We start from the raw sequence: 72089 nt of genomic DNA on the forward strand, positions 1-72089 counted from the left end.
CAGAAGAAACCAATTTAAGTTTCAGCATTTTTAGACCGTTGTGAAAAGAAAAAACCCTAATCCATCCAAATGGATCTTGTAAGCTTTTTTCCAGTATTATGTACTTGAAGGACGTTAAGCTATTTAATGGAAAAGGGAATCCTGCTGAAGGCAGATTGTATATTCCAGTCAACACTTGTGTGTTATCGAGGCCCGGTTTCCTCAAATAAACTTATCTCCCAATCATTTTTGTTGTGTTTCTCCCAGTTATTTCCTTAGCACAATAGGTACGTCAAAGAACAAAAAGACATCTCCTTAGTACCTACCAGAGGGTGACTTAGAAGCTGAAAAGACTATAAAGGCCTAAAAGAATTGACGATAGAGATGAATAGTATGAAAGATCTAAGGTGGTTAGAGATTTAAATGGCAAGACATACAGGGAATTTAAGAGAAAGATGACCATGAATTTTCAATCATTCAGGCTTTTAGAATGGTATAGGATTCTATGGTTTAGTCCCTCATATGTTTGCTAACATATTTGAAAAATGTTTGAAATATATTATTTTATTATGTAATTTGAATAAAACACAACTCAGTTTTTTGCCTTATCGAAAATACCCAACTATTTTTATTAGGGGTGTCAACGGATCCACTTCAGATCCGATCCACCTATGTCTCAGTCACGATCCATTCAAATCCCTTATCGTTCGGATTAAATTTGGAGTGTTCTTCGGATCCTACTTCCCATGTATCAGTCACTTACATCTATCACATAATCTTCAGGATATAGTGCACAATACAAGAAGTAGAGTTTGATGTTATCTTCCTCTAAGCAGTCATAACTGAGTTTCAAAGATCGAAAAACTTTAGGCTCCATACCTTCAATTTCTAGGACTGCCAATTCCTTCAATGCCCTTAATGCATCCAGCCACACCTCTTTCCTTTCCTTTCCTCGCATAGCTCTCCCCACAGTGATAATTGCTAGAGGTAAACCATCACACTCTTTCACAACCTCCACCGCTAAGGCTTGGATGTCCGGCCAAAGTACTACCTCCCCTGCTTTCTCATGGAACAAATTCCAAGCTTTGTCGCTCCCAAGTGTTTTAACTTTAAACTGCATATCAGCGTCCATGGCATTAGACACTTGAAGGAAACGAGTACTCAGCACGATTTTGCATTTATTTTCTTTATTTGGCTTTGGAATTCCGACATCGTCCAAGATAATTTCCTCCCAAAGATCGTCCAACATCAGCACATACGTCGAGCTCCTCAATCCCAATTTGCTTCCAATGGCTAGTTGGGTCCTTTCTATATTCAGATCCTTGGACACAGTTATCCAAATCACCACATCAAAGTCTTGGGTTCCAACGAGTCGATTGTTGATGGTTTTCATGAGAGTTGTTTTCCCAACCCCCCCCCCCCCCCCCCCATGCCATGCACACAAACCATTGCGTAATTATCGTCATGTAAGCAACGCCATAAGGTTTCTTCATATGACTCCTGACCATGTGTTGAGCCCTCCCCTATATTAAATTCGAGGGGGATGTGCCTTCAGCGATCGAGGCTAATCCGGACCCCCAAGTTTCGGGAAGTTTGCCGGTGACACCGGTTGAGTGCCTCCCGTCTTCTTCGAAGCTTCGGGGGCGGGTTTCCGGTGACCCCTTGGGACCCACTATCCTGAATTCAAATTTTAATTTTGAGCTCTATCAATCAAAATCAAAAGGCGACTATGTGCAGGGTGCACTCTCTAAGACTTCTCTGCTCTCGCTTTCCCGAGTGCCAGCTGGCTGCACTTTGGGATCTGTAATCAAGAATTTTGGTCAAATTCGCTCGTTACCTACTGGGTCTGGTGCTAAGAGGAATGACCTTTCTGCCCCTAAACGAAATCCTGGTCTGGTGGATCTCCCCCCAAACAAAGGATTTCAGTCGGTAAAATTTCAAAAGCTAGGAAAATTTTGGAATCTTTTAAACCTAGGGCTTCTGGCATTGGCCCCTTTGGATCAAAACTCAAAGCTCGAAAGATTAAGGGCACGTTCGGCAAGGCTTCTCATTCTCGCCGAATTAAACGGGCGAGAAACGGAGTGATGAGAAACTTTAGAAACGGCTATTTATCACTTCGTAGAATCCTATTTTTTAGTTGAAAAAGTAGGCGAAATTTTAGAAATAGACCTAAACGGGTCACGCAGCCGAACAAGATTTTAGAAAATTTTTTGGCTTTCCTCATTTACACCCCTAAAAAAGGGGAAAATCCCGGAAAGGAATAGTTGTCGAACACGCCCTAACTCTCAAGGAAAAACTTTTAAAAGGAAGCTGGAGAATTCCGCAGAACCTATTCCAGTTGGGACGAAGGAGAAACAACTTGGCTGGACTTCAGACTGTCATAACCTTAGAAGCACAAAGTGGGTGCGGGGGCGGGGAAGCGTGGGGGTCTAGAAGAGTCTAAGGTTGGGAACGAAGCAGATGGGAGTTGTACAGATGAAGCCGTGCATTCTGATAAATTCTTAAACTACCATCTCATATGCTCAACAAAAAGGACTTGGTCTTTTACTGTATGAATGCATGTTTATTTCCATATGTGATAAAATATCTAAATTTATTTCTCCAGATAGGTACATCCAACTTGAGAAATGGGAATCACTGGTAAATTCTCATTATTGCATGTGTTCTTTCATAAACAGATGATTAGGGCTCACATTGCTCTTCTAACAAATTGAATCAAATAAGAGACAATTGAAAACAAATTGAATCAAATGCTTCATTTTGTTCTTAATTTTTCAAGCATTGGACATTTCTTTTAAGTGAAAACATGTGAATCAGAGTCACGACAGCACAGATCAAGATACAGAGTCAACCTCCATGGCGGTATTTGTATAATTTTTTAAGCTTGACAATGGGAAAATCTTGTCAGGAAGAAATCTTGTGCCTCATTTGGGCAATAATTTCTCATTTAGGACATGTATCTGTTATTGATTCATGTCGATCATTTGTTATGACTGTGTAGCAAACTTATAGGGTCTGTCTAGTTGCACAATATATGGGTTTGCTAGGCATTTTGGTTGGTTTTGGAGTGCCCCTAGTATATAAATATACTAGTGGAGGGTGTTTTATTGCATGTTTTGATCCAAACTACTAGGAGACTACTTGCCTTATCGGAGGTGGTCAGCTACAACTCAAATAAAAGAAAACAAAAAAAATTAAGGCAGAGTCTGAGTCTGATCACTCCTGGGTGGGCCAATTTGTCTGCCTCTATGTTAGCGGATCCCTAAACATGTCAAAACCTTAGTTTTTTTTTTAATGGTTCAACACCTTACTTGGTCCTCTTATCTGTTTCAGAATCTCCTCAATGGTATTCGTAGGCTAACCTCCAAGAGAATTTATAACTTTAGCAAACTAATTTCATTTCTATAATCTCCTACAATAAGCTGGTCTAAAGTCCCGGTTTCGATTAAGGGCCTGTTTGGATACCTCCCATTTTGTATTTGGATTTGGAATTGAGTTTTGAATGCAAATTGACTAGATCCGGCAGCTCATGTAGAGGGAGACAGAGAGGGAAGGGGGTACTTCCTAGTGGAGGGGAGAGGTTGAGGAGCAAAGAGGGTGAAGGAAACTGCCAGTGGATTTCCAATTTCAACAGCAAATTAGAAATCTAATTTTTTTTACTGTCAGCTGCCAAATTAGAAATCCAAGAATTTGATCCGATCCAAATTACAGTGCAAAAAGGGCTGCAAATGTGAGAAATCCAAATCAAAATCTCCGCATCCAAACGGGCCCTATGTGAATTTCAGTTAAAGCTACCTGCACCTTAGCATTTGTAGCATGTCACACCAAGTAGACCTGAGTATGCTTTTTTAGGAGGCCTTCTGACCTGAGAATGAGAGTCCCCCCACCCACTCAATTTTGGACGTAGGTTTCCTAAACTGGATCCGCCAAATTTCATCTTGATGAAACTTGAGGGAGGGGCTTCCTTCTAGAGACCTCGTACTTGTATGAATAAAATTTCTTCGACCCAAGATCTTCTCATAGAGGATTAAGACACCCCACTAAAAAAATATAGGGTCAAGGCTGATGCAGATGTAATTGCGTGAAAGCACATGCTCTTGAGTTGCGAGATGTGGCTTCAACCACTAGCTCAGTTAATACACAAGTCTAGAGAAGGATACGCTTCTTTGAGGGAGTCTATCGAACACCCTATGCAGCATCAATTTTCAATAAGGATTTTATTCTAGAAGATATCAACCGGTAAAAATCGTTTAGGTCTTGGATATTGTTTGAATAAAATCACCGAAACCACTAAGCTCTACAGATAAACTCCAAGGTCAGATTTAAAGAATACAAAGTTCCTGGACATTTCACTACCCATAGCTCAATTGGAGACATATCATGTCCAGTTTTACAACCACAAGGCTTCATGTGATGATCTGAATCGTCCAATTCATGCCTAGGGTAAGCCGAATGTCTTATGGAGTGAAATTAATTCACTTTGGGTTCCATACATGAAAAGCTTAATCCCATGACCAACTGTTAGTGGAAATTTGAGTGACCCTTCACAATTCAATTTCGTTATGTCCAAAGGAGAGATTTAAACTAAGGTTGCTTCCCTTAAACAAATGGCTAGGGATTCGGTTATCTTCAAGACAGTTTACATATTTTTGAAGCAAAGTCTTAGCATTAACAAGAAGATTCTCTTAAAGCGTAGAGAGATGTGAAACAAAGTGGATGAAATGAAATGAAAACTTATTACATAGGGCTGTTGAGGTGAAAAAATAGTAACAGTGACTTTGTGTTGGATTAAAATCCAATGCAAAGGAACTTTAGGGGGTGTTGTAGATGAGGACACAAACACAGAGGGTGGTTGCTAGACCGAGGTTCGATACATACAAAAGAAGAGGAAAATCACACCTGAAAGAGAACCAAACTAGTCTCACATCCAATCTTCGATTGAGGGAAGAAAGACCAACTATGGTCTCCCGTCGCGCGATTCCATGGAATTTTGTTTACATGGTTGCCAAACATGCTTTTCTTAAATTGGTGTTGTTGTCCTTCAAAAACAAGGAGCACAAATCTACATAGAACTCAAGTGCCTTATGCCCACGTGTCAAAGCTTGTGTTAGAGAACTTCGAACATTGTTATTTTCAAGGAGTGGATCAGGGAGCTTCCAAAAAGCCATCCCTAATAAGCTACTTAAATACCCTTGTGTATTTGATAAGGGGAGGGTACCCTAGCAAAAATCACCAAAGAGCATTTACTTTTACATTTTTCAGTGCTAAATGTAAAAGGTGCGCTTCAGTTTAGTATTCCTCATTTGAAAAATGATAAACATATCCTTAAAAAGATTGTGGGTTCCAACCGCTCTCACACCCACTGTTTGAGAGAGAGAGAGAGAGAGCAAAAGTCCATTCATTTTATGAGAGAGAACAAAGCTCCATTCATTTTATTTATAAAGACATACATATAAGCTAAGAAACAAGAGCACCCACATCATCTAAATAAAAACAAGCTAATTCCCTTCAAACAAGAGCACCCACATCATCAAATTCCCTTCTTTTTTTTTGATTGGTAATTCCTTTCTTATTCTCACCTAAATAAAAACCAGCTAAGAAAGGCTCCTCTATATTTCACTTCACCCTGCAAGGCATATTCAAGAAAAAAACACATATATAGAAATTAGTAAGCTATTCTATTGGAATTAAACAAATAAAAGAGCTAATAGATGTCAGCTGATAGAAGAAAAAAATTGTGGAAACTATGTAGAAATTCTCCCACCATACTTTATTTAGTTAAGCAATTGATTGGGTCATCCTTATGGCAACAGATCATGCTAATCCAAAAATTCAAAAAAAGAGACACTAACGAATTATGCCCAGCCCTCCTACTTCCCCCTTTTAAATAAAATTAATAGGGAAATATCTCTCTTTACACTACCATTTAGGAACTTCCTATTAGAAACCTACAGTACCTTACTATTCCAAGAGCTATCATGGCCTTTCAAAATTAAAACACTTCTAATACAATACTAGTTACCTAAATTGAAATCCCTAAACAGCATAAATCTCATTAATACTTTATTATTTAGGACCTTTGCTTAGAAGACTTAGTGCGTGTTTGGGGTACCGTTTAAAACGCCGTTTGGCGTTTGAAACACCGTTTTGGGGCCAAACGGTGTTTCAAACGTGTTTGGGTGCGCAGCCGCCGTTTGAAACGCCGTTTTGAACCCTCAAAACGGCGTTTTGCAAACGGAGGGGGGGAGGTCCGTTTGCAAAACGCCGTTTTGAACGGAGTTTTTGGGTATTGGGTTTTTACATGTTTACCCTCACCTTTAATCACGAAATAAATTAAAAGGGGAGTGGGTCTTTCTCTCTCTCTCTCTCTCCCCAGTCTTTGTTTATTTTTATTGTTCCCACCATTTGACCGGTCTCTCTCTCTCTGTTTTAAGCTATGGCTATATGGACGGTTTGGATCATCATATAGTTTGGTCCATACAGTTTTCATTGAAAAATAAGGGGTGATAAGGGCTTACACCGTATAAAATCTCTTCTCTTTCTTTGTTGATTTTTATTAAAATAGTAAACAAATATGAATCATTGGCTTTATTGTAAACAAACAAGTATGAAGTCTCTGGCTTTATTGAATTTTTACAATAAAATAGTAAACAAATATCTTAATGAATTAATATATTATAATATATAATATCTTACATAATATATTATAATATATAATAATACTGTAAATTTAATATATTATAATATATAATATCTTACATAATTTTTTTTCAAATTTTGATGTAGATAAATATTATGTGGTTGATGCTGGCTACCCCAATATGAAGGGATACTTGGCCCCATACAAGGGAGAAAGGTCACATGTTCCAGCTTTTCGACATGGTACTCAACCAATAAGTGGTTCAAATGAGAAATTTAATCAAGCACACGCCTCTCTTAGGAACATTATAGAGCGCACATTTGGTGTATGGAAAAATAGATGGATCAGAATGACACATTTGACTATGCACATGATGATGCTTTCATGGGTTCGGTTCGGGACCACATTCGTGATGAATTATCTGATATTTAAATTACTCATTTTGCCACTTTTTAATTTTTTTTTTTTAACAATAGTATAACTATTTATGGCAATGATGTTTAATTTTAATTGTGTTTGAATGAGATCCTAATAATCTTTTAATATTGGGCCTAATGAGAGAGTAGTTGAGTTACATTGAGGCCAACCAAACAATGCCCTTTTTGGTCATTTTACCACTAAAACTCCATTTTGGGGCATTTGCAACCAAACACACAATACCTCCGTTTGCCGTTTAAAACGTCGTTTTGATCTGACCAACCAAACATGAAAACGCCGTTTTGAACCAAAACGCCGTTTTGCAAACATCATATATATAGGATTTTGATAATGGCAACCAACTCAGAAAATAACACTTTTGAAACTGCCCTATTCTAAAAGCATGGGTTTTGGTAAAGGCAACCATTCCACGCAATTAATCCTAAACTCGACTTTGGTAATGATACCCATTCCGAGCAATTAATCCAAAACTCGATTTTGATAACGACACCCATTCCCAAAACTCGATTTTGGTAACGACACCCATTCCAAGCAGTTAGTTATAAGATAAATTTTGATAATGACACTCATTAGAAAAAAAGTAGCCATAAGTTCAATTTGATAAGGACACCTATTTAAAAAAATTTCACAATGATAATCCAAGAGCTATCATGGCCTTTTAAAATTAAAACACTTCTAATGCAATACTAGTTACCTAAATTGAAATCCCTAAAGAGCATAAATCTCATTAATACTTTATTTAGTACCTTTTCTTAGAAGACTTAGTTACTAATAACAAAACATCATATATATAAGATTTTGATAATGGCACCCAACTCAGAAAATAACACCTTCAAAACTACCCTATTCTAAAAGCATGGGTTTTGGCAAAGGCACCCATTTCAAGCAATTAATCCTAAACTCGAATTTGGTAATGACACCTGTCCCAAGCAATTAATCCTAAACTCGATTTTGGTAACGAGACCCATTCCCTAAACTGGATTTTGGTAACGACACCCATTCCAAGCAATTAATCGTAAGTCTAATGTTGGTAACGACACCCATTCCAAGCAGTTAGTTATAAGATAAATTTTGATAATGACACTCATTAGAAAAAAAAGTAGCCATAAGTTCAATTTGATAAGGACACCGGGCATTACAAAACACATCTCATATTTTCTCCCCCTGTATCACAACGTAGCACGGGTTTTTTTACAAGTACTAATATAAAAGAAAACAAAAGGAGCCATTCGAAAAAATAGAATAAAAAAAGGGAACATACAAAATGAAAGAGCTGTGCACCTGTCATCGTAAGTCTAATGTTGGTAACGACACCCATTCCAAGCATTTACTTTTACATTTTACAAGTACTAATATAAAAGAAAACAAAAGGAGCCATTCGAAAAAATAGAAAAAAAAAGAAGGGAACATACAAAACGAAAGAGCTGTGCACCTGTGGTACCTAGCCCGTGAGGGAGTGTGGGGCGCGAGCCGCCACGCGCTCTCTCTTGGTCTCTCGTATCCACGCGATTGGCGTGTGTTTTTAATTGTTGATTGTAATTCGTCTTTTATGTGAACTTGGGATCACTAAGGCAATCCGAATTCCACACGAAAGAGACTGACAGAGTCGCCACCTAGATGTGGGATCTAGGACCCGAAATTAACCAGAAATCTAGACTCGCTACCTGGTTACGAGAATGGAAGGTATGGGGAGTTATCCGCCACATGCACCATTCCTGCCCGATAATCGGCCTTCGATTCCAAAAGCTAACTTTTTTAAATTTATTTTAAATGGCTCATTCAACTCTATGTTAATGTGCGAACTAAGTGACATGCATCCTATGATCTAATTTCAATGTGAATCCTAGATGTGTATCTTGATTTATTAATTTGTCTGGATTCATTCTAAGTGAAAGTTCTCCTAGAATTCTAATTTCATGGAAAGCCCTAAATGATTTGATTAAGCATTTACAAGAAAATTAATATCCAAAACACCACAATTTGTTGTGGTGCCGACTCGCGGGTGGTATGCCGTCAGACATCCAAGCTGCCTACGTACCCAAGCCTCACTGGGATCAGAGTCGACGTAGTTCGGTGCACCTAAGCTAAGTTACATATGCCTAACTCAACTAAGACACCGACCTAGACGGGATTGACTGTTTCAACAGTTTTAGGAGAAGTTATTTAATTCAAGTTGAGGATTTTATTATCTTAGGATTTCATCTAAGATGCTATATGATTCTCATCTAAATGCAAATGGTCCCTTAGACTAATGCAGGTTTGCCTTACATCCTAGTTTACTAGGCTTGTCCTAGGGAAAGATTGGGTGACTAGTGTAACTAGACCTATGGCACGGTTGCTATACATAGCAAGCGTCCGTGATGAGGCTGGACTCCTAACTCTAGGACTCTCTAAAACTTAGGACACGACTCGACACCGGTGTTCCTAAATTGGGCTCTAAGGGTCCTTACGACGGAAACCGTGATCCAACGGTTCCGAAAGACACAAGACAAATCGATTTAAATTCTCGAGGTTAGTGAAAAAAAAGATGGAAGAGATGATGAAATAGTGTGAGGGAATGAGAAAGATAGAGGAATGTGCGACTGAACTTGGGAGTGCCAAATTGCCTACGTACCCCGCGATGGGGATCAAGCCACACGTAGTTCCGCTGGGGAGGTTGCTTGGATTTTGGAAAACAGGATTGGTATTTGGATCAGGAATCGGGTTTGTATTTGAGCATTGGACTTGAGATTCAGAAACATTGATTTAGCAATGGGATTTTGGAATTGGGAATTTGCATCAAAGAATTGAGCATATAGGAATCATCAAGGGTTTGAATTTTGGGAATTCAAAATGGGCGGGCTTATGAGATTCGGTCAAATGGATTCAGACATGCGACTCAGATTATGTTGGGATATGACTTGGTTAGGCAAAAGGGAGGAAGTTCTATTAGGTGTAAAAGGGCATTAGTAGAATAGGGGAATGACTCGGTTGTGACATGGAAGGCCGCAACTTGGTCGAATGCGACTCGGTTGCATTGGGATGGGTTGATTAAGGAATTGGATTGAGTCAACTAAGGGGAGAGTCCAATCGGTTAAAGAGGTTGAGCATACTCGACTAGAGAGTTGGGTCAACTCGACTAGGGAGGTTGGCTAGAGTTGACTCAGTTGAGCTGGGTTGGGATCCCACTTGGATGGATTGTATTGGGGCGATTTGACTTAAGCTGCAGGTGGCCTGGCTGGGTTAGATTTAATGTAACCAGATTTATGGATAAATGGTGTGCCTCAGTGAGTGGACAAAGGTATGGCTTGGGTTGATGTGACTCGGTTGAGTTGTGCTAGGGTCAGGTTAGGTGGGGTTAATGGTTGAGTTGGATTGGATTGGGTTAATGGTCAAGGTCAAGTGTGGGTTGACTTGGCTTAGACTGGATTGGAACTGGTTGAGCGTGGATTGGGGTGCGGCTTGAGGTTTGGGTGGTTGGAGTATCTTAGGAACCAATAGGGCAAAGCGGCTCTTAAGGGGAATGAATTAATTGGGCCGAATGGGCCCGATGGCCGGGTTAACTGGGTTGGCCGGGTCTATTGTAGGGGTGTATGAGGGTACTGTTGGGTGGATGAATGAAAGGCATGTGGTGTATGATGTGTGGCTATGGTTATAGGGTTTAAGGCTTATGGGTATGGGTTTAGGTGTGGTTAATGGTTAGGTTGGATTGGGTTAATGGTTAGGGTCAAGTGAGTCGGGTCTAAGTTAGGAGCAAACCCGAGACTAGCCATGGTCTAACTAGGAGGAAGCAGGGTACAAACCAGGGTGCGGACCAGGGTGCACCAGGGTGCGAACCAGCAGGGAACCAGGGTGCGAACCAGCAGGGGAACCAGGGTGCAACCAGCAGGGAACCTGGGTGCAACCAGCAGCGAACCTGGGTGCAACCAGGGTCTAACCAGAGTGCGAACCAGCAGGGAACCAGGGTGCGAACCAGCAGGGGAACCAGGGTGCAACCAGCAGGGAACCAGGGTGCAACCCGCAGGGGAACCATGGTGCAACCAGCAGGGAACCTGGGTGCAACCAGCAGCGAACCTGGGTGCAACCAGGGTCTAACCAGAGTGCGAACCAGCAGGGAACCAGGGTGTGAACCAGTATCGAACCTGGGTGCAAACAGCAACGAACCTGGGTGCAACCAGGGTCTAACCAGAGTGCGAACCAGCAGGGAACCAGGGTGCGAACCAGTATCGAACCTGGGTGCAACCAGCAACGAACCTGGGTGCAACCAGGGTCTAACCAGAGGCTAACCAGGGGGAACCAGGGTGTGAACCATTAGGGAAAAATAAAAATGAAGATAAGATGGGTTAAGAGAAGAGGGAAACATGTATAACTTCAAAGTCTACCATCAAGAAGAATGAGTAAAGATTGATCCTAGATGCTTCCTAACATGGTTTTTCTTTTAAAGTAAAAGATATGCATGAAAATAGACCCTACATAGAATTGAAATAAATGCCTACCTCTTTGAAAACCCACTTTGTGTTTGATTTTTCTTTGATCTTAATTCCTTGAAGATGATTCCTTGCTTGATAATGACTGCTTTTGATATATATCACCCAACGTATCACCCGATCCGGCAAGGATGGCCGAACCCTTGAAGAGATGAGGGAGAGGGATGAATTTTCTAAGAGAGGGATTCTTTTTCTTCTTTTTCTTGGATGGTGGGATGAGAGGGTATTTATAGGAGAATGGGATAGGAGGTTAGGTGAGGTTAGGTGAGGTTAGGTAAGGTTAGGTGAGGTTAGGTAAGGTTAGGTGAGGTTAGGTGAGGTTAGGTGAGGTTTGGGTGGTTAGGATGAGAGGAGAGGTTAGGTGAGGTTAGGTGAGGTTTGGATGGTTAGGATGAGAGGAGAGGTTAGGTGGTTTTGGATGGTGAGACCCAGGTCAAGATCTGTCATTGATCTAACGATTTACGGAAATCGGGTCTCGGAATGGAATCAGGGTCCGGGCTATGAAGTGACCCTAGCTTATTTTGTCCCGATTGATGATCCGTAAAGTCAGATCAAGATATTAATGACCTAAAACATATAAATCAATGATAGAGGGGGTTCTCACATGGATTTAACACACTAAATTCACTAATCAGGGTATTTTTCAATTTTTCGGATCTAATCATCTCACCAGGTACATCTCTTTATCATTTTGTTTTTTTCAAAAAATTTGAGGATGGATCAATATATTAGGTTATTGTTGGTTAAAGTAAAGCAAAATGTGGGTGTCTACAGATGCCCCTCTTTGGTAGAGACGACGTAGTCATCGAATACCAAAGTCAAAATGACAGAACCATTTTGCGTAGCTTTAATCGACAAAGGACCCCCTAAACACAATGCAACCTAATATAATGCAAGACCTTAGATGAAATCCTAGAATTGGAATGCAATAAAACAAACCCGCTGCGGTGCCGCTGGCAACGAGAGAAATGGGATACCATTTTCAAATGGATTTTCGGAGGGAAAGGAATATCGCTTTTGAACAGCTTCAGAGGAAATGAGACGTCATTTTCAAATGGTCTCAGAGAATAATGGATGACTTTTGAAAGATTCTTAATGAAAATGCAGCATCATTTTTGAATGGGCTTGGGCAAGATGAAATACCGTATTTATACGGATTCCAAGGAAATGAGACATCATAGTTGTATGATGTTCAAAGGGTATAAGAGACCATAGTTGTATGGATTCGAAGAGAATGAAATACCGTATTTGTACGGATTCCAAGGAAATGAGACATCATAGTTGTATGATGTTCAAAGGGGATAAGAGACCATAGTTGTATGAACTCGAAGAGAATGAAATACCGTATTTGTACGGATTCCAAGGAAATGAGACATCATAGTTGTATGATGTTCAAAGGGGATAAGAGACCATAGTCGTATGGACTCGGAGAGTGAAATACCGTATTTGTACGGACTCCAAGGAAGCGAGATATCATATTTGTGTGATGTTCAGAGAGAAAATATCTTTTTCCAAATGGATTCAGAGAGATATGATGATTTGAGCTTTGAGAGAAATCGAAATTTCCAATTAACAACTTTAGAAGCAAAGGATTTAATAACACTATGCAGCAAAAGAACTTCAGGGCTTAAATATGGGATGCCACTTCATTAGCAATCTGCCTCAGTTTGAGGCATTCTAACCTTCTTCTATTCGTTGACCAGAGATTATTCTTTCAAAGATCTTCGTCATTCGTGACAGCGTCACCTTTTTCCAAGTTCCTCAGAACCTGTTAATGAACCTGCCTTCAGAGTGATTGCACCCTACAACAATTCTAAAAATAAATTTTTTTTTTTAAATAGAACTACAGACACTTGTAATAAAAACACAAAATAAGAAAGATTACTCCAGTAATCTCGTGATGCTTCTGACTTATCAGTATTTTCTTTTGGGTTAGACTAGCCTCTTTTAAAGAACGTTTCTCCATTGATAAACATCTTCACTTATTTTTAATACAGTGATACCTCATATATCTTTCTATCAACTTTCAGATTGCTTCAAAATTAATGCCCCTAGTTTCGAGAATCATTGTGTATTAGCTTCGCCTGACCTACCGCGAGTTCAGAGACCGATGTAATTCTTTTGGCGTGAATCCAATCTTACCACGACCAAGTCTTCCTTTTTTGGATTTTCAACTTGGTGGACCGCTCGGCCTTAACTTTTGCCTGAATCGCCTTTTCAGGTTTTCGACTCAGCGGGCCACCCCCTTACCTTTTGCCTAAGCCGCCCTTTCAGGTTTTCAACTTAGCAGGGGAATGATCCTAAATTTTGCCTAGATCGCCTTTTCAGGTTTTTCAATCTAGCGGATCTTCAAGCTCCATTTCTTTTCTTTTTTATTATTATTTTTTTTTTTTATCTTTTTTTCTTTTTACTTGAACACCAAAAGGACTTTATAGGTGAGGTAGGGCTTTTCAAAGAATGGCTTAAGGTTTTGCAAGGGTCTCGACCGAACCTATGAACAGGTTGCCTACGTATCCCAGTGTAGGAATCAGATCATGCGTAGTTCAGGACGAATGCCCCTAGTATATTGGGATTTGAAGGAAAATTTTATTTAGGCTCAAAAGGGTTTGCAAAAGGTTATAAATTTTTTGATTTTTGGTTATGAATTTGGGATTTATTCGGCCAAAGGACGGCCTTCTGATGTTCAAGCATAGAACCTCTTAAGTTGATCAAGATTTGTTGGTTCTGGCAATATTTCTCCATTTAAATTACGGAGCTTGACGGCTTTTCCGGGTAAGATTTGGTCCACAATGTATGGTCCTGACCAATTTGGTTTGAACTTGCCCCTTGGGTCAAACATTGGTGCTCGATTCTCTTTTAGAACAAGATTGCCTTCTTCTAAATCTCTGACCTTAACCTTTTTATTAAAAGCACGGGCTATTCTGCGCTGATAACCTTGCACATGGTAAAGCGCCTTTAATCTCTTCTCGTCTAGCATGTTCAACTCTTTATACCTGGCATCTGCCCATTCATTTTCTGGTAACTTGACTTCAGTCAATACTCGGAGCGAAGGTACACGGATCTCAACAGGTAGCACTGCTTCCATCCCGTAAACAAGAGAGTAAGGGGTTGCCCCAGTTGAAGCCCTAATTGATGTTCTGTAAGCCCACAAGGCGTATGGTAACTTATTCGACCAATCTTTATAAGTTTCTGACATTTTGCTAATGATAGTCTTGACATTTTTGTTTGCAGCTTCTACCGCTCCATTTGTCTGCGGACGATAAGGCGAGGATTTATGATGCTTAATCTTGAACTCTTCGCAAAGAGAGATTACTTCCTTCTTGAAATGAGATCCATTATCTGAGATAAGTTCATGGGGAATTCCATATCTGCAAATTATGTTGGTGCGTATGAATTTAGCAACTGATGAGGATGTAAGCTTTGCATAAGAAGCGGCCTCAACCCACTTGGTGAAGTAATCAATAGCAACGAGTATGTACTCGTGACCATTAGACGACTTGGGAGAAATCTTGCCAATGATGTCAATTCCCCATACCGAAAACGGCCAAGGAGAGGTAAGAGAATGCAATTCGGTGGGTGGTACATGGATGAGATTCGCATGTATCTGACATTTATAGCATCTCTTCACAAATGTGTGACAATCTGCTTCTAATGTCGGCCAATAATACCCCAGACGTAGGATCTTCCTTGCCAACATCTTCCCATTCATATGAGGCCCACACACCCCTTCATGAATATCTGCGAGAATTTCTTCTGCCTGATCTTCAGTGACACATAAGAGTTGAATTCCATCGAAAGACCGTCGATACAACTCTCCTCCACAAATGACGAAATTAGCTGCCAATCTCTGCAAAGTCCTTATTTCTTTACTCGACGCCTCATTGGGATGCCCCTGGCCTGAGATGTAGTTCTTTATGTCTGTATACCATGGCTTTCCATCGGGACATCTTGCAGCTATTTCTATAGCATCAACATATGCAGGAGCCCATTGCTCTTGAACCGTGATGGGCCTCATCTTCATATTGTGAGGTATGTCAATCATGGAAGCTAACGTTGCTAAGGCATCGGCGAATCTATTCTTCAACCTTGGCAAATAACTGAAAGTGACGCGTTGAAATTGCTTAGCGAGAATATCCAAGTATTCATGATATGGCAATAGCTTTTCTTCTTTGGTTCTCCACTCTCCTTGAGTTTGGCAAATGATTAGCTTCGAATCTCCATATACGTCAAGATTCTCTATGCCTAAGGCCAATGCAGCCTCAAGCCCAACAATGCATGCTTCATATTCTGCCATATTGTTGGTGCAATTGAATTGTAACTTAACGGCAACGGGGACATGCTCATTTCGAGGCGACACAAGCAATGCCCCTACTCCTTGTCCTGTTTGGTTTGCTGCTCCATCAAAATAGAGGGTCCAACCAGTTTCTGGATACTCATCTTCAACCATCATGATCTCTTCATCTGGGAACATCGGCTTGAAATGCTGACTTTCTTCTCGGGGTGCTTCCGCCAATTGTTCAGCAATGGCTCGGCCCTTTACTGATTTTTGGGTTACATGAGTGATGTCAAATTCAGACAACAATAATAACCATCTGGCAGTCCTGCCTGTCAGGGCTGGTTTTTCAAAGAGATACTTCAGAGGATCCATCCTCGACAAAAGCAGGACCTTATGTGATAAAAGGTAATGCCTGAGTCGCTGAGTGGCCCAAACCAAGGCTAAGCAGGTTTTTTCTAGGACAGTATACTTTTGTTCATACTCCAACATCTTCTTGCTAAGATAATACACAGCCTTTTCATGCTTGGTTTCTGGATCTTGCTGTGCTAACATACAACCCATTGTGGTTTCTGTTACTGACAAGTAAAGCAGCAATGGATGCCCCGGTATCACTGGTGCTACTATCGGTGGCTCAGACAAACTTTGCTTTATCTTTTCAAAGGCCTGCTGACATTCCTCTGTCCATTCTTTGGAAGAGTTCTTCTTTAAGAGCTTAAAGATAGGTTCACAAGTTGATGTCAGATGAGCGATGAATCTCCTTAGGAACTGTATCCTTCCTAGGAATCCCCGAATTTCCTTCTCGGTTCTAGGCGGTGGCATCTCCTGGATAGCCTTAATCTTCTGAGGATCTACCTCTATACCCCTTTGACTCACCATAAATCCAAGCAACTTACCGGAGGTAACCCCGAACACACACTTGCTAGGATTCAGGCGAAGCTGGTATTTGAGAATTCTTTCAAAGAACTTCTTAAGGTTCGGGATATGATCTTTCCTTTCCTTGGCTTTTACAATCATATCATCGACATAAACTTCGACTTCTCTATGTATCATGTCATGGAGCAAGGCTGTAGCTGCTCTTTGGTATGTCGCACCGGCATTCTTAAGACCAAATGGCATTACCCGATAGCAATATGTCCCCCATTGTGTAATGAACGAGGTCTTAGCCATGTCCTCGGGTGCCATCTTAATTTGATTGTAGCCCGAGAAACCATCCATAAAAGATAGTAATTCATGCCCGGCCGTATTGTCCACCAAGATATCGATATGTGGTAGAGGGAAATCATCTTTTGGACTTGCCTTGTTCAAATCCCTGAAATCTACACACATTCTCACCTTTCCATCTTTCTTCGGTACAGGTACTATATTTGCGAGCCATTCTGGATATTCCACCACTTGCAGAAATCCAGCATTCAACTGCTTAGTAACCTCTTCTTCTACTTTCAGGACCCACTCAGGCTTCATTCTCCTTAGCTTCTGCTTTTTAGGTTTAATCCCAGGCAATAAAGGTAGCTTGTGCTGAACAATGTCTTCGCTCAACCCGGGCATATCTTTGTAGGACCAGGCAAAAACTTCTTTATATTCCTTAAGTAGGTTTATTAATTCATCGCGTTCTTCAGAGGATAGAGTATTTCCAATTCGTATTTCCTGTATTAAATCTTCTGTTCCGATGTTTATAATTTCGATTTCATCTTTAAGAGGCTGGGCTCGGCGCTCCTCCTCTTGTTTGAGCATATGCTGCAATTCAAGGGGAGTTTCGTCGATCCCCCCTTCCTCATCTGAGGAGGGAGTGTTATCATTATTATTAAAGTCAGAAGCAAACACAGAGACATACTGAGAATCAGATTTCATTGAATTGAAAGAAGTTACATCATTATCATTGGACTCATCCTGAACAGGTTCAGGATTCACATAGTAAATAAACTCAGAAAATGACTCGCCTGGACTAGGCACTGACACTGATTCACTCGACTTGACTAGACTTGACTTAGCAATAAAATAAGATGGAAAAACATCAGAACTCCAGTTTGAAAGATTTTCTGTTGCAGGTGCAATCTGACTCTGAGGTTCAGTAAAGGTATCATTACTCTGAATAACTGCCACTAGCATATCTTCACAATCTGTCTCTTCTTGTTCTTCAGAATAGTAATCAACATCAGGCACATTTTCTTCAAACAAAGATTCCAGCACATCTGGCTCAAGGTAGACTAACCAGTCCTCAACAGTTTTCTCAACATAATATATCGGCGGTTCTGTTTCTGGGAGAGCAAGGCCACTGAATATTTCAAAACCGGGTATCATGATCCCTGTCACTGAGTCATACCATGGTTCAGAAAACCCATAGTATGGAAACGTCTCACCTTCTTTGATAAAATGACCATTCATTGATAAGGGATATGGAGCCATTAGGAGTACCCTTCCGGTGCGGCGGATTTCTTCCTTCAATTTCAACAATTTTTCCATGGCTTCCTCCTCCTCTTCAGTAGGTACATATCCAAGACCGAAAATTCCATGGTTTGCTTTGATTGGGCGCCAGTGAGATGCCTTGCTTGGATCACGGCCCAAATTCATACCAGGGAAGTAGTTCATTTTTCTCATCATCTTGGCCACCACAGAACTGATGGCGAACGGCAAACACAACTCCTCCCGAGAGGCATCCTTGTAAGAGATAACAGCAACCTCGAATGCGAAACCATTCAAGTTGTAGTCATCTGCTTTTGCAACTGGAAGGATCAAAGTTTCTCCTGTTATTTGCCCTATTTCTGGCTCTTCATCACCTCTGACAGTGAACAACTTCCCATCTTTAATGAACTTCAATTTTTGGTGAAGGGTTGAAGCGACAGCACCTTCCTTATGCAACCAGGGACGTCCTAGAAGCATATTGAACGAGGCTTTGATATCAATAACTTGAAACTCAACCTCAAATTCTTGACCGCCCATAACGATCTTGGTGGTGAGGACTCCGACCACATTTCTTCGGGTATTGTCATATGCGAGGATACCAAGGGTTGATTCGGCAAAATCAGTGGGACCGAAACCCAAGGTAATGGCAGTTCTTAATGGACACACATTCAACGCGGATCCGTTATCTACCAACACAGATGGCACTTTCTTGCCCCCACAAACAATAGTGACATGAAGAGCTCTAGCATGATTCCGACCTTGAGGAGGCAGCTCTTGATCTGAGAAACTAATGGCCCTGGTGGCCTGGGTTAGAGCAACAACTTCAGCCAGTTGCTCCGGAGATATCTCTGAGGATACCTGTGTTGTATTCAATTCTTTTAACACAGCCTCTCTGTGTTTCTTTGATGCTATCAATAATCCCCATACAGATATAACAGCCTGAGTTTTCTTTAACTGCTGCACAACTTCATCATCTGGATCTTTCACATATTGCGGCTCCTCTCCTCGAGCCAATGCCCCTGGATTTTCGACTCTCAATTCAACAGGTTTGAAAATTCTTCCGCCCCTTGTCACATGTCTGACTTCATCCAATTCAGGCTCATCATAAGTGATAATTTGAGGGACTTGTGGCTCATAGGTGATTACCAAGGGAGGTACAGACTCTCTTAGGTGTGATTCATCACAGAATATGATTTGGGGTTCAGAGATGGGTTCTAAGGCACATATGAGGGTAAGAGGGTCAAACTCAGGATCTCCTATGGTTATGGCATTAACGGCAGCAGGAGGATTTGCATGACCAGGTAATGGGTTTTGGGTGACATTGGGTCTTGGCTGGAATGCAATGACTTTCTCATCAATGAGTTTCTGGATTCTAAATTTCAAGGCAATGCAGTTGTCAGTAAGATGACCAGGACCTCTGTGGTACTCACAGTGTAGGTCAGCTCGCCAACTTGCAGGTAGAGGATTGGGGGGAGGCCGGATGGCAGGTAAGGTTATGCGACCTGAAGCAAGACACTGCTTAAGCACCTCTGAAGATGGAATGGGAAGAGGGGTAAATTCTACCCGGGTTTGTTGCCGAGGTGCGGTTGCGGTTTGAGCATAGTCCATTACTAAAGGTTCTTGGGACCTAGAGGATTGAGCATTGGAACGGGAAATACTATTGACTTGGGCTGGAGGGGACTTTTTGAAATCTCTGGGGTTTGGGTTGCTACGGTTGAATACACCTTGAGCCATAGCCTCCTCTATCTGGGTGCCAGCCACGATGAAGTGTTTGAAGTCTGGATAGTATTGCAAAGACATGTGATACTGGAGCTGGGGGGAAATATTTTTCATGATTATCTGGACTTGTTCTTCCTCAGACGGGCGCTCCATCATCTGAGCTGCTATTCTCCTCCATCTTTTCACAAAAATCAAAAAGGATTCCCTCAAGTCTTGCTTTGTTCTCTCTAAATCCTTTCTGGTGATTTCTGTCCCATCATCATATTTGAATTGCCTGATGAACTGCTCGCCGATATCCTTCCATGTCCTGTAACGAGTCTTGTCCAAGACCATGAACCATCTCCTCGCAACCTTGGTTAGGGAAACTGGGAACAATTGAGCCATTTGCTCAGAAGATAACCCTTGAGGCTGACACATGATGGTGAACATTTGCAAATGTGTGATTGGACAACCCACACCATCATATTTGTCGAAATCGGGCATTTGAAAATTGGCAGGAAGGCGAATTTCGGGAAATAAAGTAAGATCACTGGGATTGAAACCACCCTGGTCTTGAAACTGAATGTCTTGAACTTTCCTGGTAAGAGTCTCTAATTTCTCCATAACAGACTTATCAACCATGGACTGAGAAGGCCTACTGTGATTCTCGCTGTACTGCTCTTTTTCTAAGTCTTCTTCGACTTTATCAGGGATATTGATGAACACTGTTTGGGCAGGTGCTACTGGAGTAGCTGCTTGGCGCATAGGCCCTTTATCCTTGGACAACGACGGTCCCAACTTTTCAGAAAGCTGAGCCTTGATAACTCGGTTTTCTTCTTTGAGTTCTTGAAGCTGTTGGAGAATCAAGGTAAGAGTATCGGTAATAGCAGCGGGTGGAAGACCATCTTGGTTGTCTGCCATTGGTGAGGATGAGGACGGGAAAGAAGGAGATGCTGGGGTTCTTAGAGAAGGTGGCGGAGAAACAGATTTCCTCTCTAACCGCGAAGAGACCCGAACCCAAGGAGTATTAGGGTTAGCTATGATGTTTATTGCCCTGTAATATCCGAAAGACATATTTTAAAATCAGAGAGAAGAATAGACGATGATGCACACATAGACAAAGATAATGAAAGAGAAGGATGGACTTTATTGATCAATCATTAAAATTTGAGTACATGGTTCAATCTTTCAAAGATAAACATGGAACTAAGCATTCTTTTTAGACTTCTTCTTCGGACGACAATCTTCCTCAACTGACTCCTTTAAAGGTTTGATGATTCTTGCATCCCAAGCAGATGAAACAGCTTTGACAATCTTGGGCTTGAGACCCTCAGGCGGATAGAAATGATGAAGGGGAGGCACAATGGATTGCTCCCTTCCATACTGACGCTGAATCCTGGCAGGAACATAAAAGGAAGTCTTTTTGAGACCAAGAAGGCGAACGTAGTTAGCTTCCCCGGTGTTGAAGACAGCTTCTTGGATTCCGGGAATTTGCCAATAAATCTGATCTTCTTGGCGAGAATTTAACCATTCAACCCAATCGCTTTTATGATCGAAAGAAACATCATGACGCCATTCACTGAAGGTGTATAACGTATGATCAAAATGGACAGGAGCTGCAATTTTTAGCTTGTGGCATAACCACACTTGAAGTAATGCAGGACATCCTGAGAAAGACCCAACGAAAGAGCGAATATAAGAGCTTGGACCTGAACTGGCACGAAGGTGAGCCATATCATCCAATCCATTGAAAGTTTCTGCAAGCATAGTAGGAATTGGATTGGCGCCACGATCCATTTGATCAACGAGGTCCAGAAGAACAGCTGACGCAAAGCGAGAAGGCTGGACAGTGAGGAACCTAGCAAAGGAGCAGAATCTCAAAGCGCGCCGTCGAGCTTTTTGAATATCAACAGCACCAATGTATCCAACAGGAGGGTAAATGTCAATCAGTCGCTGCATGGACACTTCTTGGCCTTTCATGAAAGAGTTCATAGATTCATCTGGATTATCCATCAAGCAAAGGAACAAAGGACGATAATCTGGAACACAGGATGGCTTCACTAGAGGGCCATCCACAGGATATTCCAATAAGGCACACCATTCTTCAAAGGTGGGACACATTTCTTGGTTGCCAAAACGGAAGACATGATGATCGGGATCCCAACACTCTGATGCGGCATAGAGTAATCCCCAATCGAGCTTGATGGTTGCCACGTAGCCGAAGAGATTTTTCTCTTGTTCACTTATGGCGTAGATATGGGATTCTCTTAATGTACCACGGATCCAATCAAGAATTGTACGAGTAGACATAGTGCCCGTAAGCCAAGAGAAGGGATATAAGAATGATCAGGATTACATGAACACGAGATTGGGGTAAGTTCCTGCCAGTACAAGGAAAGTATGAATACATGATCGAATCACACGATAGAAGAATGAAAGGCATACGATCGAAAGATTAGATGAGATAGCATAAGATTGCTTTCAACGGATAGATCAAGAATGACTAATCCTATGAGATCTTTGGAAATGATAGGATTTATATCCTAACCCCTAAAGGAAATTTTTTTTTTTTTAATCTCGCACATTTTAACAGTGTGACCTGAAGGCATCAACCCTAATCCTAATCAAGCGGAGTGGAGAGAGGATCTCGACTCATGACTTTGTTCGTGTACCTAGGACCGATCGTAGCCATTGGAAGATGGTCTACGGCCTAATCTAGACACAAATAGGCAGGATATCCTAAACTAGGCTCACACACGTGATGCACATGTGTTCGTATACTACATGCATGTGTGGGTTAATCTAGGGGTAAGGCCAAGAGTTCCCTTAGCGCGAATCCCTGTTCGATATACTGTACCAGTGTCCGGCGTATCAGTACGTGAACAAGAGATCCGTTTACGTACCATAATGGTACTAGGCTAAGGGTGGAATGCTTCTCTAGCACAGAGGCACCAGGTGATGAAATCCCAGTCAACCATGCTAGATAACACTCCGGGTTCCTAAAATAGGACGTGTGTGCACGTGAGATGCAGAGTTTAGATGCAAGTGATGTAAGTGTGTGCAATATGTTTGCGCAATCTATGATGCCTTCAGGTTTTGTTAGATTAAGTTTGAGTAAAGTGTGATGAGAAAATAAAACAAGACAAACTAATCTAACAAGTATAGAGTTTTTATGAGCCAATTAAATTAAATTCAAATGAATTATCTTTTGAAATTTTAATGAAGTTAGGTGGTCCCCAGCAGAGTCGCCAAACTGTGGTACCTAGCCCGTGAGGGAGTGTGGGGCGCGAGCCGCCACGCGCTCTCTCTTGGTCTCTCGTATCCACGCGATTGGCGTGTGTTTTTAATTGTTGATTGTAATTCGTCTTTTATGTGAACTTGGGATCACTAAGGCAATCCGAATTCCACACGAAAGAGACTGACAGAGTCGCCACCTAGATGTGGGATCTAGGACCCGAAATTAACCAGAAATCTAGACTCGCTACCTGGTTACGAGAATGGAAGGTATGGGGAGTTATCCGCCACATGCACCATTCCTGCCCGATAATCGGCCTTCGATTCCAAAAGCTAACTTTTTTAAATTTATTTTAAATGGCTCATTCAACTCTATGTTAATGTGCGAACTAAGTGACATGCATCCTATGATCTAATTTCAATCTGAATCCTAGATGTGTATCTTGATTTATTAATTTGTCTGGATTCATTCTAAGTGAAAGTTCTCCTAGAATTCTAATTTCATGGAAAGCCCTAAATGATTTGATTAAGCATTTACAAGAAAATTAATATCCAAAACACCACAATTTGTTGTGGTGCCGACTCGCGGGTGGTATGCCGTCAGACATCCAAGCTGCCTACGTACCCAAGCCTCACTGGGATCAGAGTCGACGTAGTTCGGTGCACCTAAGCTAAGTTACATATGCCTAACTCAACTAAGACACCGACCTAGACGGGATTGACTGTTTCAACAGTTTTAGGAGAAGTTATTTAATTCAAGTTGAGGATTTTATTATCTTAGGATTTCATCTAAGATGCTATATGATTCTCATCTAAATGCAAATGGTCCCTTAGACTAATGCAGGTTTGCCTTACATCCTAGTTTACTAGGCTTGTCCTAGGGAAAGATTGGGTGACTAGTGTAACTAGACCTATGGCACGGTTGCTATACATAGCAAGCGTCCGTGATGAGGCTGGACTCCTAACTCTAGGACTCTCTAAAACTTAGGACACGACTCGACACCGGTGTTCCTAAATTGGGCTCTAAGGGTCCTTACGACGGAAACCGTGATCCAACGGTTCCGAAAGACACAAGACAAATCGATTTAAATTCTCGAGGTTAGTGAAAAAAAAGATGGAAGAGATGATGAAATAGTGTGAGGGAATGAGAAAGATAGAGGAATGTGCGACTGAACTTGGGAGTGCCAAATTGCCTACGTACCCCGCGATGGGGATCAAGCCACACGTAGTTCCGCTGGGGAGGTTGCTTGGATTTTGGAAAACAGGATTGGTATTTGGATCAGGAATCGGGTTTGTATTTGAGCATTGGACTTGAGATTCAGAAACATTGATTTAGCAATGGGATTTTGGAATTGGGAATTTGCATCAAAGAATTGAGCATATAGGAATCATCAAGGGTTTGAATTTTGGGAATTCAAAATGGGCGGGCTTATGAGATTCGGTCAAATGGATTCAGACATGCGACTCAGATTATGTTGGGATATGACTTGGTTAGGCAAAAGGGAGGAAGTTCTATTAGGTGTAAAAGGGCATTAGTAGAATAGGGGAATGACTCGGTTGTGACATGGAAGGCCGCAACTTGGTCGAATGCGACTCGGTTGCATTGGGATGGGTTGATTAAGGAATTGGATTGAGTCAACTAAGGGGAGAGTCCAATCGGTTAAAGAGGTTGAGCATACTCGACTAGAGAGTTGGGTCAACTCGACTAGGGAGGTTGGCTAGAGTTGACTCAGTTGAGCTGGGTTGGGATCCCACTTGGATGGATTGTATTGGGGCGATTTGACTTAAGCTGCAGGTGGCCTGGCTGGGTTAGATTTAATGTAACCAGATTTATGGATAAATGGTGTGCCTCAGTGAGTGGACAAAGGTATGGCTTGGGTTGATGTGACTCGGTTGAGTTGTGCTAGGGTCAGGTTAGGTGGGGTTAATGGTTGAGTTGGATTGGATTGGGTTAATGGTCAAGGTCAAGTGTGGGTTGACTTGGCTTAGACTGGATTGGAACTGGTTGAGCGTGGATTGGGGTGCGGCTTGAGGTTTGGGTGGTTGGAGTATCTTAGGAACCAATAGGGCAAAGCGGCTCTTAAGGGGAATGAATTAATTGGGCCGAATGGGCCCGATGGCCGGGTTAACTGGGTTGGCCGGGTCTATTGTAGGGGTGTATGAGGGTACTGTTGGGTGGATGAATGAAAGGCATGTGGTGTATGATGTGTGGCTATGGTTATAGGGTTTAAGGCTTATGGGTATGGGTTTAGGTGTGGTTAATGGTTAGGTTGGATTGGGTTAATGGTTAGGGTCAAGTGAGTCGGGTCTAAGTTAGGAGCAAACCCGAGACTAGCCATGGTCTAACTAGGAGGAAGCAGGGTACAAACCAGGGTGCGGACCAGGGTGCACCAGGGTGCGAACCAGCAGGGAACCAGGGTGCGAACCAGCAGGGGAACCAGGGTGCAACCAGCAGGGAACCTGGGTGCAACCAGCAGCGAACCTGGGTGCAACCAGGGTCTAACCAGAGTGCGAACCAGCAGGGAACCAGGGTGCGAACCAGCAGGGGAACCAGGGTGCAACCAGCAGGGAACCAGGGTGCAACCCGCAGGGGAACCATGGTGCAACCAGCAGGGAACCTGGGTGCAACCAGCAGCGAACCTGGGTGCAACCAGGGTCTAACCAGAGTGCGAACCAGCAGGGAACCAGGGTGTGAACCAGTATCGAACCTGGGTGCAAACAGCAACGAACCTGGGTGCAACCAGGGTCTAACCAGAGTGCGAACCAGCAGGGAACCAGGGTGCGAACCAGTATCGAACCTGGGTGCAACCAGCAACGAACCTGGGTGCAACCAGGGTCTAACCAGAGGCTAACCAGGGGGAACCAGGGTGTGAACCATTAGGGAAAAATAAAAATGAAGATAAGATGGGTTAAGAGAAGAGGGAAACATGTATAACTTCAAAGTCTACCATCAAGAAGAATGAGTAAAGATTGATCCTAGATGCTTCCTAACATGGTTTTTCTTTTAAAGTAAAAGATATGCATGAAAATAGACCCTACATAGAATTGAAATAAATGCCTACCTCTTTGAAAACCCACTTTGTGTTTGATTTTTCTTTGATCTTAATTCCTTGAAGATGATTCCTTGCTTGATAATGACTGCTTTTGATATATATCACCCAACGTATCACCCGATCCGGCAAGGATGGCCGAACCCTTGAAGAGATGAGGGAGAGGGATGAATTTTCTAAGAGAGGGATTCTTTTTCTTCTTTTTCTTGGATGGTGGGATGAGAGGGTATTTATAGGAGAATGGGATAGGAGGTTAGGTGAGGTTAGGTGAGGTTAGGTAAGGTTAGGTGAGGTTAGGTAAGGTTAGGTGAGGTTAGGTGAGGTTAGGTGAGGTTTGGGTGGTTAGGATGAGAGGAGAGGTTAGGTGAGGTTAGGTGAGGTTTGGATGGTTAGGATGAGAGGAGAGGTTAGGTGGTTTTGGATGGTGAGACCCAGGTCAAGATCTGTCATTGATCTAACGATTTACGGAAATCGGGTCTCGGAATGGAATCAGGGTCCGGGCTATGAAGTGACCCTAGCTTATTTTGTCCCGATTGATGATCCGTAAAGTCAGATCAAGATATTAATGACCTAAAACATATAAATCAATGATAGAGGGGGTTCTCACATGGATTTAACACACTAAATTCACTAATCAGGGTATTTTTCAATTTTTCGGATCTAATCATCTCACCAGGTACATCTCTTTATCATTTTGTTTTTTTCAAAAAATTTGAGGATGGATCAATATATTAGGTTATTGTTGGTTAAAGTAAAGCAAAATGTGGGTGTCTACAGCACCTTTCTAAAGTCAATCAAGGGATAGGTCCACCATCGATCTAGAGCTCTTTGAAAGCATTGGTGAAGAGGGACTTGGTATTCTCGCCATCTTCCTAATTTAATTCTTCAAACCATTTCCTATCCGCGATAAAACTGTGAATGCTAGGGCATGAAGGGAGCTTCTTCAATATTGTACAGCTATATATATGCATCGTTTCCAAGGAAGTGAAAGACACCCTCGGACTACAAATGCTTCTTAATCCATTTAATTGGTTAAGCTGTAGGCAGCGTAAACTTGGGAGTGCATTGTTGAGAACTAGCATGCTATCCCCCTCTTCTATAATTTCCTCAATTTTATCACAATCATAGATGATAAGATTCTCCAACTTATCCAGTCCGGTCCGAACCGGACTGGGCGCAAGACGACAAAAATCAGTTCGGCCCCAGCCGGACTGGATATAACACGTTTCAACAAAACGACAAAAAGCAGTCCGGTCCGAACCAGACTCAACTTCCAGCCGGAGTCCGGACTGGATCTCCAAACTCAACTTCCAGCCGGACTCCGGACTGGATTGCCGGACTTAATTCTCTGATTTACTCCCAGACAATGCCTACCCATTCAGAGAAACGATTGATCACACTTTCCCAAATTCCTCAATGACTTGGAAAACTGGGGGGCAACTGATGGGGTGTAAAGCTCCAGCCAATCACAGGCCGCCACCTGTCCCAGAGTAGGTGAGCTCCAGCCTCTCACAGGCCGCCACCTGTCCTGGAGTAGGTGAACTCCAGCTTCTCACAGGCCGCCACCTGTCCCAGAGTAGGTGAACTCCAGCCTCTCACAGGCCGCCACCTGTCCAGAGTAGGTGAACTCCAGCCTCTCACAGGCCGCCGCCTGTCCAGGACACCTGTCCTGGACACCTTACCAGGTTATCCCCTATAAATAGGGGATCAAAGCCCAGACCAATGGGTAATGCGAAAAACCCTCTCCACCCAAACTCTTAGACTTCTCCCCTTCACTCCTGCTCATACTGACTTGAGTGTCGAAGGGCCTGTCCGGAGTAAAACCCGGGTTGGTCTTCTGACCTCGCTTGACTTGTGCAGGGCTCAGCCCTCACAGCAGGACTCGCCATAGCCACTTCACTACTCGTTCACTCCGGTCCCCCAGGACTCAGCTCCTTTAGTTCTCCAGCTCAGTTCTTACGTCACTGCTGTACCTGTTACCGATTTTCGGTCTAACAGATTGGCGCCATCCGTGGGACCCCAGAACTAAAAGTCGTTCTCAAACATCTCACAAAAAATGGCAGGGCGCAAGAATGCGCGGGTGCCAGCTGCACGGACTGACCAAGCCGTGCTGCCTCGCAGGACCCGAAGTGAACGAATCGCCTCGCTGGTAGTGGCGGCCTCTGCAACAGCTGAGCAGAGCCCTGCTAGCTCAGAGCACCTGAACCCCCCCCACTCCGGAGCAAGTTCAAGCTCTATTTCAACAGATGACAGCTCTCGTCGGGCAGTACTAGCAACTGCTTCAGACGCCTTCACAACCTCCCCCAGAGGCTCCGCGATCTGTCCAAGGAAGGCCAAACGTCCACAGGGGAGAGTCGTCGCGCCATGGTGAAGATCGAACTCACCACTCCACCAGACAAGTCCATCACCCCACAGCGGGGTATGCCCGAGCAGAACCTTACCGCCGTCAGAGGTCACGGTCCCGCTCCGCACCAAGGCCCCGAGCTCATGAAGACCGTGCTCCACCAGTAAAGTCCCGGTCTCGTCGAAGGAGTCCTGAGAGCCAGTCCGGCTCCGCGGTAAGCCGATCAATGGGAAGAATCAGGCCCGCGGAGCACCGAGCGGATCCGCTCCTACAGAGAATGGAGGAGATGGATCACCGGATAGAAGAGCTGGCGAAGGATCAGAGCCGGCCCGTCTCCAGGGCGTTCTTAAGCAGAACGCCGTTCACTGATGATGTCCTGGGTGCTCCAGCACCCAGAGGGTTTAAAATGCCCGCTGTCCCGCAGTACGACGGGACCACTGACCCCGTCGACCATTTGGAGACATTCAGAACAATGATGCTCCTCCACGGCGCCTCCGACGGCTTCATTTGTAGAGCGTTTCCAACGACGCTAATTGGCGCAGCGAGAGACTGGTACTCCAGGATCAAACCAAACTCCATCAGTAATTTTGATGATTTTGGAGAGGATCTGGTACGCCACTTCATGAGCAGTCGCAGGCCGAAGAAAACGACAGCATCTCTGATGGCTTTGCGACAGGACGACAATGAGCCCCTGAAAGTGTTCGTTCGCCGCTTCAACAGGGAGGCACTTAAGGTGCCCAATTTAGATCCCTCAGCAGCTATGAATGCGCTCCTTGGGGGCGCCAGGTCTAACGACTTCCGTCGGGCTGTAGCGCGACAAAATCCGCACTCATTGGCGGATCTCATGGCCGGTGCAGAGGAGTACATAATGGTGGAGGAAACACTGGCCGCCCTCAATTCAAATCGGAGGATAACCTTTGAAGAGAAGAATCTCCCTAAGCAACGCAGGGAGGATAAACCTCCCCGGAGAGAGAAGTCTCCACTTCCGCAAAAAAGAGGAGAGAACTTCACACCCCTCAACACTTCCAGAAAACATATATTGGCTGCCATCAGCGAAGAGGAATTCGTGAAGTGGCCTGCGAGAATGATCTCCAAAGGAAACAGAAGAGATCCTTCGAAATATTGTCGTTTCCACAAGGACCACGGCCACGACACGGATGAGTGTTGGCAGCTCAAAGAGGAAATTGAGCAGCTGATCACCCGCGGCTATTTGAAAAAGTATATTCGGACCGACGGCCGCAAGCAAGAACGAAGAGAGAAGAGCCCCCGAGGCCGCAGTCCTCGAAGATCACAGCCACCCCCTGCTCGTAGCAAAACTCCTCAGCCGCCCAGTACGCAGCAGGAGGCATCTCGATCTCAGCCAAGGGGGGTCATCGGTACAATAATGGGTGGACCAGCCGCCGGGGGCACATCCTCTGCTGCCCGCAAAGCATATGCGCGACGGGTTAACGCAGTGCACACAACCAGGAAAAAGACGAGAACGGAGAATGAGATCTCCTTCTCGGATGCAGATCTGGACAACCTTATCCTACCCCACGACGATGCACTGGTTTTAACCATGCTCATTGCCAACTGGGAGGTAAAGAAAATTCTCGTGGACAATGGGAGCTCAGCGGACATTTTATACTACCATGCCTTCGAGAAAATGATGATAGGCGACGACCGTCTGAAGCCGGCGAACTCGGATCTATTTGGCTTCTCCGGAGAGGTCGTAAAGGTCGTGGGGCAGATTGAGCTCCCCGTTCTTATCGGAGACCCACCTTGTCAAGCCTTCGCCATGGTCAATTTCCTGGTAGTAAAGGCCACCTCGGTCTATAATGCTATCCTGGGACGGCCCGGCCAGAACCTGATCCGTGCAGTGGCCTCGGCTTACCATCAGAAAATGAAGTTCATAACATCCAATGGCATGGGCGAAGTCCGAGGAGATCAACCTCAATCCAGGGAGTGCTACGCGACGGCACTCAAAGGCAAAAATGCAGTGGAATCACTGCCAATTGAACTACTTGATGTAAGGGACGAACTCAGGGGGAACCAACCCGTTGAAGATCTCATCTCCATCCCGCTATGCCCAGAAGACAGTAAGAAGGTGGCTCTGATCGGTTCCTCTCTCAGCAGTAGTATTCAGCATCAGCTTGCTGAGTTTCTCCAGGAGAATGCAGATGTTTTTGCATGGGTTCCTGCTGATATGCCAGGCATTGACCCAGAGGTCAGCACCTACCGACTCGGCGCCGATTCGACCTGTAGACCGATCAAGCAGAAAAGGAGACATTTCGCTTTTGAAAGGCGACAGGCAATAAAAGAAGAAGTGGAGAGGCTTTTAAAAGCTGACTTCATTCACGAGATTCGGTATCCGGACTGGTTGGGAAATGTAGTCCTAGTCAAGAAGGCAAATGGAAAATGGAGAACCTGTGTCGACTTCACCGACCTGAATAAAGCTTGTCCTAAGGACAACTATCCACTCCCGAAGATCGACCAGCTCATTGACGCCACGGCGGGTCACGAATTGTTGAGCTTCATGGACGCCTTCTCCGGATACAACCAGATCAGGATGTATGAATTGGATATACCAAAGACCTCCTTCGTCACAGATCAAGGGACTTACTGCTACCGCGTTATGCCCTTTGGCCTCAAAAACGCCGGAGCTACTTACCAAAGGCTAGTGAACCGACTCTTTCAGCACCAGATCGGCTGCAACATGGAAGTTTATGTGGACGATATGCTGGTCAAGAGTCGCAGCGCACAGGATCATGTATCTGATCTCAGGGAAACGTTTCAGGTCCTGAAAAAGCACAGCATGAAGCTTAACCCCACCAAGTGCACTTTCGGAGTCAGCTCAGGAAAATTTTTGGGGTTCATGGTAAGCCAACGAGGGATAGAAGCAAACCCGGAGAAGATCAAAGCTGTGATGGAGCTCACTGTTCCAAAAACCATCAGAGAAGTTCAGCGGCTCACGGGAATGATAGCCGCACTGGGACGCTTCATCTCGAAATCAGCGGAAAGGTGCTTGCCCTTCTTTAGTGCGGTTAAAGGACTCAAGGCCGCGCCCTGGACGGAGGAATGCCAGACCGCATTCGAGGAATTGAAGAAGTACCTGTCCTCCCCACCACTACTAATAAAGCGGAGCCGGGCGAGGAGCTATTTCTGTATCTCTCCATTAGCTCCACGGCTCTGGCAGCTGTCCTCATCCGCGAAGAACATCGACTGCAAAAGCCTATCTATTATGTTAGCAAGGTTCTTCACGATGCAGAAATAAGGTACCAGCGGGTCGAGAAATTGGCTTACGCGCTGGTAATGGCGGCCAGGAAGCTGAGACCTTACTTTCAAGCTCACACCATAAAAGTCCTGACTGATCAGCCACTGCGGCAAGTACTTCATCGACCAGATATCTCCGGGCGACTTGTGAAATGGGCTGTGGAGCTAAGCGAGTTCGATATCCAGTACGTGCCTAGGCCAGCCATCAAAGCTCAAGTACTGGCAGACTTCGTGGCTGAGTGCACCATCCCCCAACAGCTCGTTGATCCTGAAGCAGTACAGCTCCCAGTTGCAGAGAGAGCAGCTCCTGAAGAATGTATAGCAGAGGAAATTCAGACAGAAATTAGGCCACCGTCAGCTGAGCAGGACGCCATAACCAGCACACCGACTTGGGAAGTATATGTCGACGGATCTTCAAATAAAAACGGCTGTGGAGCTGGCCTCATCCTCACTGGGCCTGATGAGTTCACTGCGGATTACGCCCTGAGATTCGGATTCCGTGCATCCAACAATGAGGCAGAATATGAAGCCCTCCTTGCCGGAATGAGCCTAGCAATTCAGACCGGCGCCCAGAAATTAAAAGCATACTGCGACTCGCAGCTGGTAGCAAACCAGATCCAAGGGGTCTACGAAGCTCGAGACGAGCGTATGATTAAGTACCTCGCCAAGGTTCGCCAACTTTCCAGCCGGTTTGCAAGTTTCGAGGTCATCAGAGTACCAAGGACAGAAAATGCCAAAGCCGACGTGCTATCAAAACTGGCTGCCTCTGGATATACTACTCTCGGAAGCATACACATGGAGTTCCTACAAAGGTCCAGCATCGACAGTAAAGCCATGGAAGTCATGCAGGTGGAAGATGAGCCGTGCTGGATGGATGAGATCATGGGTTATCTGCGCGACGCTAGACTCCCGGAGGATAAGAAGGAAGCCCGCAAGGTGATACAGAGAGCCGCCCGATTCTCCCTCAGTGGCGACAATCTATACAAAAGGTCATATACTCTCCCATATCTGAAGTGTCTGAGGCCGAGCGACGCCGCGTATGCACTACAGGAGACTCATGAAGGAATTTGCGGAGAACATCTGGGGGGCAAAGCTCTGGCGATAAAGGTGCTGCTCAGAGGACTGTATTGGCCTACTATCAGGCAGGATGCCCTGGATCTGGTTAAAAGGTGTAAGAGGTGTCAGAAGTTCTCTCCCACCATCCACCAGCCCGCCGTAGCAATGGCTCCAATTATTAGTCCGCTCCCCTTCGCAATATGGGGGATGGACATCCTGAGCCCTTTCCCACCGGCCTCTGGAAAGCGCATGTTCGTGGTAGTGGCGATCGACTATTTCACTAAGTGGGTGGAGGCAGAACCTCTAGCACAGATCACAGAGCAAAATGTGCAGATCTTCTTCTGGAAATCAGTAGTTTGCCGATTTGGGATTCCCCGTGCCTTGATAACAGATAACGGCAAACAGTTTGACTGCCGGAACTTTAAGAAGTTCTGCTCCGATCTGAAAATTGAGCAGAGGTTCACTTCGGTGGCTCACCCCCAGACCAATGGGCAGACGGAAGTGACTAACAGAATCCTGCTTCAGGGGATAAAGAAGAGACTGGATGAAAAAGCTGGTCGATGGGCAGATGAGCTCTATCACGTTCTATGGGCATACCGCACTACTCCTCGTACGACAACTGGTGAATCGCCGTTCAACCTCTCCTTTGGTACTGAGGCTGTGATACCAGTCGATATAGGCGCTCCGTCTCCCAGAACCACCAGCTTCAACGAGCAGCTTAACAGCGACGGGCTCCGCGCCAATCTCGACTTGCTAGAAGAGATCAGGGAAGAATCTCGAATCCGGGTCGCTGCTTACAAGCAGAGGGTATCCAATTATCACAACTCCAAAATTCGTCCCAGAGAATTCAGGACAGGGGATTTGGTCCTGAGAAAGGCAGCGGTCTCCCAACCGACGAAAGTCGGAAAACTCTCTCCGACTTGGGAAGGGCCGTATCGGGTGAAAGAAGTTATCCGCCCAGGAAGCTACAAGCTAGAGACACTGGAGGAGTACTTATTACCCCACGCATGGAACTCCAAAAATCTCAGGAGATATTATCAATGGACAAAATGTCCTGCGTAAAAAGGTGACTTTGTAAATTTGTAAATTTGTTATTATGAATAAATAATGTTTTTTTTTGCAGACTCAGTTTCACCCTTACTCACTGGAAACCCAGTTCACAAAACTTGGGTACTCACTGGAAACCCAGTTCACAAAACTTGGGTACTCTCTGGAAACCCAGTTCTTAAACTTGGGTACTCACTGGAAACCCAGTTCACAAAACTTGGGTACTCACTGGAAACCCAGTTCACAAAACTTGGGTACTCTCTGGAAACCCAGTTCTTAAATTTGGGTACTCACTGGAAACCCAGTTTTTAAACTTACCTCACTGGAAACCCAGTTCTTAAACTTGGGTTCTCACTGGAAACCCAGTTCACAACACTTGGGTACTCACTGGAAGCCCGGTTCGTCAAAATTCGGCCATCAACAGTCTTGGTCCCAGGTTATCAAAAACTAAAGGGCAAGCCGAGCAAGTCACTCAGTTAACAGTTAAAGCTTACTAAAGACAAAGAAAACAGAATAGAACAAGTATGATTTCATTACTCAGAGTGTCGGGCCTCAAGGGCCATTACAAAATTAACCTCAAAAGGCTGTCAAAAAATTCCAGGGTCTCAAGGACCATTACAAAATGAAAACAGAAAAATACTAAGCATCTGGAAGAGAGGTGATGTCAGCAGGAGCATCAGTAGGAGCATCCGGCTCCTCATCAGTAATCTTTGGCCTGGCAGGAAGAGTCATATTCTGCATCACTAAGTTTGGATTGCAGGCCTGAAGCTCCTGGAGGCAGTCGTAGTATCCGAGACTATAAGCCTCACTCGATAGGCTGAAGAGCTCGGCCTCTTTTTCTTCTACAGCCGCCTTCACTGCGACGTTCTGCCTCTCCTTGGCTCTTTCTCTCTGGGCGCTCATAGCCTCGGCAGCCTTATCCAGCTTCTTCTTCTCTGAGGCCAGATCCTCCATCAACAACTTCTTCTCCTCGTGTACTCGCCCGATGCTCGTTTGAAGCTCTTGGACCTCAGCAGCCAGCTTTCCGTTCACCTCTTCAGATGTGGTGATGGCGTCGGAGAACTTCTTACTCTTCTCCTTGAGATCATTGTAGTATAGTGAGATCTGCAGAAAGGAGCAAGCATCAGCGATGTATAGGCAAAAGAAAAAATGGACAGAAAGATAGCAAACTACATCTTTTTCTTACCTGGTAAAGCGAGGACATCACCGCCTCCTCCCCTGTAGCTGGTGGCTCGCGAAGGACCTGTTGCTTGTCCTTCCGCAGCAGACACTTGCTCATGATCTCCCCGCCTACTCGGCTCTCGCCTAGGGCAGTATTATCCTTCAGAACGGCCCAATTAGGCCGAAAAATGCTCTCACTCAGTCCCGTAGGAGGACGGGCTCCAGAGCCGGTTCCAGTAGAAGCACCACCGGACTTAGAAGAGCCACCACCATGGGCAAAGGGGCCTACTAGCTTCACCGTAGTCTTGGCCCTCTGAGATGGGGGTGGAGGAGTGCCTTGTGATGGGGCCGGACTTGCCAATACAGTCGCCTTTCTCTTCTGGCGCTCCTGTTGTGCTTGTGTAGCACCCTCCTGTGCCCGTGGCTGGGCTCCCTGTCTTATTTTCTCAACTGTTGATTGTTTCTTCATCTCTGCAAAGCAAGTAAGCAGTCAGAAGCAAGTATACAAAAGTAAACGAATTCCAAAGACAGGTCTAGCTACATACGTTCTGAAGTCGCGGCACTCACGCCCAGCCCAACCAGCATCTCCTCTTCCGAGAACTCTGCACAGCGGATAAGGCCCGATTGGTCAATCTCCTTCCGCATCAAGGCGAAAGTCTCTCTATCCTCACTCTCGAGGAGCGGCTTTCGACTTAATTTGGAAGTGTCCGGAGTATCCCACACTAGAGGGATAGGCAAGGGCTCACTGGCCTCCTTATCCTCGACGTAGAAGAACCTATTCTTCCACGAATGTATTGACGAGGGGATGCCGGTAATGATTTTTAGCTCAGGGCGCTGGCTGATGTAGATCCAGCCCCCTTCCTTATGCCTCTTCAGATGTGCACAAGCACGGAATAGCGACAAACTCACGCTCCTCTCTAACCGGCCGTGGACGAAATACAAGAACCCAGTCAGTAGTCTCCATGAGTTCGGAGCTACTTGAGCTGGGGCCAGTCCGTAGTATCGAAGCACCGTTGCGAAAAATGGGTGCAAAGGAAATCGGAGTCCCGCCCTCAGCGACTCCTCGTAGATACAGAGATCCCGGCTCTCGTTACAGGCTCTGTTTCCCTCTATAGCTGCCCTCAGTTCAAATCTTGGGGGCACGCAGTACTTGTCTGGAATATCCCCCAACATGGACCTTGTGAGGTAATTCTCCTCGACCAAAGCTCGCAGATTGTACTTTGGGTTGGCCTCCATACGCGCTCTAGCGATCACCTCCACCGCCCGGCCAGGATGGAATGTTGTGGACACCTCGCCAACGTCGCTTTCAACACTTCCTTCTGCTCGGGGGAGACTACCAGTCGGGAGTGGGGTGGTGTTCAAGTCTAATATCACTTCGTCCCTGACCCCTCCGTCGTCGCTATCTACGAGGTCTATCCTAGCGGATAACTCAGCCATTGCAAGCTCCTGAGGCGGCCTAAATTCTGAACTACTATTAGTGGAGGACTCTGTACCGGACTCGGAATGGGAACTACTATCAGACATGTGTAAAGAGAAGGGCTGAGAGGAATAAGGGTGAGTAGAGCTCGTCGAACCCTTGCGCCACTCCAACTACGAACTACGAACTGCGAACTGCGAACTCGAGCTCACAGAAAGAGAAGAGAAAAGAAGATAAAAAGTGAAAAGTAAAAAATGAAAGGGGAAAATCTCCTTTTATAACTTTTCAGAGGCGGTGGGGCAATAAATGCGATGCACGCATCTCAAGAGCACTCAAATAGCGCCACGTGTCCCTTATTAATGACGGGCAGATTCTCCCACTCAAGAATACGGCCAAGAACGCGCGTGTCTCCGCGCGCGTAAAAAATTTGCATCTCCAGAAAAATTTCCGTACTCCATGCTCCGTACTCCGTGCTCCGTACTGGATTTTCCCCAGCCGGACTGGATATAACGCGTTTCAACAAAACGACAGAAAGCAGTCCGGTCCGAACCGGACTGGGCGCAAGACGACAAAAATCAGTCCGGCCCCAGCCGGACTGGATATAACGCGTTTCAACAAAACGACAAAAAGCAGTCCGGTCCGAACCAGATTGGGCGCAAGATGACAAAAATCAGTCCGCCGGACTGGATATAACGCGTTTCAACAAAACGACAAAAAGCAGTCCGGTCCGAACCGGACTGGGCGCAAGACGACAAAAATCAGTCCGGCCCTAACCGGACTGGATATAACGCGTTTCAACAAAACGACAAAAAGCAGTCCGGTTCGAACCGGACTGGGCGCAAGACGACAAAAATCAGTCCAGCCCCAGCCGGACTGGATATAACGCGTTTCAACAAAACGACAAAAAGCAGTCCGGTCCGAACCGGACTGGGCGCAAGACGACAAAAATCAGTCCGGCCCCAGCCGGACTGGATATAACGCGTTTCAACAAAACGACAAAAAGGTGTCCGGTCCGAACCAGACTCAATTTCCAGCCGGACTCCGGACTGGATTTCCGAACTCAACTTCCAGCCGGACTCCGGACTGGATCTCCGAACTCAACTTCCAGCCGGACTCCGGACTGGATCTCCGAACTCAACTTCCAGCCGGACTCCGGACTGGATTGCCGAACTCAACTTCCAGCCGGACTCCGGACTGGATTGCCGGACTTAATTCTCTGATTTACTCCCAGACAATGCCTACCCATTCAGAGAAACGATTGATCACACTTTCCCAAATTCCTCAATGACTTGAAAAACTGGGGGGCAACTGATGGGGTGTAAAGCTCCAGCCTCTCACAGGCCGCCACCTGTCCCAGAGTAGGTGAGCTCCAGCCTCTCACAGGCCGCCACCTGTCCTGGAGTAGGTGAACTCCAGCCTCTCATAGGCCGCCACCTGTCCCAGAGTAGGTGAACTCCAGCCTCTCACAGGCCACCACCTATCCAGGACACCTGTCCTGGACACCTTACCAGGTTATCCCCTGTAAATAGGGGATCAAAGCCCAGACCAATGGGTAATGCGAAAAACCCTCTCCACCCAAACTCTTAGACTTCTCCCCTTCACTCCTGCTCATACTGACTTGAGTGTCGAAGGGCCTGTCCGGAGTAAACCCCGGGTTGGTCTTCTGACCTCGCTTGACTTGTGCACGACTCAGCCCTCAGAGCAGGACTCGCCATAGCCACTTCACTACTCGTTCACTCCGGTCCCCCAGGACTCAGCTCCTTTAGTTCTCCAGCTCAGTTCTTACGTCACTGTTGTACCTGTTACCGATTTTCGGTCTAACAAGACCCATTCCCTAAACTGGATTTTGGTAACGACACCCATTCCAAGCAATTAATCGTAAGTCTAATGTTGGTAACGACACCCATTCCAAGCAGTTAGTTATAAGATAAATTTTGATAATGACACTCATTAGAAAAAAAAGTAGCCATAAGTTCAATTTGATAAGGACACCGGGCATTACAAAACACATCTCATATTTTCTCCCCCTTTATCACAACGTAGCACGGGTTTTTTTACAAGTACTAATATAAAAGAAAACAAAAGGAGCCATTCGAAAAAATAGAAAAAAAAAAAGGGAACATACAAAATGAAAGAGCTGTGCACCTGTCATCGTAAGTCTAATGTTGGTAACGACACCCATTCCAAGCATTTACTTTTACATTTTACAAGTACTAATATAAAAGAAAACAAAAGGAGCCATTCGAAAAAATAGAAAAAAAAGAAGGGAACATACAAAACGAAAGAGCTGTGCACCTTTCTAAAGTCAATCAAGGGATAGGTCCACCATCGATCTAGAGCTCTTTGAAAGCATTGGTGAAGAGGGACTTGGTATTCTCGCCATCTTCCCAATTTAATTCTTCAAACCATTTCCTATCCGCGATAAAACTGTGAATGCTAGGGCATGAAGGGAGCTTCTTCAATATTGTACAGCTATATATATGCATCGTTTCCAAGGAAGTGAAAGACACCCTCGGACTACAAATGCTTCTTAATCCATTTAATTGGTTAAGCTGTAGGCAGCGTAAACTTGGGAGTGCATTGTTGAGAACTAGCATGCTATCCCCCTCTTCTATAATTTCCTCAATTTTATCACAATCATAGATGATAAGATTCTCCAACTTATCCAGTTGATGTACAAGGTTAGAGGAGAAGAGAGTACCACTCAACTGTTTACAGGAACCAATACGCAATGATTTCAATTGTCGAAGACTTAGGCTTCCATGTCCCATGATTAGCTTCTTCAAATTTGATAACCCATTGAGATTCATCAACTCAATATTGTGTCCTACGTCTCCGTTGTCTATAATGCAATCCACTTGAGGACAATTGGCAATCACAAGGTGTCTTAAGGTCAGAGAATGGCCTGCTATTTCAGAAATTCCTCGTTTTAGACCGTTGCATGCATAAATACCTATGCCTTCTGCGTACTCTTGTATTATCTTACAGCAAGGAGGGAAATACTCACATCCATAGACGCACAATTTTTTATCGCTGCTACGTAGCTTAATCATAGGTGTCTTGATTTTGCCAAATTCAAAATTGAATTTCCTCAGACTTGAAAGTTGTCGTCGATGGAAAGAATCTTGAGAAAGACAATCAATATCCGTTACTGTGATATCAAGTGAATACAGGTGTGTTAACATTGCTAGCTCTGCTAAGCTATAACCAGTGCCTTCGTTCACATCATCTAGCCCTCCTTCCTTTGCCCATTTTATAGGTGTCCCGATCATGCGTAGCTCCTCTAGACTGGATAAACTACATATCGTTGTGTATGGAATTGTTGTCACACTACACAAATATGATAAATCCAAACTCTTAAGATTAACCAATTCTTCAATGCCTTGAGGCAGTTCTTGAATGCCATTAGACTCTCTGAGATTTAGAAATTGTAGTTGTTTTAGATGTCCCAATGGTGGTACCTCTATCAAACAGCAACAAGATATTAAAATGAGTGCACGTAGATTCACTAATGAAGATAAGGACATTGGAAGCGATTGAATATTGGTGTGACTAAGATCAAGAACCCTAAGCTGTGGCATAAGTTCAAAGAAGCTACTAGGGATGGTCCTTAAGACATAGTTTTGTTGGAGGAATATGGACAGCAAAGTAGGGCAATTTGGCCCAGTTGGAAGCCTTTCTATTTGGTTTTTCATCAATGAAACCCTCTCAACCCCTTCCCACATATTTTCTTTGGGTGCCTCCTTTAATCCCATCCCAGCTTTTACCAGGAATTTTGGGCCTTCTTTCATCGACGATGATGTGATCCATATTGCCAAGTCACGGATCAAGTCGTGCATCTTGACATAATTTTCACCCAACACCTCCAAGAGACAAGCGTCCTTTAATCTTTCAATGATGCGGTGCCCGTTATTTGATGCATCCTCCAAGTTATCAACATTATTTGCAAATCCTTCCATTGTCCAATATTTTACCAGCTCAGGTACATATATCTCAGTATCTTCTGGATATAGTGCACAATACAAGAAGCAGGGTTTGATGTTATCTTCCTCTAAGCAGTCATAACTGAGTTTCAAAGATCGAAAAACTTTCGGCTCCATACCTTCAATTTCTGGGACCGCCGATTCCTTCAATGCCCTTAAAGCATCCAGCCACACCTTTTTCCTTTCCTTTCCTCGCATAGCTCTCCCTACTGTGATAATTGCTAGAGGTAAACCACCACACTCTTTCACAACCTCGACCGCCAAGGCTTGGATGTCCGGCAAAAGAACTACCTCCCCTGTTTTCTCATGGAACAAATTCCAAGTTTCCTCGTCCCCAAGTATTTTAACTTTAAACTGCATATCAACTTCCATGGCATTAGATACTCGAAGGAAACGGGTACTCAGCACGATTTTGCATTTATTTACTTTATCTGGCTTTGGAATTCCGACATCATCCAAGATAATTTCCTCCCAAAGATCGTCCAACATCAGCACATACCTCGAATTCTTCAACCTTGCAAAGATTTTCCTTCTTCTCGACTCTTGATCTTCATCACCACCAAAACGCAAACCCAATTTGCTTCCAATGGCTAGTTGGGTCCTTTCTATATTCAGATCCTTGGACACTGTTACCCAAATCACCACATCAAAGTCTCGGGTTCCAACGAGTTTATTGTTGATGGTTTTCATTAGAGTTGTTTTCCCAACTCCCCCCATGCCGTGCACACAAACCATTGAGTAGTTCTCATCATGTAAGCAACGCCATAAGGTTTCTTCATATGACTCCTGACCATGTGTTGATGTAGTAGGCATCTCCAACACCCTTGGGGGTGAAGGGCACACAGCAACCTCATCGAAATCACCCCTGCCTTTGAGGTTTACAACAATTTCGGTCATTCTAATGACCTTCTTACCCAATTCGTAGCGAGACTTCAAGTTGAAGCGCGACATCTGGTCGAACTCTGAGTTTATGGAATTGATGTCCTCTTCTATGTTGTCCACCTCTGTGACCCAATTCAATACTTGATTCTTCGGTCTCAACACTTGTCTTTCAGCTTCCCGTATCCGTGCTTTGATGTCAAGCCACTTGCTCTTTAATTCTTTCATTTCTCTTTTGAGATTCTCAACATTGGCCGAGAGGTCCCTGAACGAACGGACTTGTTGTGCAATAGTCTCGCCAGCTACTTGAGCCACAGCCTCCATGGTAGTGTGGATGAAATGGGCAGCTCCTCTTTGAACGTAAAAGAAGCTTACCAGAGACTCAGAGATCAAGGAAGCAGTGATCTCCAACAAACGTGTTTGGAACTTTAATTTTCCTTCCTCAAACAAAACTCTGAAAACAAGTCAAAATAAAAAAGATAAAGCATCATGGTGTTGGTTGGAAGTTTTGATCCACATTTTCTTCCTTTTGGGCCCAAACAAGGAATCCCAAGCTGTGATTTTATTTTCAAAGGGCAAATCCAGAAAGTGACATCTCACCAAACCATAATTATTTCTCTTCCAATTTATAGAAGGGAAATGATATTTACCTTGAAGCAGTGAACCATTCTCACAGAAAATCTTCAGCGTTTTTTTTCTTTTTTTTTTTTAACCTTTGATTGATCCGGACCGTCCATTTAATAGTGTGTATAGTGGATCTCCATTTGTCCAAAGATCACTTTCAGTCAGGCAATCTTATTTTCCAATTAAATAGAAGGATGTTGGCTCTCAAAATCACACATACGACCATAGATACATCTATCTATAATCTATTTAACTAGGGATTTGTTAGGGAATTTCGCATAGGCATTTGGTGCAGACTATTGCATGATAGAACAGCCACCTTGGATGAATTAAATGAATAAGACGAAGTCTGTTCATAAGTGAGCATGAGTGGCTGTTCTCTCATGCAAAAGTCAGCCGGCAAAATGCCTTTCTGCAGAATTCCCTAGCAAATCCCATTTATCTATTTATCTATCTATTATACAGGGTAGTGATATTGGAAGTACCATGTTTTAATAATTGTACCAACTCAGCTTGTCTTTTATAATTAGTACAGATATTTGCACTACCATGTTTTAATTAATAATTGCACTAACTCAGCTTGTCTTTTATGATTTAAACAACTCTCAAATGTTATTACAGTTCCCAAAGCTCTCTAAGGCCAATAAAAAGACAAATTGAGTTTGTGCAATTATGAAAATATAATGATGCTAATATAAGTAGCATAATATACACTAAGCATTTCTTTTCATCGTCATTTGCCTTTTTCTTAATAAATATTTTTATTAGAAAATCTTTTCCCCCTAAAAAACCATATTCCTAATCCTAACATTCATAATCCTAATAATGAGATAATGCTTCAGTCTCTTTCCTTCCTATGACTTAGGTCTCTCTCTCTCTCTCTCTCTCTCTCTCGATAATCACAATCCTCTCCCCACCCTCTCTCCGGCCACTCCCTATTAATTCCGTTTTGCCATACAAGCTCTAGGATTTGATGTTTCATGCTTCTCATCTCTCTCTCTCTCTTGCATAAATTACTTTTTGCTTTTACGACAAACATTTTATGGATGCCACCACCATCGTCACCCAAACCATGCATAGGGTAGAACCCACTATTTTTAACTCATTTTATGGGATGGGTCCTGATGATGCCGAAATCCGCTCTAGACGATCTAGAAGTGATAGAGTTGATTCTGTAAATAACTTATACTCGCAGAGTAGATGTTAGTAGAACCAGGATTATAATACTTCAATATTTAAGCTAGAAATCGGAATCACGGGGGAATTGAAGGGAAGAAGATGAAGTGCAGAAGTATTACCAACGAAGAAGAGGGGGAGATGATTGTGACTGAACTTGGTCTTCCCAAGTTGCCTACGTACCTCTTTATTGAGGATCAAGTCTCACGTAGTTCCATTATGAAGGTGAGGGTCCCTTTTTATAGAGAATATAGTCCATAATAGTTAGAATCTTGCTGTTTTTAGGAGTTTTTCCTAATTGGTCGACTTCCCTGGGAGATAAGTTTATATTTAGTTTTAATAGATATCTTGTTTCCCTGTACAAGCAAGTTACTACTATGGGACTCTTTTATTTGGAAAGCCACCGCCTTAGGACATATTGCCTCTTGAGGGGCGGTTTGCCAATTATGAACGTTGCTATTTATGAGGGGAGGATAAGATTTTATCATCTTTCTTATCTAAAATCAGTTGGTCGGTTTTTAATTAATCGGAAGTGTCACGTGTCATTCATCCACGGTAAGTGCCGATTTTACCCCCAACATATTGCCTCCCACTTCCTCGAGCCATCTTTGAGTCGAGGAAGTAGTTTGGGGATTCTTGAAGTAGTAATGGGCTTATCAAGTGCCTGAAAATTGGTTGAGGTTATTGGAGTTTTGGAATGGGGTTTTCAAGTCTATGGGATTGGGGTTATCTAGTATCAAAATGGGGTTACCAATTTCCGAATGGGCTTATCAAGTCCCTGAAAATTGGGCTTGGGTACTGGAGTTTCAGAAGAGGGTTTTCAAGTCTTTGGGATTGGGGTTATCTAGTATCAAAATGGGGTTACCCATTTACGAATGGCTTATCAAGTTCCTTAAAATTGGCAGAGGGTACTGGAGTTTTGGAAGGGACTTTTCAAGCCTCTGGGATTGGAGTTATCCAGTAACAAAATGGGGTTACGAAGTTCTGAGTGGGCTTATCAAGTCCCTTATGAACACGTTTTTACTTTCTGTTTTTTTTTTCACTCATTCATTTTCACCGTTTTTTTCTGTCTACCCTATGATTCATCTTCCTCATCCGCCATTGAAAGGGAGAAGGAGAAATGCAAAACCTTAAAATAAATGAAAAACAAAACCTAGATACAGAGATATAGGTGGCAATGAACTCACGTTTCAAGTTTTCGAGCTTTCTCGCCTCCAAAGGTGGCTAAACGATGAAGAAGATGACTGGTAGGCTAGAAAAAAAAAGTTGAAAATGGAAAATTAAAAAAAAAAAGAGGGAAAGAAGAGAGAAGAGGGAAAAGTGGAAAAGCAAAACTTGTTGCTTAAGAAAAGGGCATTTTCGTCCAGCTTTTACTAACAAGACCTCTTTTGTCCCTCATTGATAATTTCAAAAAAGCATGGGTCCTGTTGATAATTCCGCCTAATTTTTGTCCCCCATTGGTAATTGTTCCTTCTTCTTTTTTGGCGGTTAGGCCACCATTTCAAACCTCATGTGCTGATGGGCAGGTCCCACCATCTTCCGCAAAACCCATGCAAAGGTTGGGGCCCTCTATTTTGTTACCTCATCTTCCAAGAAATTTTTTAGGGAAATGATTTCAGCACTCAAGTGTTTTGATAAACATGCGCTCCACTTGTTTTTCATGTAGTATTTAAAGGGTTTTAAGAGCTTTTTGAGAACCGTAATATCCTGTGACATCCTTTTAAATACTACACAACAAACAAGTAGAGCGCATGTTTATCAAAACACTTGAGCGCTGAAATCATTTCCCTAGGGAAATGATTTCCATGGAGAATTTTTAATGGAATTTTTTCTATGGTAGATTTTTTTCCACACCTTAGGCATAGCATTGGTGGGGCCCATCATTTTACAACAAATGTTCTGATAAGGTGAGGTCCATAATTTTACACCCATGCATTGGGGTGCACAAACTCAGAATTAGACCCACGACCTGGCCAGCAACTTGAGCCACAACTGCCATAGTTGGCTATATTGTGAATGAAAGGTGGAGAGACCAATGAAGGTCGCCAATAAGCTTGTTTGGAGCTTGCACTTCCTCAATGAGTTAAAGCTGTTGACCTATAAATGATCAAATTGTTGGATTTTGATTTTCAAAATCATAATTTTTGAGTCAAAATAGAGTATTTGGAATATATTTTCTAAGTGTGTTTTGGAAAAGAAAAACTTTTCTTTTAGAATAACTTGCTTTTTGTAGAGATTGTAGAAGTGTAGTACAAAAAGATAGTCCCACATAGGAAGTGTAGAAAGAAAGAGATGGGCTTATATAGCTTTACACACATCTCTTCTTTGTTTCATTACTCACTGGGTCCTAGCCATTGAATGGACCTGCGAGAGACTATAAAAACAATACAAAATGCCCGTTCAAGACACAGTTCGATTAAGCAATATTACTCCCTTAAATCCCCAATTACATTATTTTCTACTATCTTTTTTGGAACTTTGTCAAGTGTTTAGTTTTTATGCAGAAACAAACACTTGTGTCTCAAATACTTGACAAATCTTCGTCAAGTGTTTAGTACATTACTTTCTACTATCTGTTTTTGGAACTTCGTCGAGTGTTTAGTTTTTATGCAGAAACAAACACTTGGGTCTCAAATACTTGACCAATCTGAAGGTGATTTAGGTTTGGTGCCGTTTAGTGTAAAATGTCATCAAGCATTCGGTTTGAAACCGGCCTTCATTGTATCTTGGAGGCGAGTTCGTGGCCCCCTTTGCACAGTACTGATGGGGTGCGAATATCGTCTTAAGGAAAGCATTGACGCGCTTTGAAGTATCTTTTTTATCTTATTATCATTTATGTTCTAGATCCAATATTCAATTTTCTCCAACACAAATAACACCAACACTAACAGCTTGAGCTTTTTTCGACTTAACCTTTTGGAGTAATTGGTAATTTGACATGGTATCAGAGCAATTGCCTCACGGTAGGTCTTGAGTTCAAAACCTAGCAACTCCCTTATGTGGACCCTGATCCCGAGGACGGTGAGCGAGGGATACGAGATCCCACATCTGTCCTCTAAGATCTCCACAATGTGAAGGAGAGCTCTACCAAGGAACTCTCGAAATGGTGCCACTCAAAGCATGAGTGGCGATATAAATGAGATACCTCTCGATTCAAGGACTAGCCCGGAACCAAGATGTACCTATGACAAAGAAGAGTCGTCATCCAAGGAAGTAGGCTCTGGATCCCATGAAATACTCTATTGCAACAGATAACCAGAGATACAAAAGTCCGTGCCTGATGACGAATGGGGAAGGTGTTAACCGCCCCTAATTCGCCCAAGTGCAAGCACCTAGTCTCTTATGCCATTTTTAATTAATTTTGAAGAGTTTTGGGCTAAACTCATGTGAAATGGGAACGAGTATCCTCGAGAAAACGTCTATCTAAGCATGCATGACCCGGGGATGGGCAAAAGAAAATAAACATCCAAATCCTAACTCACCGCATCTGATCCTAACCCATCACATCTAGGAAAGCAGTAACATCCACACGCACAGCTACAGCTAAGCAGATAATCAAGATAAGATGAATGAATGCTACAACTAAGCAGGTGAGAGGACAGATAAGCACAGCAGTAAACTACCAAAGCAATAGAATAAACACACTATCATGCGAGCCTATGTAAGAGATAATGCTAAGAAAATAATAATCAATCTCATGCTAGGAAAGTAAGCAAGCTAACAGTAGCACATAAGAAGTCAAAGATAAACACACAATGAGCTAAAAGATACAGAGAAATAAATGAATCAGAAAATCAACGGTACATGAGGACCGAGAATGCCAGAGAAAAGAAAAGGGAGTGTACGATAGGCTCAGGGAGCGATTCTAATGAATCAAGCTCAGCGATCCTGATCCTCTAAAGATCAGATAAGTCTCACGATCGTCATAGCCTATCGTTGGGCTCTGCGAGGACAATCCTTGTGAAGGGGCCACGCTACGTCATCGCCCGTCCCAAAGCCCGATAAAACGTCGGAAAACCGATAAAACCGGCAAACCACTATCAAAATCGAAAATGAAATGAAAGGAAGGCTCCGAGTGACCTAGCAATCATCATCCTTGCCCATTTTGATTTTTGTTGTGAAAGGTTTGAAAGATTTTTTTGGATGTTTGAATGATTTTTTTTTAGGATTTAAATGATTTTATTGAAAAGTTTGACTGAACTTGGGACGAGAATCCCAAGCTGCCTACGTACCCTGTGGAAAGGGATCAAGCCAACGTAGTTCGAAACAGCTTTTCGAAAAAACGCTTTTATTGTTTTTTTTATGATATTTTTTGGATTTTTGTTATTTGATTTTTATGTATTTTTATCCTTTTGATTAAAAAAATGGGGTTTTGGCTCAAGAGGTTGCCGTCCGTCATTGCCTAAACCCGACGAGTGTTCCTGTAATCGAGGGAATCCTGAAACTCGAAAAGGATCCCGAGGAACATAAGGAGAATGACTCTGAATGAAGAAGAAACTTGAGGGAACGTCCCTATAATCGATGGAATCCCGAAGCTCGAGTAGGATCCCTAGAAACAGGAGGAGAGTGAACCCGAAGAAGAAGAAATCCCAAACCCTGTAAGCAATAATGATTGCGGAGAAGAGGGAATCCCTAAGCCCTATGAGAAGTGACAAGACAAGAAAGGAGACAAGAAGGGGAAAAGGGGGGCTCAAGAAACATTCTTTCCTAACCCAAGAGAAGTTCCCGAGAATCAATGAGTAGGTCAAATGCGGTGAAAACCCTGAATTCCAATGAAGATCCCGATGACGAGAAGACGCTCAAGGAGATGATGATATGAGTACTACCCCATTTCGATGATCACACTAGGATCATAGGACGGAGAGAAGAGACAACTTCTTGCAAACATCGAAATCGAATATTGCCCATATCAACAAATAAAGGCTGACATTTACACTCTAGCATCCTTATAAAGGCACTACTATCTTTTCATGCATTCAAAACCGAATGTCAACACCATTCTCTAATTACCCAATTCCAGTCCCGAGTCTAAAAAAATGGTTTACAGAATATGGTTTATAGAATGACAAGCAAGGGTATGTATCATACAATGAATCTGGAAGGGTAATCAACCATGCACATCCATTTCCTCTACGCTGATAAGAATTAAATGAGGGAACAAGCAGTGAGCTACTAACATGGAATTTTTCATTTAACCTTCCAGAACCACACAGAGAGCCACTAAGATGGTCTTCGCAAGGCAAAGGAAATGGAACTACACATGTAAATCAACAAGATCTGGCCACTCTATTTGCCTTTCCCTTTGTCCTCATACACTTTCATTTAAACATTGTTTAAATAGGGTAGAGGCTTCCCAAACCGATTGAAGAGAGTAAATAATAGTCATGGTAGGAAGGCCTTCATTAAAATGGAAGAGTGCATACATCCGCCCAGATAATCATCTTTGGAAATTAATATCAGTACACCCATGTTTAGATATTTCCCCAACCCATCTTCAAGCTCACAGAGCCAAGGAAATGGTGCATACGGGCCCGAATTTGACATGACGGAGTGAATATACAATCATTTCACATGCTCAAAATTACATAGCCAAGACAATTGTGCCTAGCCTCAAAATTCGACAGACTAAACGAGCATCATAAAAATTTTGATAAAGTAGGGACTATGTTGGGGTAAGAAAGAACATACACCACTGGCAAATATTGGCATCCATGAAGCAATCAAACAGGAAGAACAGAGGATCAAGGCATTAGATGGAAAACACACAACCAAGAAAGACAATTTGCAATCACATAGAATGAATAGAAGTGAGATACGTTACCTAATTGCAGGGCTCAAGAGCTGAGCGGGGGTCGCTTCCGCACCTCCTGAGATCCACGAAAACACCGTAAATTCCGCCCAAAAATCTGGGGCGCTAGCAAATGGGGCTCAGAAATGGTGCCGAGGTTCGCGAATCCTTCCTTTTCTCTACTGTAAGTTAAACCCAATTGATCTCTTCAGTCTCAATTTTCACCCATATCAGTGAAATTGGCGGTGGTCATTGACCCGATGGCGGAAATTACGGCTGTGAGCTAGGCACCCGAACCCTCTTCTCCTACCATTTGCATGCCACCAAGCTCTAAAACACAGATGAAAGCAAGGAGGTGGTCGGACAACGAAAAAGGGTGGCCGGGTGTGGACCCCGATCTTGAGAGGATCCGGTGCCGAGGGACACGAGATCCCTCCTGCAATCCTCTGAGATCTCCACAATGTGAAGGAGAGCTCTGCCAAGGAACTCTCGAAATAGGTGCCACTCTCACAGCATAGCATGAGTGGTGATACAAAATGAAAGAGATACATCTTGATCCAAGGATAGATCCCCGAACCAAGATGTACCTAAAATAAACTCAGAGTCGCCATCCATGGATACGCCATGGAAACAAAAATAAATGCTCTGCCTGCAACAGATAACCAGAGATACAGAAGGTCCGTGCCTGATGACTAATGGAGAAGGTCTGAAGAGCACCCCCAATTCGCCCGAGTGCGAACACTTGGTCTCTTATGCCATTTTCATTAACTCCAAAGAATTTTGGGCAAAATCATGTAAAATGGGAACAAATATCCCCGAGTGGACGTCTAACTAATCATGCATGACTCGGTGATGAAATAATAAGCATACACAACATAAATGAAAGAAGTGTGTCACCTAAGCATCGCTAGGTTATGTGTGACATGCCTAATGGGTGTCTAAGTTCTGGTGGGCAAACACATGCATGCTACATCTAAAGGTATAAGGTCTGCGCATGAAAGTAAGAAAACACAACAAAATATGCAATATAACAACACAACAAATCCTAAGACTTTAAACGATTTAGCCCGAGTCCTTGGATGGTCTGATATTCATCCAAAGAAGCCTACGTATCCCCGCCTCCACGAGAATCAGAGCAACGTAGTTCTTCGCACATATTCTAAGCTATGATGCTTAAAACATCTAGACCTCTATCCTAGACTCGACCTAAAAGACCGGACTAGTTATTAAAACTTCTTATACGATTATTTAAATTCCAGTGGATTGTGGATTTTAGGACACCCTATATGCCCTAGCTAAATGCGGGTTAACCCTAAGCTAATGCAGGTGGTTCCTACAACCTATGTGTAACTAGGCTGTGTGTCATAAGAAAAACAATGGGATCACTAACGCATCTTAGACTTAGTCATCAGTCGGCGATGTGAATCGCCAACTGACCAGACGGAGACGTAATAGGCTCCTAACTCTAACACAATCATAAACAAAACACACAACAATCAAACGACACACCAAGGACGAAACTCCTAACTCTAAAGCCCTCTATCTAAGACGAAGCCCTAACTTTAGAAGAAGATCTTTTGAAAACAAGTATAAAAGATTTTCGGTATTTCTTTAAAAGGGTTAAATGATTTATTTACAAAGGTTTGGCTGGACATGGGATAAGAATCCCAAGCTGCACTACGTACCTCGTGAACGAGGACCAAGCCAATGTAGTTCGAAATGAACTTTTCTAAATGCTCTAAAACTCAACAGTTTAGATTTTTTTAAGACTTTTGATGCTTTAATGCTGATTTGAAGTGTTTTTATATTTTTGGTGTTTTAAAAGTGTGTTAACACCCTTTCAGCTAAAGGAGATCCGATAGAAGAGCCTCCTTACCCACCATATCGCGGTAGAGTAATTTAGAGGGAAACAGGATCCCTAAAGCCTAAGGGGAAAGAAATCAAAATAGGGGGGACTAAAATCCCAAAGAAAAGAACAATCTTGAAGAGACGAAAATGAAACTAACGAGCCCTAATCAATCTCCCAAAGGAGACAATATTTAAACTGCGAGGGAAAACCCTAAACAAACGAGAGATGAAAAGCTTCTAACCCCAAGGGTAAACTTCTATACAAAAAAGGGACAGATAAAAACTCTATAAGAAGATCTACTAAATGATTAATCACTCAGGAAGGGTCCTAACTAGTTAAAACACTATAAGAGGAGGGAATCTCTTAACCTGCGAAAACCCTAAGGGAGGAAGGAAAGAGATTGGCTCAAGAAACATTCCATCGTCGCCGCCTAAACCCGAGAGAAGTGTTCCCAAAATTGATGGAATCCCGAAACTCGAAAAGGATCCCGAGGAACGTGCAAAGAATAGTCCCGGAAAGAAAGGAAACCCCTCAAACCCTGTGAAGACCCTAAGATGGGAAAAATGATAAGAGGGCAAAGGGTTGGCTCAAGAAATATTCCGTCATCGCCAAAACCCAAAGAGGAAAATTCTCAAAAATCGATGGAAATGTAAAACACTTGTGAAAAACTTAAGCTCTAATGGAAAATCAAGATGACAAGGGTTTGCTCAAGAAATCCCAAATAAACCCGAATATCGATACTAAAACCCACAGGGGTAAAGATAAAAGAAAAAGAAAAAGGAGGGGCTCCGAGTAGCCTCATCACAGCCCTTTTACCCTCTGCTCTTCGAGGTGCCAAAATCAAAGTAGAAGACTCTGTAAAGTTAGACTCAAAGAGTAGACCCCATACTTCTATTTGAACACCAACACAATCATGGAATACAACCGAAGGGAGCGAACTCTCTAAAAAAAATGAAATTCAAGAGAGATCAAGACAACACAATGTGCAAGAAGCCTGACCCCAAGCTCTCAAGTTCTAGGATATAAGCGTTAAAAATCAGAAATAAACTTTAATGAACCTAGAGGGAATACTTGAAAGAAGAGGATATTAACTGTGACCGTGAAAAGTGTTATGGCAAATGACAAGTAGCTATTCCAAAAATGCATGAGCACGTTAATCTTCAAATAAACATTTCCAAAGGACAACTTAGCATGCACGGACAGATAGCAATCTAGACAATTCCGAAATTTAATTGCACAGAATCAAAATAGCTATTTCAGTATAAGAACAAAACCTCGTTCAAAACCAGTCAAGTATTCAAAGGCCTTATCAAATATTACTCCTAACCATCCAATAAATCCAATCAGACAGCCTAATATCATGGAGCATTCAATGTCATTACCCACAACTGATAGCATGAATGCATGAAGGTCCTCCGCCCCAAGCAATTCTCACAAGGCTAATATGATTGCAGATATACTATAATAGTTGGACTAAACTAATCTTGCCTGATATTGCAAGGGAAAGTAAAACTTACAATCATTGAGGACCAGGACAATTCGAGAAATGACTTTGGGACTCTCGATCCATTTCCTCAATGGTATTAAAACCACTTTAATCATGAGGGAGCGACCTTGCCAAGGCTCAAGGTTGAAGATGCCGGAGAAGGTGATCCAATGGCCAGAGAGATAGAGCGCAATCAAAAATTAAAATTTGTAAAAAAACACTGGATCGAAATACCTGATGATGGCTGAATGACAAATTAGCTTACTATTTCCCTCCTTCCTGCTCTAAAATCCTGAACCCCTTTCCTTCTATTCTTAGATCTAGAATCTAGGTTTCTTTGATCTCAACTTCCTCACTCTGTCCTTCTCTTCAACCTGAGTTTTAGAAAATAAATCAACAATGGCAGACAAGGCTTGGCAAGATTTGAGAGTTTAGATCTAGTAGAAAGAGCGATTTTGACGAAATTGAAGCAATGGTGATCAGAATCAAGGGTGTTTTGCCGGATTCCGACGAGATTTCGCCCAAAAGGATGTAGAAGGGGTATTAATAGCAGCAAGGGTTAGAAATGGAACAAATCAAGTGATGGAAAGGAAGAGACAACTCAACTGGAGAAAATGATGATGCCGACCGGAGCTCCGGCGAAATGGCTGGAGAAGATGAAGATGATGAAATGGGTTTGGGCAATGGAGGGATAAGAAAGGTTATAGATGGGAATGGGTTTTCATTTCTCAAATTTATAACAAGTGAGCTTAGGATTTGTGGGATTGATGGAGTTGCAGAGAGGGTTTGCTGAGATTATAGATGCCGGATTCCGGTGGGACGATCGGAGGAGGTGACCGGAGAATATAAAGGGGTGGAAGCAATGGTGGCCGCGGGAACCGGAGTGGCTTAAGGTAGTGGAGAGATGGTTGTGAAACCCCTCTTCCCTCTCTATCTCTTTCTCTGTGATGGGTTTTAAAATCCTAAATGAAAAGCAATGGCTGTGGTGGTGGAAATGGTGGCTGCAAAATAAATGGAAGTAGAATATGAAGATGAAGATGGATGAGGTGGCTGGTGAGGGGGGGCAACCGGCGGGACGGATCCGATAGAAGAAGATGATCGGATCCCTACCTCCCCTCTTTCTATCTTCCTTTTGCTCTCTCTCTTCCTCTATTTTTCTTGCAAAAAAAAATGAGAACCCTCGTTGGGGAGAAGAAAATGAAGAAGAAGATGCTGGTCTCCCTCTCTCTCTCTCTCTCTCCCTTGGTGGCTACCCTCAATGAGGCTCCTCTCTCTTTCTTCAAAATCCGGTCCTCCTTTTCAAACCCTAGTTCGATGGATTTTATTAAAAAGAGATGATGAATTTGACCCCCCTACTTCTCCCTTGAACAGCCCCCATATGGTGAATTTGTGACCATTTTTTTATACTAGTAGGGGGCCTAAACAAAAAACATGGGGGGGATATTTTTCTTCTCTCCACAGATCCCAACCCTTCATTTCGCCTCTTACATTGAATAGCCAGGATCAAAACCATAAAAAAATATCTAGGAAGTTTCCAAGGAAGCTTCCTAAGATGCCTTCCAACAAATCTTAGCCCTTAACCCCTTAGTAATCTAGATTAGGGTCTAATGGTGACTTGAAGGGGAAGAAAAACATCTTTACTATTTACAAAAATGCTCTGGCCTCGGATAATGCACCCCTCAATTATGTCATGCACTAATCTGCGTACCCGCATATCCTCCTGGACAGCCCAAAATGGCAATTTGAACTGGTTTTTCAGATTCCAACACAACCCCTTTTCTGGCTAAATCGCCACCCTTCTGAACTTGTACCACGACCCTTTATGAGGTTTGATCGCTGTGCAAATTAGCTCGGATTTTGACGAAATTTTGCAGGGACCTCGGTGGGACCCTAAGCTAACCTAGGGCACAATTTGGGACCTCAGATCACTAGTTTAGTAGGGTAGTTATTTAAAACAAAACGTAAAAGGGTTCGGTCAAAATCGGGTGTCTACAGATGCCCCTCTTTGTCAGAGTGTGCTTGTCACACGATTGGCAAAGCTGATAAGACAACACATTTTGGCCGACCTGGCTTTAAAAGATTAAATTTCAGATTTTTTTTTTGGTTTTGAAAAAGGTTTACAAAAAAGCAAATTGGTGACACAGCTTTTCACCGGACTCTAACTCTACAAATATACTTGTGAGAAAGTCTCTCACCGACTCTTAACTCGGCGCTTGTATAAAAGATTGAAGATTTTGACTGACAAATTAAACCAAGAATCACTCAGCTAATTACCGGGTGCCAAAACAGGTAAAGAATATTTGAGAAAACTCAAACCATCGATACCGGTCATACAAGACGGGTAGAGAACGTTTGAGAAGACTCAAACTATCAATACCGGAATACCAGACGGGTAGAGAACGTTTGAGGAGACTCAAACTATCAATACCGGACTACTTGACGGGTAGAGAATGTTTGAGGAGACTCAAACTATCAATACCTGACTACCAGACGCGTAGAGAACGTTTGAGAAGACTCAAACTATCAATACCGGAATACCAGACAGGTAGAGAATGCTTGAGAAGACTCAAACTTTCAATACCGGAATACAAGACTGGTAGAGAATGTTTGAGAAGACTCAAACTTTCAATACCGGAGTACAAGACGGGTAGAGAATGTTTGAGAAGACTCAAACTTTCAATACCGGAATACAAGACGGGTAGAGAATGTTTGAGAAGACTCAAACTTTCAATACCGGAGTACAAGACGGGTAGAGAACGTTTGAGAAAACTCAAACTAACAATACCAGAATACAAGACGGGTAGAGAGTGTTTGAAAAGACCCAAACTATCAATACCGGAATACAAGACGGGTAGAGAACGTTTGAAAAGACTCAAACTATCAATACCGGAATACAAGACGGGTAGAGAACGTTTGAGGAGACTCAAACAATCAATACCGGAATACAAGACGGGTAGAGAAGGTTTGAGAAGACTCAAACTTTCGATACCGGATTACAAAACGGGTAGAGAACGTTTGAGAAGACTCAAACTTTCAATGCCAGATAGGATGATGATACATCGAGTTTTTATCCTGGAATCGAGAGCCAGATCATTCAAAACAGGTAAAGAATATTTGAGAAGACTCAAACTTTCGATACCGGATTACAAAACGGGTAGAGAACGTTTGAGAAGACTCAAACTTTCAATACCGGATAGGATGATGATACATCGAGTTTTTATCCTGGAATCGAGAGCTAGATCATTCAAACGGGTAAAGAATATTTGAGAAGACTCAAACTTTCGATACCGGATTACAAAACAGGTAAAGAACGTTTGAGAAGACTCAAACTTTCAATACCGGATAGGATGATGATACATCGAGTTTTTATCTTGGAATCGAGAGCCAGATCATTCAAAACGGGTAAAGAATATTTGAGAAGACTCAAACTTTCGATACCAGATTACAAAACGGGTAGAGAACGTTTGAGAAGACTCAAACTTTCAATACCGGATAGGATGATGATACATCGAGTTTTAATCCTGGAATCGAGAGCCAGATCATTCAAAACGGGTAAAGAATATTTGAGAAGACTCAAACTTTCGATACCGGATTACAAAACGGGTAGAGAACGTTTGAGAAGACTCAAACTTTCAATACCGGATAGGATGATGATACATCGAGTTTTTATGCTGGAATCGAGATCCAGATAATTCAAAACGGGTAAAGAATATTTGAGAAGACTCAAACTTTCGATACCGGATTACAAAACGGGTAGAGAATGTTTGAGAAGACTCAAACTTTTAATACCCGATAGGATGATGATACATCGAGTTTTTATCCTGGAAGCGACAGTCAGATCGCTCCCAACATAACCTCCTAGAGGTCAGAGAGGAGGAAAAATGAGTTAAAACATAGCATAGCTGGAAACGGTTAGGAAAACATGACTTTTACCAAAGGTACAACTCAAAGAAATTTGATGAAATCTTGGAGGCATTAGCCTCTTTAAACAAGTAAACCAAAAACTCTGCCTATATTTTGAAAATTGCAAAACTGAATTCCAAATTCCAATGAGGGTTGTTTTTTTTTTTTGAAAGGAAACTGGAAATCGATGGTCCATAGTAATAACCATGAAGAGCGAAGCAGGGAATCAAAGGTCCGTGGCATTATACCACGAAGAGCCAAGAAAACAGAAATCGAGGGTCCATGGTAATAAACCATGAAGAGCCTAGCACTAAATCTGAGGTCCATGGTAATTAGCCACGAAGAGCCCAACAGAAACAAAGATAAGTAATGAAAATGAATGGAATGATCATGGATAGTGGGTCCATGATATACCTTAAAGGATATATAACAAAGAGCCACTCATAGAGCAAGGGTCCATGGTGTACCTGACTAGTAGATCATGAAGAGCCAAGAATGAACAGGATAATGACAAGCACTGGAGATGAATAGAATGAGTATGGATAGTGGGTCTATGATACAACTTGAAGGGCAGATCACGAAGAGCCACTTGGGAAGCAAGAGTCCATGGTATACTTTAATGGTAGACCACAAAGAGCCAAGAATGCATAAAACTTACACAGAGGACTTACTGATTGGAGAATTGATTTTTCTGGGATTAAATGTCTCTTGCCGAGAAAAATGGGAGTACGAGTTCCTTGCTGAGGATCGGACTCAAGTAACTTTCAGGGATTTGGATATTGACACTTCTTTAACAGATGAAAAGCATTCTGCTGAGGTTTGAAGTTGCGGGAGCAAATTCTAAACTCCGCTGAGGAAATTGATTTTCTTTGGAAATTGACTCTTTTAAAAAGAGGGCTCACTTGAAGAGTTCAGAGATTTGGTGATGGCGTCTGAATCTGGGTCTGCGATCGCGTGGTCGGTAGAGGGCCTCCGCGGGGTCTGCAATCACAAACAAAGGGGGTCAGGGGGTCCGGGGTGGGGCACGCACGACCACTTCGACACCCAAGTCAGATCCTTCGACCAATCAATATAAAGGACAGTGAGAAAAGGGGAAGGGGTTTTGATCAGGGTTACCAGGGCCAGCGCGCAGGCTCCTTTCTAGGTGTGTGAATGAGTGGGTCTGAGGGCTTTGATCTCAACTTCCTCACTCTGTCCTTCTCTTCAACCTGAGTTTTAGAAAATAAATCAACAATGGCAGACAAGGCTTGGCAAGATTTGAGAGTTTAGATCTAGTAGAAAAAGCGATTTGGACGAAATTGAAGCAATGGTGATCAGAATCAAGGGTGTTTTGCCGAATTCCGATGAGATTTCGCCCAAAAGGATGTAGAAGGGGTATTAATAGCAGCAAGGGTTAGAAATGGAACAAATCAAGTGATGGAAAGGAAGAGACAGCTCAAACGGAGAAAAGGATGATGCCGACCGGAGCTCCGGCGAAATGGCTGGAGAAGATGAAGATGATGAAATGGGTTTGGGCAATGGAGGGATAAGAAAGGTTATAGATGGGAATGGGTTTTCATTTCTCAAATTTATAACAAGTGAGCTTAGGATTTGTGGGATTGATGGAGTTGCAGAGAGGGTTTGCTGAGATTATAGATGCCGGATTCCGGTGGGACGATCGGAGGAGGTGACCCGAGAATATAAAGGGGTGGAAGCAATGGTGGCCGCGGGAACCAGAGTGGCTTAAGGTAGTGGAGAGATGGTTGTGAAACCCCTCTTCCCTCTCTATCTCTTTCTCTGTGATGGGTTTTAAAATCCTAAATGAAAAGCAATGGCTGTGGTGGTGGAAATGGTGGCTGCAAAATAAATGGAAGTAGAAGATGAAGATGAAGATGAAGATGGATGAGGTGGCTGGTGAGGGGGGCAACCGGCCGGATAGATCCGATCGGAGAAGATGATTGGATCCCTACCTCCCCTCTTTCTCTCTTCCTTTTGCTCTCTCTCTTCCTCTGTTTTTCTTGCAAAAAAAATGAGAACCCTCGTTGGGGAGAAGAAAATGAAGAAGAAGATGCTGATGTCCCCCTACTGCAAAATGAAAAAATGAGAACCCTCAATGAGGCTCCTCTCTCTTTCTGCAAAATCCGGTCCTCCTTTTCAAACCCTAGATCGATGGGTTTTATTAAAAAGAGATGATGAATTTGACCCCCCCTACTTCTTTCTTGGACAGCCCCCATATGGTGAATTTGTGACCAATTTTTTATACTAGCAGGGGGCCTAAACAGAAAACATGGGGGGTGGGGAATATTTTTCTTCTCTCCACAAATCCCAACCCTTCATTTCGCCTCTTACATTGAATGGCCAGGATCAAAACCCTAAAAAAATATCTAGGAAGTTTCCAAGGAAGCTTCCTAAGATGCCTTCCAACAAATCTTAGCGCTTAACCCCTTAGTAATCTAGATTAGGGTCTAATGGTAACTTGAAAGGGAAGAAAAGCATCTTTACTATTTACAAAAATGCCCTGGCCTCGGATAATGCACCCCTCAATTATGTCATGCACTAATCTGCGTACCCGCATATCCTCCTGGACAGCCCAAAATGGCAAATTTGAACTGGTTTTTCAAATTCCAGCACAACCCATTTTCTGGCTAAATCGCCACCCTTCTGAACTTGTGCCACAACCCTTTCTGAGGTTTGATCGCTGGGCAAATTAGCTCGGATTTTGACGAAATTTTGCAGAGACCTCGGTGGGACCCTAAGCTAACTTAGGGCACAATTTGGGACCTCAGATCACTAGTTTAGTAGGGTAATTATTTAAAACAAAACGTAAAAGGGTTCGGTCTAAATGGGGTGTCTACACCGGGGAAGGAGGTTTCCAAGATTAGAGAGGGTTTAAATGGAATAGGGTTTAGATTTAGGTGGGTTAGGTATGGGTTTTGAAGTGGAGAAATGGGAAATGTGGCAATCGGAGGCGATCGGATTCCGGCAAGGCCACCGGAATCATTGGAGGTGGGGATGAATTTGAAATGGGTTTCGGTACTGAAAATGGAGGAGGTAGGGGGTGGCTGTGGTAATGGTAGAAGAAGATGGCCGGCCGGCCGGCGGGAATGAGGGTAGAGATGGTGAGATAGAAGAGGATTTAGTGGTGGCGGTGCCGGATTCCAGTGGTCAGACTCCGGTGGCTGAGGTTCCTAAGAGGGGTTTGATGGGATAGTTGATGGTGGCCGTGAGGCGAGGTAGGAGGTGGAGAGAGTGATGGTGATGGTGGAGGATGGTCGTCGGTGGTGGAGATAGGAGGTGGCTGCAAATGGGAAAAAAAAATGGGTTTGATGGTGGTTGGATGGAGGAGAAGAGATGGGGGTTGGGCGTGGCTGTTGGAGATGGTGGGGTTTGGTGTTGGAAGTGAAGGTGGAGTGATTGGCCGAAGTTGGAGTACGGTGGCTGAGGGAAGAGGGTTTGGTGGTGGAAGGGTTGGGTGGTAGCAACCGGTGGAATGGGGTCGGTGAAGGGGTTGGCCGGAGATGGTGGACGGAGGTAGAAGAAGATGGTCGAAGGTGGTAGCTTGGCCGGAGATCGATGGAGGTGTTGGTCGGTCCTCCTTCTCCTTCCTCTCCCTCCTTGCACTCTCGTTTTCTCCTTCTCTCCTCTCTCCTCTCTATTTTATTTTTCTTTTCCTAAGAAAAATGGGGCTCCCTCCTATACCCACGAGACTCCTTGAGATTTTATAGCTAGGGTTGAAGCCCTCATGCTAATCTCAGCCATCCATTTATCAGATTTCTTTTCTTGGTTGCTGTCAGCCCTTGATTCCTTATCTCTCTTGCCCTAATTCTATCCTAGAAACCCTAAAAACCTAGAGTGTCTTATTGATCTAAGCCCTACACCTCATCTCTTTAATCCAATGGCCCATGCCTGTTGCTTGCAAAGAAAGTAATGTCCATTTTACTAAATATCCCAAGGAGAAGGCAATTTTACCCTCTTGCCACTATACCCTATTTGGCTTTTCTTCTCTTAAAGGGAATGGTATATTATTCCCTCTCTCTTCTCCAAGCAACCCCAAGCTGGCTAATTCACTCCCCTCCTGCTTAACATGGGAAAGTGATTTAACACATGCCCACTTTGATAAATGCACTCCTAGGGATATTAGCAGCCTCTTAGAGATTTTGCACTGCAGTGGGTGGGTACCATTTTGAGTTTTCTCTGCACTTGGGGCCCACCTCTTCAGGAATTTCGGGATTGGGATCTCGAAACTTCATTCGAAAATTTACTCGATTTCATAAATTTATTTGATTTTGGAAAAAATGGTCCGGTCAAAATGGGGTGTCTACAGATGCCCCCTCTTTGGCAGAGGGTGCTTGTCACACGAATGCTAAAGCTGAAGAGACAACACATTTTGATCGGCCCGAAATTTCAAATGAAAAGATACAAAAGGGATTGGATTTTTATTGAATGGCAATTTGGACTTTGAACATTCAGGCGGAACCCACACGCACTGAAAGAAAGAAAAATAATTTTTAGTTAGGCGGGACCTTCGCGCACTAACAAACGGGAGATTTGGTCAGGTGTAACCTTCACACGCTAACCACAGGGAAGCTTTGTTATGCGGAACCTTCACGCAATAACAAGGAAGAAAGATTTGTTTTGTGGAACCTCACAAAGTAACAAAAGGAGAAATTTAATTAGGCGGAACCCTCACGCACTAATCAAAAGGGAAAGTTTTGTTATGCGGAACCCTCATGCAGTAACAAGCAGGGAAAATTTGTTATGTGGAACCCTCACACAGTAACAAAAAATGGAGAATTTTAATTAGGCGGAACCCTCACGCACTAATCAAAAGGGAAAGCTTTGTTATGCGGAACCCTCACGCAGCAACAAGCAAAGAAAAACAAAATTGTTATGTGGAACCCTCACACAGTAACAAAAGGTGGAATTTTAATTAGGCAGAACCCTCACGCACTAATCAAAAGGGAAAGGTTTCTTATGCGGAACCTTCACGCAGTAACAAGCAAAGGAAATTTGTTATGTGGAACCCTCACACAGTAACAAAAGGTGAAATTTTAATTAGGCGGAACCCTCACGCACTAATCAAAAGGGAAAGCTTTGTTATGCGGGACCCTCACGCAGTAACAAGCAATGTAAATTTGTTATGTGGAACCCTCACACAGTAACAAAAGGTGGAATTTAATTAGGTGGAACCCTCACGCACTAATCAAAAGGGAAAGCTTTGTTATGCGGAACCCTCACGCAGTAACAAGCAATGGAAATTTGTTATGTGGAACCCTCACACAGTAACGAAAGGTGGAATTTAATTAGGCGGAACCCTCACGCACTAATCAAAAGGGAATGCTTTGTTATGCGGAACCCTCACGCAGTAACAAGCAATGAAAATTTGATCGAGGGGTAAAATTCTTATGTAAAGATTGATACTCTCTTGCTTTCGATTGATTGATTGATTTGGATTGATTTCTTTGGAGATTACTTTGTCTCTCCAAAGAAGCGAGAACTTTTTTTTATATGCTTGATTCAGATTGATCCTTTTGAGAATTGCTTTGTCTCTTGCCGAGAAAATGGGAGTGCGAGTTTCTTGCTGAAGACCGGACTCTCATGATTTGCTGGGATTTTGGATATTGACTCTTTTTTAAAGAATTGGATTTTGCTGGGGATTGAATGCTTTGAGCAGTTGACAGCGGACTCTCTGGGAGGTAGATGTTAGACTCCCTTGAGGACTTTCCTTGCTGATGAGCTGACTATAGAGTAGGCTTAGCTGGGGAATTTGGAGGTTTGTTTCGAGATATGCTCGAGCTTCTCTCATCTCAACTTGCTGGAGACATTGGTTTATTCTGATTGTCCTTGTGGATTTGACAGCTTTTATGACTTGGCGTGATTTGCCAAGTCATAAAAGCCCCTAGTGCATTTCATACTTCCATTACTAGAGTCTTAATAAAGCAATACAAATGCAGGGAAACAAATATTTCATTTCATGAACATTGGATTTACAAAGCTCTGTGTGTAGAGGAAACATGACAACAATGAGATCAATTCTGCCTGAAAGGACTCTTTCAAATCTGCCAGCTAACAAAATTTCAATAGGCCTGATAGCTTGCTATTCTTCTGAACCTTGTTTTGATTTAATCCGTCTTCAGGAGACGAGACTTCTTGCTTTGGTGCCTGTCACCCCAGCTCTTGGAAAGGTATAGACCATACAAGACCTTGAAGATTTAGACTTGACACGTGACAGACTTCGACAAGTGACAAGTAAAAGACATTGACAAACACAGGACTTGGATTTCAAGAAAGACTCAACTTGCTTCTTGACCTGACAAATATTTTAAATGGTGAAGGTTAACCACTCTTAGAGTGACTCGAATACCATGCTTAAAAGTGATTCATTCCCTGTTCGGTATTACCATCATGGTCATTAAACCCCTTCGATTGCTTAGTCTTAAATGACCTTAATTTAGAGGAAGATCAAAGCAAGTCATGCTGGCACTACTCAGACTTTGATGATGCCATTACTGGCTTACAAGTCTTGTCTGCCTCAGTTGTTCAGCTTCTTTAGAAATCACTGCCACTGACCAGATCGCCTTTTCAGGTTTTCAATCTAGTGGACTGCTTGCCTTAATTTTTGCCTGAATTGCCCTTGCGAGTTTTCAATCCAGCAGGCTCACACCTTGATTTTTTTGCCTAAGCCGCCCTTTCGGGTTTTCAGCTTAGCAGGTGAACGACCCTAACTTTTGCTTAGATCGCCCTTGCGGGTTTTCAATCTAACGGGTCTTCGGACTCCATTTTTTTTCCTTTTTCTTAGCCACAAACCTTCGCCTATTGCGGCTAAGAAATAGGACTTTTTAGGTAGGTTAGGGTTTGAAAGAACAGAGTTTTGATAAGTTTTCCAAGGTTTCGACCGAATCCGGACTAGTCAGACTGCCTACGTACCCCCAAAGGATGAGGATCAGGTCGTGCGTAGTTCAAGGCACAAATGCCCCTAGTTTATGGGTTTTGAAAATAGAATGGTTTTGCTTTTGTGTAAGATCAAAAGGGTTTTGCAAAGGATTCTTTTGATATGTTTTTTTTTTAAAGGTTTTTTGGCTTGGAGTTCTGGTCGGTCAAGGAAGGCCTTCTGGTGCTTTAAGCATAGTATTTCTTGAGTTGGTCAAGGTTTGTTGGTTCTGTTAGCTTTTCTCCATTTTCGTCGAGGAGTCTGACAACTTTTCCAGGTAGGACTTCGTCAACAATGTATGGACCTGACCATTTCGGCTTGAATTTACCCCTGGGATCATATACCGGTGCCCGGAAGGATTTCAGAACAAGATCTCCTTTCTTGAGGTCTCGAACTCGAACTTTCTTGTTGAAGGCTCTCTCGACGCGGCGTTGATACCCCTGGACATGGTACAATATTTTCAGCCTCTTTTCGTCAATCATTTGTAACTCTTGATGTCTGGCTTGAGCCCAAACTGATTCTGGCAACCCAGCTTCCATCATCACTCTTAGGGAGGGAATTCGCAGTTCAACAGGCAAGACAGCTTCCATTCCGTACACCAGAGAATACGGAGTTGTACCTGTAGAGGATCTGATCGACGTCCTATAGGCCCACAAAGCATACGAGAGCTTGTTCGACCAATCTTTGTAAGTCTCGGTCATCTTACTGATGATTACTTTGATATTTTTGTTAGCAGCCTCAACAGTTCCGTTTGTTTGGGGTCTATAGGGCGAAGACTTATGATGCTTGATCTTAAACTCCTCACACAGGCGCGCCACCTCCTTCTTGAAATGGGACCCATTGTCTGAAATTAGTTCATGTAGTACTCCATATCTGCAAATGATATTTGCTCTGATGAACTTCGTAACAGAACCCGAGGTCAATGATGCATACGAAGCAGCTTCTATCCACTTTGTGAAGTAATCAATGGCAACCAAGATATACTCATGCCCACTAGAAGACTTCAGACTTATCTTCCCAATAATGTCTATTCCCCATACTGAGAACGGCCACGGTGAAGTGAGAGAATGCAACTGAGAAGGTGGCACATGGATGAGATTGGCGTAGACCTGACATTTGTGACATTTCTTCACATAGGCGCAGCAGTCTGCTTCCATTGTCGGCCAGTAATATCCAAGTCTGAGAATCTTCCTTGACAGCATCTTTCCGTTCATGTGTGGTCCACAGACTCCTTCATGTGTTTGCTCTATGAGTTCAGCTGCTTGATCCTCATCTATACACAAAAGTTGGATTCCATCGATTGACCTTCTGTACAACTCTTCACCACAGATGACAAAGTTAGAGGCCAATTTCTAAAGAGACCTTCGCTCTTTTCCTGAAGCTTCCGGTGGATGCCCCTTGCCTAAGATGAGGTTTTTGATATCTGTGTACCAAGGCTTGCCATCTGAACACTTCGCTGCTATTTCAATGGCGTTAACATGTGCCAGGGCCCATTGTAGTCTTACTGCTAATGGTTGAACTTCCATAGTCGCAGAAATATCAAGCATCGAAGCCAGAGTAGCTAATGCATCCGCAAAATGATTCTTCGTTCTGGACAAATGAGTGAATGTGATATTTCTGAATTTTCTGACTAGAGACTCTAGGTACGTATTATACGGGATCAACTTATCGTCACTTGTTTTCCAGTTTCCGTTGGTTTGACAGATAATCAGAATTGAGTCCCCGAATACATCTAGGTCCTGAATGTGCAAGGCCATGGCTGCTCCCAAACCTGCAATACATGCCTCGTATTCTGCCATATTGTTTGTGCACTTGAACTGAAGTTTGATGGATATAGGGATATACTCTTTTCTTGGTGATACCAACACTGCCCCTACACCTTGGCCTCGATTGTTGACTGCTCCATCGAAGTACATCAACCACTTTGTGTCTGGAACTTCATCTTCCACAGTCATTATCTCCTCATCTGGAAACTCTGCTTTCAAAAATTCATTATTTTCTGCTGGTGAATCGGTAACTGTTCAGCTATCACGCGCCCCTTAATTGACTTCTGTGTGACATAAGTGATATCGAACTCAGACAATAACAACAACCACCTAGCAGTTCTTTCGGTGAGGGTTGGCTTCTCGAACATGTATTTCAATGGGTCCATCTGTGAGAGTAGAAGAACCCTATTCGATAACAAATAATGCTTAAGCTTTTGAGTAGCCCAAACTAGCGCCAGACAGGTATTTTCAAGGATGGTGTACTTCTGCTTGTACTCCAACATTTTCTTGCTGACGTAGTAAATGGCTCTTTCTCGCTTTGACTCTGGGTCTTGTTACGCTAACATACACCCCATCGCCGTGTCAGTAACGGACAAGTAAAGCAACATCGCTTGTCCTGGTATGATTGGTGACAAAACTGGTGGTAAAGCCAAACACTGCTTGATTTCTCGAAAGCTTCTTGACACTCTTCGTTCCATTTCTTTGAAGCATTCTTCTTTAAGAGCTTGAAAATCGGCTCACAAGTCGTTGTCAACTGTGCGATGAACCTTCTCAAATATTGAACCTTGCCTAAGAACCCACGGATCTGTTTCTCTGTCTTTGGAGGTGCCATTTCTTGGATAGCTTTGATTTTCTGTGGATCTACTTCAATCCCTCTCTGGCTGACCAAGAATCCCAGCAGTTTTCCTGACGTAACCCCAAATACACACTTATTCGGGTTGAGACGGAGCTTGAACTTTTGGATTCGCTGGAAGAATTTTCTCAATGCCCCTGCATGCTCTTCCCTGGTCTTCGCTTTAACGATCATGTCATCAATATATACTTCGACCTCTTTGTGTATCATGTAGTAAAGTGGTAGCAGCCCTCTGATATGTTGCCCCAGCATTTTTGAGTCCAAATGGCATAACTCTGTAACAAAATGTCCCCCATTGAGTGATGAAGGCCGTCTGGATCATGTCTTCAGGAGCCATCTTGATCTGGTTGTATCCTGAGAATCCATCCATAAATGAAAGGAGAGCATGGCCTGCTGTGTTGTCCACCAAGATGTCAATGTGTGGCAAAGGAAAATTATCTTTCGAACTTGCTTTGTTCAGATCTCTGAAATCCACACACATTCTGACTTTTCCGTCCTTTTTGGGCACCGGTACTATGTTGGCTAGCCATTCAGGGTATTCAACAACTTGTATGAAGCCAACATCCAATTGTTTCTGAACTTCATCTCTGACTAGCAAGTCCCACTCTGGTGTCATTTTTCGGAGTTTTTGCTTTTTCGGCCTGGCACCCGGGATTAGGGGAAGTCTATGTTGAACAATGTCTTCACTTAATCCCGGCATGTCATCATAAGACCAAGCGAAAACTTCTTTGAATTCCTTTAATATGGCAATTAATTCTGCACGCTCTTCGGGAGTTAATGTTTTGCCAATTCGAATTTCCCGAATTAGGGTTTCATCACCAATATTGATGGTCTCGATTTCCTCTTCGAATGGTTTTGCTCGAAGCTGCTCCTCCTGCCTAATCATGTGTTTGATTTCAGAGGGAGTTTCGTCAGCATCCTCATTAGAGGAGGAGTTTTGATTATTATTATTATCAATTTGATCAGATAAAGAAGCAGAAATTGAAGTAGAGACAGGCGAATAAAAAGAAGAGTCTTTTATTTCATTCAAAGAAATTGAAGTTACATCTGTTGACGCGCCCTCAATGGGCTCAGTATTGAAATCTTTAGAAATCTTTACAGACTCATCATCAGACTGGATTATCGTATGAACGGACTTGACAGACTCGGTAGACTCAACGGAAGATGCAACGGACTCTGCATCGGACTGAACAGCGGCATCGAAAGACTCCTCATCGATCTCATCGACAGGCTCGATCACAACTGTACCTGCATCAAAAGAAACATCAGATATATCAAACTCTATTTTTTACTCAGAAATGGACATATACCTAGAGACAACAGACTCTTTGATAGAAACAGGACTGTATTTGATGACGACTTGGGGTATGACCTGCGAGCTCCAGTTCGTGAGAGGTCCCTCGGCTGGGGTGATAAGGTTTTCAGGATCAAGGATCAGCGCATCTCCTCCGATCATGGCTACAATCAGTAACTCAACCTGGAACAGGGAATTCAGAAGACACGGCTCAAGGATATCAGCCCAATCAACCTCTGGTTCGATCTCATGAATCTGCAAACTCGGGTACTCATCTGGCAACTCCATATCGAAAAATATCTCAAACCCTGGCAGCTCTCGCCCTGTTAACTCATCAACCCACGGCTCTGCGAAACCACATAATACAAAGTCATCTCCCTCTCTGCAGTACTACCATTTCTGATTAGACTAAATGATTTCATCGGCAGCTCTAGACCTTGGCGATGGAGCTCGGACCATTTTCGCATGTAATTTCTCATTTCTCCAATCTCATCACGAGAAGGTTCATATCCGAGTCCGAACAACCCTTCATTCTTTCTCATTACAGCCCATTCGACTATCCCCTGATGATTGCGACCCAGACCTGCGCCGGGAAGGTACCCCTGTCTACGCATCATCTTTACAACCTAGGGATTAGTGCTGGTGAGGAACAAAATTTCTTCATTCTTTGCTTTTTCAAATGATATGGTTGTGACTTCTACAGAGAACCCGGTCAGACTAACATCACCCTTGACTGTTATCACCCTGTTGTTTCTGATGAACTTCAGTTTCTGGTGCAGTGAAGAAGGGATAACTCCAACCTTATAGAGCCAAGGTTGGCCAAGCAAGAGGAGGAAAGACGCTTTGATATCGAGCACTTGGAACTCTACTTCAAAGATTTCTCCTCCTATCAGAATTTCGGTTGCTAGTGTTCCAATAACATCGCGTCTGGTGCCGTCATACGCCAAAATTCCTTGTTCAGAAGGGATGAAGTCATTCGGCCCAAATCCCAAGACAGTAGCAGTGGCTAACGGACATACGTTCAGTGCGGACCCGTTGTCAACTAATACATCTGGAACCTTCTTACCGTCACAGATAAAAGTGATCTTCAGTGGACGCGTATGATTGTGACCCTCAGATGTTAGATCTTCATCAGTGAAATAAAGAGTCTTGGACACCCTAGCCATCACTACTAAACCAACCAGCTCATCAGATGATATTTCTACAGATACCTGTGCAGCATTCAACTCTCTTAGTACAACTTGACGGTGCTTTGGGGAAGCCATAAGCAAACCCCAAATTGAAATATTAGCTTGGGTCTTTTTAAGTTGACGTAAAAGATTCTCATCCTCTTCTTCGCAACTCGGCTTGTTCTGCTTCTGCGCTTCTGCGGCCCTTACAACTTCAGCTGGGTTCTCAGCTCTTAACTCGGTGGGTTTGAAAATTCGCCCACCCCGAGTAACATGGCGGACTTCGTCACATTGATCGTTCAAGAAATCAAAGTCGTCATCATCAAAGCTTAGAACATACGGAGCGACATCTGGGACTTCCTCTTCATCACATTGAAGAATATAGGGATCAACAGAAGACTCGGCATAGTCATCTTCATCTCCACCCAACACATAAGGTTTCTCTTCCTCTACTCCTTCAACTTCTTCGCCAAATGCCAAGACAGTCCGTGAATCGGAAGCGATAGCACAGATCAAGGAAGCAGGATCAAGAATAGGCTCTTCAGTAAAAACCGCCCCAATTGTAGGTGGAGGTCGCGCAGCATGAGCTGGTAATGGATTCCGGGTAGTATTTGGCATAAATACAGCAATTTTTTTCGCTTCTATCATATCCTGAATTTTATGCCTCAAGGCCATATAGTTATCTGTTAGGTGCCCTTTTCCTTGATGATATGCACAATGCTGATCTTCACGCTAATATCTGGGGAGAATAGGTGGTGGAAGTCTCGGTTCTAAGAGAGTGATCTTTTTGTCTCTTAGTAACTTGTTGCGAGCGACAGATAAAGGGTAAGGTAGCGGATCAAACTGCCTTGGCGCTTTCTCGCTGGCTGCTCTGTCTCTGCTACAACTCTTCTCATAGGGCGTGCAACAATCACATTGTTAACTTCTAGCTTTGAAGCTACCATTGGTTTCTTTCCATTCTTTGGATCAAAAGATGACTTCGCCAGAGAACCCTTCAACAACGCATCTTCAATTATGGTTCCTGTCTTGATCAAGTGATTGAAATCAGAGTAATACTGCGTCGCCATGAAGTGGTAGTACTGCGGAGACAAATTCTTGACCACAATTTTGATCTGATCTTCTTTAGAAGGGCGGTTAGTCATCTGGGCCGCTTTTCTCCTCCATCTTCTTACAAAAGATGTAAATGTTTCCTGGGGTCCTTGCTTGATCGCTTTCAGATCCCTCTTCGTAACCTCTATTCCTTCTTCCATCGAAAATTGCTCAACAAACTTGTTAGCAATTTCATCTAAAGTTCTGAGTTCTTCGGGTTTCAGATGAAGGAACCACTTCTTAGCTACTCCTGTCAGAGACATCGGAAATACTTTAGCGATCTGCTCTGGAGACAGCCCATACCCTTCTAGATTTGAAATGAAAGACCTCAGATGACTCCACGGGCACCCCGTCCCATCATATTTATCAAAATCTGGCATTCTGAATTTTGGAGGAAGGGTGACACCAGGGAAAAGGGAAAAGTCTGACATATTGATCTTCTTTGGGCCCTTAACTTGCATGCTTTCAACTTGCTGGGTCAATTTTTCAACTTTATCGACCAATTCCTTCTCTTTGTTTGGCTTAGCTGATTGCGGAAGACAATTCTCCTCTACATATTGCTCGTCATAGAAATCATCTTCAGGGGAGATAACAGACCGGTTAAAGCCTGGAATCACATTAGTAGGATTTTGGACGACAGGTGCTTTTGAGGTAGCGGCTTTCTCACTTTTCAACTGAGTAACCTCTTCCTTTAGGGTAGATACCTCTCTTGTAAGGTTCCTCATCATGTCCCTCATTTCAGCTAACATCTCATTTGACTCGGCCATTTGGTTAAGACGAGGGGAGACAAGTGGAAATACAGCTGGTGAGATAGGTGAAGAAGATCTACAACTTAGTCTCGACGTAGAAGATTGTCGAGACTAAGTAGGCTGCGAAATGGTAACTTTTTTCGGAGCAGTGGCTTTTGCTTAACTCAGACTCCTGAAATGGAAGTAAAAACACTAATTTAAATTAAGATAATCAGAAAGAATGCTATATACAAATTAAAACAAGAGATAATACAAACGCATCTCTCCCTTGGGTAAGAACTAGCAGTACAACAATTGTAAGAAGGGTCATGACGGCCCATCAAACCTAAACGAATAACCATCACACTTAGGGTGTTTCAGATAAAAATCCGGCAGCATAACGGCCTTACAAAAGGATCATGGCATGGTAAACTCCTGGTTTATCACTAACACTAAAGAATAGGGCCATACTCAGAAGGTTTTAAATAAAATCCGGCAGCATGACGGCCCCATAGAAGGATCATGGTAAGGTAAGCTCATGGTTCATCAATAACCCAAAAGAATAACGGTCACACTCAATATATTCTGGGTAAAATCCGGCAGCATAACGACTGTACAAAGAGATGTGGTAAGGTAAGTACATGGTTTAGCAACAAGCCTAAAAAGATGATGACCACACTCAGGACATTTAGAAAAAATTCGGCAGCATGATAGCTGTACTAGGAGATATGGTACGGCAAGCACATGGTTTATCAATAACCCTAAAGGATAATGGTTACGCTTAAGGTTTTTGGAGAAAATCTAGCAGCATAACGACTGTACAAGGAGGGTCTCGGCAACCAAGCATAAAGAATACGCCGACAAGGTCAAGATGAAACAGGGCTCTCAGCATGAACACACACTCTGGTAGTGATAATGGCAAAGTAGACTCATAATTGGCATGCGGAGCGATCTGATCAAGATCGATCAAAGGATCAAGCTCAAGGAAGATAGATCATGGCTATAAAGATAATGATGTGAAACCAATGATCTGATCATAATCCAAAAGACGGATGGATGGGAAAAATGGATTAGATTAGGAAAGAAAACCTAACTATGAAGCAGGCCCTAATCTAATAATAAATATATATATATATACACATATCCTAACCAGGGGCACCAACCCTAGTCTAATCTAGCAGAGTCAAGGAAGTCTTAACTCACAACAGACTGATGAGTGTACTAGGACCGCATTTGTAGCCACACGAGGTGAACTACCCTAGTCCATAAATGGGTCAAGGCTCCTAACTCTAGGCTCCACATGTGTAAGCAACACATGTTCATCCCCATATGAATGCAATATATATATATATATATATATATATAAACACGGGCACTTCCTAGTTGGGTTTCACTAAGTCAGTAAGTAAATACATAATATATAAAACAAAGTAGGGCTCCGGACTCAATCTATCGGGTACTATGCGTATGAACCATACAGAATATGTATAACAAAAGTACGCCCAATGTTATACATAGTTTGCTTCATTGCTCATCGGCTGCTGTAAACACAAGTACGCACTGGCGTATAGCTTGGAAATAGATTCAACGGCCCATAGGGTAATGACATCCCGTCTGGTACGCGCCAAATCTATCCCGTGGAGCCAACAATAAAAAATAATGAAAGAAATAAAATATAATGAAAGAAATAAAGAATATGATAATGCATCTTGTGCAGTGTGTGAATCCCTTGTTTTAATTTACGCACCTAATTGGTGCCCCTGGCTTCTAGCGAAAAAGGTTCCCATTTATAATGATTTTACCCCAAAATTTCTTCAAAATTAGTAAAATTGCATTTTTACAGAGTTAGGCAATGTTCCAAGAACTCCCCAGCAGAGTCGCCAGCCTGTGGACCCCGATCCCGAGGACAGTGAGCGAGGGATACGAGATCCCACGTCTGTCCTCTAAGATCTCCACAATGTGAAGGAGAGCTCTACCAAGGAACTCTCAAAATGGTGCCACTCAAAGCATGGGTGGTGATATAAATGAGATACCTCTCGATTCAAGGACTAGCCCGGAACCAAGATGTACCTATGACAAAGAAGAGTCGTCATCCAAGGAAGTAGACCCTGGATCCCACGAAATACTCTGTTGC

The 72089-nt window shown here is 43.3% G+C and overlaps 2 protein-coding genes across 3 annotated transcripts in view; both read right to left on the reverse strand.

The window, feature by feature from the left end:
- LOC143855805 (putative disease resistance protein At1g51480) overlaps window positions 1-1372 on the reverse strand; it is a 1620-nt gene extending 248 nt beyond the window's left edge. The window contains exon 1 of the mRNA XM_077365868.1: window positions 743-1372. Coding sequence (XP_077221983.1) covers window positions 743-1372 — 630 coding nt within the window. The remainder of the gene's footprint in view (window positions 1-742) is intronic.
- A 6813-nt stretch (window positions 1373-8185) lies between these two features.
- On the reverse strand, window positions 8186-41829 carry LOC143856092 (disease resistance protein At4g27190-like). Of its 2 annotated transcripts, none has more exons than XR_013238099.1 (2): window positions 26962-27330; window positions 8186-8489 (listed from the first exon to the last, which is right to left on the reverse strand). XR_013238099.1 is itself a non-coding variant. In XM_077366148.1 (2 exons), the coding sequence occupies exon 1, from the start codon at window positions 41642-41644 to the stop codon at window positions 38792-38794; it is 2853 nt and encodes a 950-aa protein (XP_077222263.1). In that variant the 5' UTR covers window positions 41645-41829; the 3' UTR covers window positions 8257-8489; window positions 38754-38791. The 2 variants fall into 2 exon arrangements, 1 of the variants encoding a protein (XP_077222263.1); XM_077366148.1 differs by lacking the exon at window positions 26962-27330 and adding an exon at window positions 38754-41829 and having other exon boundaries at window positions 8257-8489.
- Window positions 41830-72089: the final 30260 nt, after the last annotated feature.

Source organism: Tasmannia lanceolata, unplaced genomic scaffold (assembly GCF_043159265.1).
Source record: "Tasmannia lanceolata isolate RefF3 unplaced genomic scaffold, GAP_Taslan_0.1 ptg000023l, whole genome shotgun sequence".
NCBI lineage: Eukaryota > Viridiplantae > Streptophyta > Magnoliopsida > Canellales > Winteraceae > Tasmannia > Tasmannia lanceolata.

Coding starts and splice junctions, on each gene's coding strand:
- LOC143856092 (XM_077366148.1), bottom strand. CDS start 41,644: ATGGAGGCTGTGGCTCAAGTAGCTGGCGAGACTATTGCACAACAAGTC.